General features: G+C 36.9%; 1 protein-coding gene across 3 annotated transcripts; it reads right to left on the bottom strand.

Moving 5' to 3' along the window:
- Positions 1-22,331: 22,331 nt before the first annotated feature.
- LOC149813188 (diacylglycerol kinase 1-like) lies at positions 22,332-51,807 on the bottom strand. Of its 3 annotated transcripts, none has more exons than XM_089990832.1 (8): positions 51,526-51,807; positions 49,594-51,200; positions 45,716-46,088; positions 45,557-45,633; positions 30,563-30,682; positions 30,077-30,241; positions 22,996-23,148; positions 22,332-22,843 (listed from the first exon to the last, which is right to left on the bottom strand). In XM_089990832.1, exons 2-8 carry the CDS (start codon positions 50,764-50,766, stop codon positions 22,694-22,696), a joined length of 2,211 nt encoding a protein of 736 aa, XP_089846958.1. In that variant the 5' UTR covers positions 50,767-51,200; positions 51,526-51,807; the 3' UTR covers positions 22,332-22,693. The 3 variants fall into 3 exon arrangements, with proteins under 3 accessions (XP_089846958.1, XP_089846959.1, XP_089846960.1); XM_089990833.1 differs by having other exon boundaries at positions 22,996-23,133; XM_089990834.1 differs by lacking the exons at positions 22,332-22,843; positions 22,996-23,148; positions 30,077-30,241 and having other exon boundaries at positions 30,562-30,682; positions 45,339-45,633.
- Positions 51,808-72,089: the final 20,282 nt, after the last annotated feature.

Genomic DNA, 72,089 nt, shown 5'->3' with positions numbered 1-72,089 from the left:
GGGAATAAGTGATGGGCTCCATTCCGAAACCACAACTCAAACTTACCAAAATGGAAGGAGCACAAGAAAAGGCTCTAGAGAAAAATGCTTGCACCAAAGCCATTGAAGATCACCAATCCAAGAGAGAAGATTGAGAAAATAAACATGCAAAAATCCTTGCATGGTTTATGAACAACGTAAAGCTCAAGATATGTGCCAATATAGCCAAATTTCGCAAGACAAATGAGACATGGTTTTTCATGAAAGGTATGTATAGACAAAAAAACCTTGCAAGACAATTTTTTCTTCAAGAAAAAATATGTATCATTAAAAAAGGGGACATGAGTGTCCGTAATTATTTTAGCACCCTTAGTTTCTTATGGGATGAATTATCTCTTCTTGAACCCAAATGGGTTGCTAATGAAAATGTTGAACTTAGAAGAGAGCAAATGAAAAAGAATACTTTTTTCATTTTTTACATGGGCTTAAGCCCGAATATGAACAAGTTAGATCTTTTGTCCTTCATAGATCTAGGCCTCTTCCCTTAGAGGATGTCATGGACGAAATATGCAAAGAGAAAACTAGTCTTGGCATCATAAAAGGAGGAAGTATTAGCCGTATCCAAGCCCGACAATCACGTTAAAACTTATAAGCCTCTACACTTTGAGAGGCAAAATGGCTATAATGGAAGCTATAGGAAAGTCATTTGCCATCATTGCCATGAACCGGGACCTATACGACCTAATTTTCCCAAATTATATGAAACTCCAAAGGACAAAGTGGCTTCCGTCGAAGAAACTACACCAAGGAAAAAAGAACCAACCAAAAGAAAGGATTCTTTTTCGCTTGCTCAATTATCGAAAGTACTTCAAATTCTACTCAAATCCCCATCCACATCAGGTGCTGCAATTGCCTCATCTTCACCTCCAATTATGTCTTCTTGGATCCTTGATTCAGAGGTCTCTTTTCATATGACACCTCTTGAGAATGGTTTATCTGACTTATGCACTAATTCAAAAACCTCTTATGTTTCAACTGCCGATAGAACTATTAGAATATGAATTGGATCTAGATCCCTTATTGGATCCATATCCATATCGTGTTTTAAAATGTTGTATTTTACTTTTCTTATATAGGGCATTTATGTCCTTATAAAAAGGTTGTAACCCTATTTAATATCATTAAAGTTTACCGCAGCCCATTGAATGAAAGAGAGGCTGCTGATTCCCAGAAAGCACGAGTTCTCTTCTTCCTCCCTTCCTATACTCTTCTAAATTTCCTCAACAACAAGATCTGTCAGTGGAAGGGCAGTTCTATGATGGTATCAGAGCCACGAGCCTAAAGGCGTCATCGAAATCTTCCAGAAAAGTGCATCAAAGAGGTTTGTTTCAAAAAAACAAAAATCCAAACCCTTCTTCCACCGTCCTCTTACCTTTTCTTTCTCTAATATTATTTTCCCTCAAACCCCTTGTCTGTTTCCTTTCTTCCTCTCTCTTAATGTCTCCTTCCTTTGTCTTAACGTCTCTGATATTCTTTATTTTTCTGGGTTGTTGTTAACTTATCGTTTTTCTGGGTTGTTGTCTTTAACATCAGAAAATCAATACTTTTGGCTGACTCCTTGGACTCTGATCTGCGTATTTCATTGAGGGTATCTTTCCTATATCACGTTACACATTAGTTTCATTAGTTTCAGCGTATGCTTCTTGGTTTGAATCCCATCAACATATTATTTGAGTGATTTGGATTCTGCTAACAACATTGTTAGCCTGCAGAAAAAATTGTTATCGTTGTGTCCTCCAGATCCCTTTCCAGCTTATTCATTTTAGTTTGCAATTGTGCAATTCTTTCTTCAAACTTAGCTTGCCATTCCACCAGCTCTTCATCAGTGTCTTCATTCTCCTTAGCTAGAGCAGAAAGTTGAGATTGTTGAAGCTTAAATAATGTACTTCTTTTGGTAGTACTCATATTTACTTCATCCTGCAACTTTCTCAAATCTTTAAGTGTTGTCTCTGTGTGCTGTATCTTAACTTCTCATAGAACATTTTTGTCTCAATCCGATCATGGATTCTTTTTTTCCCCAATCTGCTCTTTCTTCTAGTTTTTTGGGTCAACTCGTTTCAGAAAAACTCAATAACAATAACTTCTTGACCTGGAAAAGACAAATTATTCCTTTTATCAAAAGTCAGGACCTCTTTGGACACTTGGATGGATCTGTCTCAGCCCCGTCAGAATTTGTTGTGCAGGAAATTAAAGATGCAGGTGAAGCTATCTCGACTAAACTCACTCAAAACCCTGATTTTATTTCCTGGATGAAACATGACCAAGCTCTAGTTGCATATATTACCTCCACCTTATCCCAGGAAGTTCTTATTGTCATTTCTGCTGATTGCTCTGCCAAGGAGCTGTGGGAAAGATTGGTTCATACATACTCATTGTTTTGACTTCCTGTAAATTGATTGGGTGATCCACTGGGAGTGGGGAGCAATCCGCGTCCTCCTTGCCCACCCCTCCCTCTTCCTCGTCCTCCACCAAAATAATTGTTTGCACGTCCGCGCCCTAAACCAAAGCCTGTAGCAAGGACTTCATGAGAATCAGATTGTCCACTTGTTTCACCTGTTAAACCCTTCAACGTGGCCTCATATTGTAACATCTTGGCTCGCAGATCTTCAAAGCTAGGAAGCTCAGGTAGACATAACAAAGAGGTCACAAACACATGATATTGTTGTCCCAATGCATTCAATGTCTGCTGGACCATGTCTCGATCTAATACCTTACACCCCACCACAGCCAGTTGTTCAGTGATACTCTTGACTTTGTCTAGGAACTCCATAATAGTCATAGTCCTCTTTTTGAGTAATTGGAATTCACGCTTAAGGTACATGATTCTAGCTTCTGAAATCTGTGAAAAATTATAAAATCCTTTCATAGATTTTTTCTACGGTAGAAACAAGAATAAATGCCAATATTTTGAAATTCAAAAAGGCATTTCAAGTATGAGATTATCTTGAAAGGATGTATACCTCAAAAGATCTATCTCATAAATATTACCTTCAAAAAAAGGCATTGACTTTTCAACAAAGGGAAATGACTATTAGAAAATATTTTGCCGAACTTTCATCCATTTGGGATGAGCTTGCACTCTTTGAGCAAAACTGGAGTGGAGAAGCTATTGAACTACGGTACAAGCAATTGGAAGAAGATCGCTTCTTTTAACTTTTTGAATATGCTTATACCCGAATTCGAGCAAGCTAGATCTTCTTTTTTATCTTCCTTTATATCTCCACCTTTAGAAGACTTTCTTACTAAATTAAGTGGAGAAGAAACTAGATTGGAAATGAAAAAAACCAATCAAAGTGTGTTGGTTGTTTCTTTAACAAAAGATGAAAATAAAGGAGCCTATGTCGTCTCTAGATCGGAGAATAACTTGACATCATATAAACCTCCGCATTTTAATAAATTTCAAAATCAAAGAGCAAGAGAAGAAGGTGATCAAAAGGGTGGCGAAAATGGAAGGTATCAAAGAAGAGATTATAGTAAAATTATTTGTCATTTTTGCAAAGAACCAGGTTACATTAAACTGATTTGTCCAAAATGGAAAAAAAAGGTGGTCATGTCCACAACATTTCAACCACATAAAGAGGTGGGTCCATCCACTTTCAATAATAGAGCACTATCACTAAGTCAAATCATGGAAGCTCTCCAACTTCTTCTCAAGGGATCCATTTTCGGGGCCGCCATGTCAACCTTCTCTCCTCTCGATAAGACTTCTTGGCTTTTAGATTCGGGTGTCTTTTTTCACGACTCCAAATTTTTTTTCTCTTTCTAAATACACAAAAAATATATCACTTTTTGTCTCAACCACGGATGGTGCTTCTCTTGAAATTAAAGGAATTGGAAATTTTAAAAAACAAGGATTTTTTTATTTCTAAAATTAGATTTATACCTAAGTTAAATTTAAATTTGCTTTCGGTCTCTCAACCATCGGACCATGGGTGTGATATCAAATTCTCATCAAACAAATATTGGATACAGGATCGCCGATCCGGAAAGTTGATTGGGGAAGTCTCTAGGAAAGGAGATATATATTATTTGGAATTTCTTCAAATTCCAAAACACTCTTTTTGTAACATTGCTCAACATAAAGATATAAATGTTTGGCATAAGCGTCTCAGGCATCCCAATATTGACAAGCTTTCTTATTTGCATTTTGTTAAAGATATATGTAAAAATGACTTCACTTGTAATTATTGCATTCTTGAAAAAAAGATAAGCTTACATTTTGGACAAAGAATTATGTTTACAACAAACCTTTTCAAATTATGCATTCAAATTTATGGGGACCGACACCCGTTGTATCTAAAGGAGGATTTTTTTATTATGTCATTTTTGTTGATGATTATTCTAGATTTTGTTGGATATACTTTCTCAAGCATAAACATGAGAGTTTTTTTACTTTTAAGATATATCACATGATAAAAAATCAATTTAACCGATTTCGAAGGAGAATATCTCTCAAATGATTTTAAAAATTATCTTGAAACTAATGAAATTATTCATCAAAAATCATATTCCAAAACATCCCAACAAAATGGCTTAGCCGAAATAAAAATAGACATATAGTTGAAACCACTAGGACTTTTAAATATCTTTTAGGGTTTGTCAGTAGATTCATCACACTCGCCTTCATCTTGATGGTGATCTGAACTTTCCCTGGAAGGATCCTTCACAAACTCCTTAATCTCGGACATGATCCAAATCTTCTTTGGCCCTGGGGGTCTGCTCGCATATTCGTCTTCATCTCGACGACAATTGAGAGATCCCTTTTGCAGATATTTGATTGCAGCTTTAAAATGGATAAGGAGATATGGATTGAGTGGATTTTTTTTATCACTCATGATATTTCCACTATCTGATTGCCAGAAAATCATTTTAAAACATGCGTCATAACTATGATCAATATCAATTCGCTTCTGGCTTTTCAATGTCATCGAATATTTCTTTCGCCAATCATACCGAGGATATTTCTCTCATCCTTTTGGTTGATCAACAGGGAAAAGATTTGAATTTTACCTTTTTTCGCAAAAAATTTCACCTTTTTGGAAAGGATACTAGAGGTAATCTGAGGTGATTCTTCTGTGCATTAAGAATATTTAGAATCAACAAATGCTTTTAGCAAATTGGCAAAGTTTTCATGAATTCTGTGTGAAATACTCACTCGATATAGATTTTGATGCAACCTTGAGTTGAATCTATGATTTTGGACATTCTGACCAGTAAAACTGGGACCTTTCATTTAACGACCAGTGAAGGAGCTGGAACCTTTCATTTAATGACCAGTAAAAACTTGGACCTTTTTATTTAACGACCAGCGAAGTAGCTGAAACCTTTCATTTTAACGACCAGTGAAGTAGCAGGGACATTTCATTTAACGACCAACGAAGTAGCTGGGACATTTCATTTAACGACCAACGAAGTAGCTGAGACATTCTATTTAACGACCAACGAAGTAGCTGGGACATTTCATTTAACGACCAGCGAAGTAGCTGGGACATTTCATTTAATGACCAGCGAAGTAGCTGGGACATTTCATTTAGCGACCAACGAAGTAGCTGGGACATTTCATTTAACGACCAGCGAAGTAGCTGGGACATTTCATTTAACGACCAACGAAGTAGCTGGGACATTTCATTTAGCGACTAACGAAGTAGCTGGGACATTTCATTTAACGACCAGCGAAGTAGCTGGGACATTTCATTTAACGACCAGCAAAGTAGCTGGGACATTTCATTTAATCATTTAATGACCAACGAAGTAGTTGGGACTTTTCATTTAATCATTTAACGACCAGCGAAGTAGCTGGAATTTTCATTTAATCATTTAACGACCAGCGAAGTAGCTGGGACTTTTCATTTAATGACCTGATTTAAGTTCGAAACTTTTGAAAGACAACTAGTACGATGACTGAACTTGATCTTTAGATTTGAAAACTTTAGCAAAATAACTAGTGCGAGCACCGGGTTTTTCCAACTGAGAGTCGGGAAGGAGACCGACATTCTTAAGATATTTAGAGATTGAAGCAGGAATGATTGACGGGGTTTTAGGATTATCCCTTATCTTGAATAGAAAATAGAATAGACATTTGATGAGAATTTAGGAAAAAGTGATTCAGGTTTTATCCCTTAACCTGAAGGGGAAATAGAAGATTTGGTGAGGAGATCACCTGAGACTGGAATTTAGAAGGGATATGACAAGATTTAGAATTTATGATCTATGATTTAGATGGACCAGGTATGCGGTCCAATTTTCAGGATTGAACCCTTATCCTGAACGGGGAAGAGAAAGAATAAAACTTTGAGAAGATAGAAGGATATAAAATTTGATGGAAGATGGAGAAAAATTGAGAAAATTGATTTATTTTGTAAAAGAATTCTCACAAGTAGCATTATTGCTCCTATGAGTGATCTCAGGATTATCCTTTATCCTGAAAAAGAATACCTCGAATGTCGAGGTTCAGGTTTATCCCTTAACCTGAAAGGGGGAAAGAATAAAATTTATAAAAGTGAAGAAAAATGGAATAAATTTATGAAAACTTTGTTTTTGAAAAGAATTCTCACAGGTAGCCTTGTTGCTTCTGTGAGGGGGGTCTCAGGATTTTCCCTTATCCTGAATGGGAAAAAAATAGAATTTAAGGAAAACAAATGAAGAGACAGGGATATAAATTTAGAAAATCAATAAAGGTTGACGAAACTTGTATTTATAACAGAATTCTCGTAGGTAGCATTAATGCTCCTACGAGGGGTCTCAGGATTATCCTTTATCCTGAATGGGAAAAAGAGTAGAATTTAAAGAGATTTAATTAAGGGAAATTGATATAAATCTAGAAAATCAACAAAGATTGGCAAAACTTGTATTTATAAAAGGATCCTCATAGGTAGCGTTATTGCTTCTACGAGGGGTTTCGGGATTATCCCTTATCCTGAATGGGAACACATCGGACAACGAGGGTCAGGTTTATCCCTTAACCTGAGCAGGAAAAGATTTTGATAAAATTTAATAGAATTAAGGAGAAATTGATAAAACTTTATAAAACTTGATAAAATTGATAAAAATATGAATAAAATGAATGAAACTGATAAAGATATCAAAATTAACTGAAAATTTATAAGATTTGAGAGAAAAGGAGCTTTTTTTATCCTGCCTGCATATGGGATCTTGAAAGGAAAATGTTTATTTTAAAAGATAAGTGAGAAATCAATTTTGGGAGGAAAATCAACTGCAAGAGGAATGATCAATGCGAGGATCTGATCCTTCAAATCAAACATGAGAGATCATCATGAGGGTCAATTTTTTGAAGGTAATGGTTTGAAAACCATTTTTTTGAAAAAGAAGATCAACAATAGATCTGATTTCTAAAAATAATAGTTCAAAATTGATGATAAGATCAATACAAGGGTTGATCTTTGAATATAATGTTTTAAAACCAATCTTGGAAGATAAGACCAACACAGAGGTTGATCTTTGAATATAATTGATTTAAAATCAACACAAGGGTTGATCTTTGAATGATTCGAAAACCCATTTTGGAAGATAAGACCAACACAAGGGTTGATCTTTGAATATAATGTTTTAAAACCAACCTTGGAAGATAAGACCAACACAGGGGTTGATCTTTGAATATAATGATTTAAAATCAACACAAGGGTTGATCTTTGAATGATTCAAAACCCATTTTGGAAGATAAGACCAACACAAGGGTTGATCTTTGAATATAATGATTTTAAACCCATTTTGGAAGATAAGACCAACACAAGGGTTGATCTTTGAATATAATGTTTTTAAACCAATCTTTGGAAAATAAGATCAACACGAGGGTTGATGATGGTTCAAAAACCCTATTTTGGAAAATTTGATCAACACGAGGGTTGATAAGGGTTTGAAAACCCATTTTTGGAAATATGATCAACACGAGGGTTGATAATGGTTCGCAACCTACTTTTGGAAAACATGATCAACACGAGGGTTGATAATGGCTCGAAACCCATTTTTGAAAAAAATCAATCAACACAAGGGTTGATTCTTGAAGAAGGTTGGACCAAAGAATATTTGATTTCTTTGGTTATCATAACGAAAACTTTCAAAATTTCATGATTTTTGAAAAACCCTCATAGGTAATATCATTTCTCTCATGAATGATGTCAGGATTGTCCTGCATTCTGAAGAGAAATGGAATTTAAATGCCCCAGTATGGCAAAAGAAGGAAGTAAAAAGATAAAAAGAACATCGACATTTCATTGATAAGCAAAGGTTTGATAACAAGACTGAATATTTACAAGAATTTTGAAAGAAAAAAGATTCATAAAAGACTTGGGCTGACTTGCCCCTACAAGACGAACTAACAAAAGGAAATGACAGTGCATAAAAACTTGGGCATCCTCAATTCTTTGAGTGATCCGGAAATGGCTCTGTCAGGACCGCTGGCTGCCCTTCTTCCTCGTCCTCTATCAGCTCACTTCTGTCAATGCAGTCTTGTAGCATGTGCTTGAGGACAAAACAATGCTCTGTATCATGCCAAGTTTCCCTATGGTACTTGCAGAATTGGTCCTTGAATTTTCCCAACATCACGGGAGGATCTGCGATTTTAGGGAGTTTGATCATCCCATGCTTTAAAAGGTAATCCATAATCACTTCTAAACTTTGAGCTAACGGAGTGAAGACTTGATCTTTCTCCCACTTGATATACTTGGGCTTCTCTTGAAGATCACCCTTTTGTTGAAGGCCAATTGGAAGCGGTTTGTCATTGTTCTTATAGGATCTCTCCTTCTGCCCCTTGCTCTGATCTATTCTCGGACCACTGCCACTGTTGTTTTTGTTTCCTTTGCTGCTACTGCCAAGATTATTACAGGAGGCATCAACTGAATGAGCGAATTGCGCCTTCTTCTTCTGGTCTTGGATATTCTTAACCAGAGGCGTGCCCTCGTAAAGTCCGCTTTCTATTCCTGCCTCGAGCCATTCAGCTCGCTCAATCAACTTGATGAAGGATTTCGCCAGGGAAGTGGCGATGAGGCTCCTTATGGGCTGAGAGAAATTATTGAGGATTACCTGCAATGCGTGCTCCTCTGGAATGGGTACCTTCATCTTATTACAGGTGCTTCTCCACCTATGAATAAAATCACTTGCTCTTTCAGTTTCTCCTTGCTTCAGGTTGTAAAGATGATTTAATGTAGGTGAGGCTTCAGTGTTGAATAAGAAGCGCTCGATGAACAAATTTACTACCTTATCGAACTCTCATAGTTCGATAAGATTTACGTGGTCAGCATACCACCTGGCTGCTACGCCCTCTAGACTGCGGGGAAAATAGATGAATAGAGCCCTGTTGTCTTTCCTGAAATGGCTGCACTCTGCATAAAATGTGGCTAAATGGGCTTTAGGGTTGTCAGTTCCATCAAACTTGAGAAATTTACGAGGAAGGTTCTCCAGGTTATCGTCCCCATCTAGACCATCGTAAAAAATCCTCGCCAGTGTAAGTCTGCTTGCCCTTACCCTTGGCTTGAATGTACTTGATCGCTCGATTCATCTCCTTCATCTGGTTGCTCAACGGGTCCTCTGCTGGAGTCCCAGACTTGGGCTTGTTGACGGATTCAGGCTCTTCTGCAGCTATCTTTACGAATTGTGTCGGAGGATTCTGTTTGTAGACAATCTGCTCTTCCTCTTCTGACTCTTCCTCGACTGACTCTGATTCCTCAGAAGCAGTATCTGGTTGTACCTTCTTTGTGATGATTCTGACTTGCTTTTTTACAGGCTTCTTCCTCAACTTGCTTTTAGGATCTGCCTCTTTCAGCCTGGCCTCGGCTTGCTCCGACATCATCCTCACCATCATCTTTTGGAACATACCATACATAGCGGGGTCAATGTCATCTCTTTTGTTCTGACCATGTCCTCTGACTGATTTAGGAGAGCTCATCCCTTCCGCCTCACTGTCGCTGTGTTGAGGGACTGTTTCTTTTCTAGCTCTTGTCTGAACCATTTTTGAATATCAGCGCTCTCTGTGGAGGAAAGTGGAGGTTTTTAGACCAAAGAAAGTTTTTTTTAGGAGGGGGGGGGGAGTTTTGACAAAAGGAAGGATTTAGGTTGAAATCTAAAAATTGTATCCCATTACTAGAGATTGAGTCGCCACAAAATTTGTGACAATTGCGTTGTTTACTCTACAAGGGAGAGTAACCAACTAAAAATATGAAAGAAAATATCATTTTGAAAAGGATATCTCTTGATGAAAAGAGATTTTTATGAAAATATAAACAAGAATATAAAATCAGAAGAAAATAAGAGAAAAAATTGAAGTTTGAGAATAAATGGTAAAGATTTAAAATTTGAAGAACTTGCAGGTAGGATCAGAAGAATTTTTGAAGAAATTTAGAAGAAGAAGAGAAAGAAAAATACACCTGGGTTTTAAAAACAAAGAGAAAATTTTGAAATATATACCAAGAGTTTTGGAAAATATAAGGAAGATATAAAATATCATTCAATCACAGATGTACAAACAAGGATGCGCAAACAACACTCCCTAAATCTGACTCTATATGCAATATTTGAAATGGTTGATAGGACCTTACTCCTAACTCTAAGATTTATATCATCTGATTCCAATCAAGGTACACTGATATACTCAAGCCGAAGCCCGAAGTACGTGGCATAAAAATAATTCTCCGGTTCTAAGGTAATGGCTTCCCAACATCCTTGAGCACCTACCGATATACCTCAGACTATGGCCCTTAGGTACGTGGTAGGGGGGCGCGAACCCAAATAAGTGACCCAGTTGTGAGGCTCTCTCCCGAACTATGGTTCAGTGAGACAGCCCAGCAACGTGAAGACCAGGACAATATAGGTAGAGATGTTTTAAAAAACGTGATCAATATGCAGATAAAACCAGAAAGGCTCTAATGCAAGTCCTAAAGAGATAAAATTTAAAATAGAAGCATACACTTGCATACATTATTTGCATTCAATCCCTAGGATTGAGGAGAGTTGTATTTAAGACCTAAGTCTAATGTGAACATGGCATAATCTCCTCAATATGGTCCTACCAAACCATATTTAGATCCTATATACAATGATGTCAGCTTAGGACAGAGTCTAGGCTCCTAAGGATTGCAGGGAAATAAAGCTGACATTTATAGAATAAAACTTAGATGATATCAAAGCAAAGCAAAGGCATAGATTCAACCGGACGAAGACGAGTCCCATCTCGGTCGCCAAAACTGTGATCATCGCAAAATTTTTCCTCTCTTGTAGTTTATCTCTCTTCCTTCTCTTTTCTTTTCTAACTTCTATTTTTCTCCTTTTTGAAGGGAGGAAAATAAAAGACAGAAAAAGAAGAGAGAAGAGAAAAGAAAAGAAAGAAGAGAGAAGATGAATTCTTTTGCGGGGTCTCACTTGACCTTGATTTGAAAATATTTAAAAATTTAACTCGCCTTCATTTTGAAATATATTGCGGGAAAATGGAGAGACGGGATTCGCTCGTCGGTACGAGGTTCGACCGTTCCTGACGCCTTTACCAGGGGTAATCGAACCAAGGATCGAATTTATGCCTTTTGCTTTGCCTAAATATTATCTAAGAATTTATTCTAAATCTAAATGCACAAAGAATCATGCTTGTGCAATGCATGGATGTATGCTCTTTTTGAAAAAAATGATTTGAAAAATCTCCAAGTGCTTGATAATGGAGTGAAGAAATGGTTTTTGAATGATAGAATCTAACTTAGAACTTGAGATAGATCAGAGAAGTTCTAAGTCTTTGAAATGATCAGAGTTTGGGAAAATAGATCTCTTGAATTGGGAAAGAATGGTTTGAATATGAGATAAAAAGGAAAAAGAAAAGAAATTCCAAAGTCAGAAAATAGACTTTGAACTTAGATTTAGGAGAAGAGATAAAACTTGTAATGAAATTTGCATCTAAAATTTAAAATCATGATGGTTTTGAGAAATCCAAATGGTATTTAGAAATAGAAGTGGATTTAGGAAGTTCAGATGAGATCTGAAAATGAAATTGGATTTGAAATTTAGAGTTGGGAATGGAATTTGGATTATGGATCCTAAATAGAATTAGATCCAAGATCTGGAATCCAAGATGGAATTGGATTCTGAATCCTAAAAATGGATTTTGGATCTTAAAATGAATTTAGGATCTGAAATCTGAGATCGAAGATAGAGTTGGACTCTGGACTCTAAGACGGAATTTGGATCTGAAGTTTGAGATCCAAAGTGGGAGTTGAATCCTGGATCCTAAAATGAAATGGGATATGAAGTCTGAGATCCAAAAGTGGAGTTGGATTCCAGATCCTAAATGAGATTGGATCTGAAGTCTGAGATCCAAAGTAGAATTGGATTCTCGGTACTAAAATGGAATTGGATCTGAATTTGGAGCTTGAATTTGGAATTTAGAAAATGAATCAAGAATCTCAAAGTTAAATTGAACTTTGAATTTGATTGGAGTTTTTTAATATAAAATGATTTTGGAATTTCAAAGTCAAATTGAACTTTGAAATCTGATTTGAATTGGAATTTTTGAATATAAAATGAATTTGAAATTTCAAAGTCAAATTGAACTTTGAAATCCGATTTGAATTAGAATTTTTTGAATATAAATTGAATTTGAAATCTCAAAGTTAAATTGGACTTTGAGATTGAAAAATGAAATAGAATTTGAAAATGAAAAGATGAATTGGATTTTACAAGAATTGAAGATTGATTGAAGAAGATATTAACATTACTTGGAGTTTTGAAAAAGGAATTTTGAAAATATGATGCAGTTCTATCCTAAATGATGAATGAATTTAAAGAATTTAAAATTTGGGTTTTGAAAAGCTATTCCATTCTTTAAATGAATTAAAATAAGATTGAAGATATAATACATCCCTGACTATGGTCATTGAATGTATTATATAATAATCTGTATTTAAATTCATATGAAGAATGAAATACATTTTGGTGCTTTTATAGAGTTTAAAATGAAATTAACCCTCAATATATCCTTACTATGACCATTGATATATATTTTGAGTTAATTTTAAACTAAGCTCTGATAAAAGAGGAAAATATTTAGAGAAAAAAATATGATGAATTTTGAAAGGGATCCAGTGTTATTTTATACAACAACAACAACAACTATGCCTTCATCCCAAAATAATTGGGGTCGGCGATATGAACCAAAAAAGAAAATCATTATGGGTCTTCCACATGAATCCTTCTCCTCTAATCATTTTTATCCAATGCCATGTCCTTGGTGAGGTTCAAAGCATTCATATCCTTTCCTATCACCTCCATCCATGTCTTCCTAGGCCTACCCCGACCTCTTTTAACTAATATATTTTCCCATTTCTCCATCCTTCTAACTGGAGCATCATTAGGCCTTCGCCAAATCTGTCCAAACCATCGTAAACGATTCTCTCTCATCTTATTTTCACTACAAGAAAAATGTTAATTAGCGACGGAAATTTGCGACAGATTTTTTCCGTCGCAAATTAGCGACGGATTAGCTAGAGAAAACTTTCTTCATGAATCCGTCGCTAAGTAGCGACAGATTAGCGATGAAAGTTTTCTCTAGCTAATCCGTCGCTAATTAGCGACAGGTTAACGACAACAATTATTTCGTCGCTAATTCTCAATACCAGAAAAACATTTTAGCGAGGGATTTAGCGACGGAATTTTTCCGTCGCTAATCCGTCGCTAATTAGCGACGGATTAGCGACAGAAAAATTCCGTTGCTAAATCCCTCGCTAATTTTCGATTTAAACAGAGCGCGAAATTTTCCCTCTCTCCCTTTCGAAATTTAAATCGATCGCACTCGATTTAAACCGACTTCTTCGGAGGACGTTGACGTCGGAGAGTGCGTTGGAGAGCATGTACATGAGAGAGGAGGACGGCGATGCCGGAGGACGGTCGGCGATAGCTGGAGGACGTCTGCGTCGGTTCACGGAGGACGAAGACGTCGGTTCACGGAGGACGGCGACGCTAGTTAATCACGGAGGATGACGGCAACGCCGGTTCACGGAAGATGACGACACCGATTCATGGAGGACGGCGACGCCGGAGAGCACCGATTCACGGAGGACGGTTCACGGAGGACGGCGATCGCTGGAGGATGTCGGCACTGGTTCACGGAGGACGACAACGCCGGTTCACGGAGGGCGGCGACGCTGGTTCACGGAGGATGACGGCGACGCCGGTTCACAGAAGATGATGGCGCCGGTTCATGGAGGACGGCGACGCCGGAGAGCATCGGCTCACGGAGGAAGACGGTGACGCCAGTTCACGGAGGACGACGACGCCGATTCACGGAGGACGACGATGCCTGTCGGGTGCGGTATAAGTCCGGCTTATTGCTGCCGGAATACCGCCCGACAGGGATCATTTTTTTTTATTTTTTTTTTAAAATTTAGCGATGGATTAGCGACGGATAATGTCCGTCGCTAATCTGTCGCAAATTAGCGACGGAATTAACGACAAATAAGTTTTTTCGCTAATTAGCGAGCAAAAATTCGCGATGGCCTCTATCCATCGCTAATCCGTCGCCAATCCGTCGCTAAACAGTTTAGCGACGGATTAGCGACGGATTAACGATGGATATAAGCCGTCGCTAATCCATGATTTTCTTGTAGTGTTTCAATGGGTGCAACGCCTACCTTCTTACGTATCTCCTCGTTCCGAATCTTATCTTTTATTGTATTTCCACACATCCATCTCAGCATACGCATCTCAGCTACACTCATTTTTTGAATATGATGTCTCTTGGCAGCCCAACATTCCGTACCATATAGTAAAGAAGGCCTAATAGTCGTCCTATAAAACTTTCCCTTCAACCGCAATGGCATTCTACGATCGCACAACACTCCAGTTGCACTTTTCCATTTCATCCACCCAACCTTTATGCTATGATTTACATCTCCATCAATTTCTCCATACTTTTGAATGATAGATCCCAAATATTTGAAACAATCATCCACCGGTATTTCTTGCTCACCAAGCTTCACTACACTCTCATCATTACTTCGTTGCTTACTAAAATGACATTCCATGTATTCTTTCTTACTCTTACTCAACTTAAAACCTCTTGCTTCCAATGTTTGTCTCCATAATTCTAACTTAGCATTAACCCCAGCTCTAGACTCATCAATCAAAACAATATCATCAGCAAACAACATACACCACGGCACATTTTCTTGAATTGATCTCGTAAGCTCATCCATCACTATAGCAAATAGGAAAGGGCTTAAAGCAGATCCTTGATGTAACCCAACCGTTATAGGAAAATTGGTTGTCACCCCTCCACAAATGCGGACATTGGTTACTACTCCTTCATACATATCTTTAATTATTTTAAGGTACTTGAGAGAAACACCTTTCTTCATCATTGTCCACCAGAGAACGTCCCTAGGTACTCTATCGTATGCCTTCTCTAAATCAATAAAAACCATATGTAAATCTTTATTCCTCTCTTTATTTCTCTCGATAAGTTGTCTAAAAAGATGTATAGCTTCCATAGTTGATCTTCCAGGCATAAAACCAAATTGATTCTCCGATATCATGACAACCTTTCTCAACCTAGACTCAATCACCCTCTCCCAAAGTTTCATAGTATGACTCATGAGTTTTATACCACGATAGTTTGTGCAATCTTGTATATCACCCTTATTTTTATATAGAGGCACCAAAGTACTTTTCCTCCACTCATTAGGCATCTTATTTGTCCGCCAAATCTTGTTAAAAAGATTTGTCAACCATTCTAAACCTTTCTCTCCCAAGCATTTCCAAGCCTCGATAGGAATACCATCTGGGCCAACTGCTCTTCTTGATTTCATTTTCTTCAAAGCCTCTGCAATTTCTTTCTTTTGAATCTTGCGCATGAAGTCACGATTCATCTCATGAAAAGGAATAGAGAAGTCTCCAAGATCCTGAGCATGACTTTCATTAAATAGCTTATCAAAATAATTTTTCCATCTCTCCTTAATCTCCTCATCTTTGACTAAAACCCTTTGTGTTTCATCTTTGATACATCTAACCATACCCAGATCCCTCGATTTTCTATCTCTCATCTTTTCAAGCCTATAAATATCCTTCTCGCCTTCTTTGGTATCCAACTTGTCATAAACCTCCTTATATACCTTATCCCTCGCGTTCCGAACTACTTTTTTAGCTTCCTTCTTTGGTATCCAATGTTATTTTATAAAAGATACAAATCCTAAGTTTTGTTTACATCCTGACTATGGCCATTGATGTAAATCATTAACTTAGGATTAATTTACCTTTTACAAAATGGTGCACATGCCATTCGTGTTTCACCATTGTGAGATTTTGGGAAATGAAGGTAAAAAGCATGAAAATAAGCAATTTATGATATTTACAATGCTCATTCATTCTATCTAAAAGCTAGAAATGTAAATTCTCATTAAGGCCTAACTTATAACAACGTTTAAAATTGAAAATACAACTCCCAGGAAATAACATTTTCCACATATTTCCTGCAAAACATTTGATTAGTATGAAAACAAAAGAGAATTGCACATATCATATTGATTTCAAAGATGCAAATGATGAGACATTCATATACCTACCTTGTGCTTAATACCCAATGAAACTGCATTGATGATCCAAAGAAGGGTAACCATTAATGTGTTCATATATGTATGTATATATATATCTATATATACATATATATATATATATATATATATGTATAGATATATATAACATGGATGTAGAGTGAATATGTGATGACTATGTGGGGGTTGTGGGGTTACAGCAAGAGGTAACAATATATGGGGGATGAAGATATGAGACATGGTGAAATGAGAAAGAGAAAAAAAATGCTACTGTAAGGGAAAGTATCAAATGATATTGAGGGATAACAATAAGTGATGATGTTCAGCTAGGTTGAATATGCAAGTGTTGTGTGTGTAGCCTAACTGAGTGTTATCATGGAATTGGTGAAAATGTATGATGAAGGCACGAAAATATGGTAGAAAGTACTATTCTAGATGCTGCCAACTATGGACAATAAATGAAGTGAACTGTAGGTGGGCTAATGCTACAACAGGTGCTACAAGTATATGGGATGAAATGAAGGTAGCCTAAGTGAATGCCTAGGAGATATTGCTATGAAGCTGTTAGTGAAGGGAATGTTGTGGGGGTGCTGTGAATTACAGCAACCGTTGGACTGTTGTGCTCCTGTATGCACAGGAAGCACAGGGGAAGTGGTTAGTAGGATAGATGGTAAGTAGTGTGGTTGTGGATATGAGTGCTACAGGTGAATGAACGTGGAGGACTGATTTTGCAGTAACTCATAATGGTAGTATTAGCATATGCTGGAGCTGGAAGGAGACAGAAATGGCATAAACTATGAATGGTGAAGACGTACAGCAGTATAACGTGCATAGTGGGTATGGGCAAACAACTATGATAGGCGGATGTGGGTATGGGGCATTGCTGAGTGAAAACATTTGGAATGCTAGTGCAGAAAACTGATAATGCACGGCAAGTGATATGAGGCAACTACATGGACGCCATGATAGATAGTGAACAACAGGAGATTGGGTGAATGTAATGCTAGAGGAAAGCAAACATCAAGTGTTATAACAGTAAAAAGGGATTGTTCAAAGTGATACATGTTTGAATTGTGAACAGTGTGATTTTGCAGCAAGTGAGTGTTGTGTGATAAAATGGTAAGTGGGGATTGTAGCAAATGGCTTTTGGTGATATGACATAGTGAAAGGTTTTGCATTTCTTTTTAACCCTAACAGGTAATGAACTGGAAAAGGAGGGCACTCCAGAAACAGTCGGTTGTTGAATCATGACCCCCTGGCTCATCATCACTAGGCACTGTTGAAGAAATGAAAATTGTGCTAATATTTCTCCCACTGCAGAAGAGATCAGTCTTACCCTATCAGCGCCCCTTTATAAAGGTGAGGGGCCAGAACTATAATGCCTTGAAAACCTAACTGGTTTGCTTCAAAGAACGACACCATTCTTTGGAAGGAAAAGGATCAACAAATAATGCAGAGGTAGATCGCCCAACCTTTCCTGAAGTTGTAGGTGGCTTCACTGTTATTTGAGAAAATACAACTGTAGCAATAGTTGCCTCTAAGTTTATCTATTCTGGAGTGGCTTGCATTGATGACCCGAACTTAGTCAGAGGTAAGGAAGTGCTCTATGCAGCAGGATTTACAACATATACAATAGGGTCACCTTAGCTAATTGGGTATCTTGTGGCTGAAGACCCAGGCATAATCTGGGCATTAGCTAAGGGATGGTAATATTCACAATAGGCTAAAAAAAAATGCACACAGGGTGTGACAACGTGGCTGTGGTGCAAGCATTGAGATGTCGCGGATGAGATGCTTAACATACTTTCACACAACAATCTGTCATAAAACAATTTACAGTATAATGCACGGTACCTAATTAACAGAATTCTCAGCATGCACCTTTTGAGGTTACCAGAAGGATTACCAAAAAAAATAAAAGAAAAGAGGGCCTCAGCAAACATATCTTTGCTCACCAATTTACAGCAAATAACATGGATTTCTACACAGTGAATCTATGGATTCTTGGCAATCATTGCTGGTATTGATACAAAAATATTTTTTCGAAGGTAAAGAGTGCGACACAGCATCTTGGGGAAGCATACCACAGAAAGGGCTGAAGTCTATTAACATAGCTGGAATACTTTGTTTACCTAATCGATGACACAAAATTCAGAAAGTGAACGTGCTGAAAATGCAGCCAACCAATGATTTGCAACAAATGGGTTCTCAAGCTTGCCTTTGTCTCTTCTTGCAGGGTAAGGATGTATTACTGAGACGGCCAATGTGAACATCCAATCGTTCACCCTTCCTTGCCCTGTAGTTGTGGCTTCAGTGTATGAATGGTAATGCAGCAAGACATCATACACGATGAATGTTCATAGAGATAAACTAACCACCGAGAATGTGAAACAACCAATGAAACATGGTTTTGGTAATTCCAGCCATCAACAAATCTTCCAGCAGCCATACACTTATCTTTTATGCATTGATTTCTGCAATTGTGAACCAATTTCTGCAGAGAGTGATATTATAAATGATGAACAACTAAAGATAGGGGTCTAAGTCGACCCCCATTCAGCAATTTCCTGTCCGATTCAACAATGACGTTCTTTGATAATGTAAAGATAATATCTAAATAGTGGAGATATGGTGTTGTATCAAACCACCACTACCGAACTGAATCGGCGCTGCAGAGGGCCTAAACTTCTGTTATGTCCAGATCAAAAGGGGATCTGAGGAAGGAGGTTCAGATATTATCATTCTTGAGCTTTGAACAGACAGTGATCCTACGTTGGTTGAATGAGTGCAAGGTAATGTAATCAAATCAGAAAAATGGAAAATAAGTAGAAATTGAAAACCCATATTGGCATATGAAACCGAGAAGGTAAATTAAAAGATTACCTGTAATAGACTATCAAACTAAAACAAGAAATCGACATAAACAGGTAAACAAAACAAGCTAATCAGATGAGGCAGTGAAAAAAAATGAGACGATGAACAAACAACATGATATAATGATGAAATTAAAACATGAAATAAAAATGTACCAAAGAAAATATTCATGGTATATGAAGATAAAAAAAAAAGGAAAACCAAATTTAGGAACATGAGAATTCCATCAATATAGCAATACGTAGGTCGATGTTACTAGAGGTAAATCGACACTACGAATAATGCCCCTTTGTAAACAATAAAAGGTAAACGTAAAAGAAGCAGAGATACAGCTGACGCCAAATTGCAACAGAGAGGGGAAGAGATTTTACAAAGAAAGAGGAAAAAGAAATAGTTACCTACCATGACCTTGTGTTTGCACGATTGACTCCTTTCAGTTGATGGAGAAGAGAAGCAGGGTTAGGTGAAGAATTCTTACTTGATTCCAGAAGCTCTGAAGGAAGGAGGGAGGAAGTAGGAAGGAGAAAGGGGTGAAGAGCGGATGCTGGATGGAAATTGATGGGGATACACAGTGAAGAGGTGAAGGGTCCCTCCTTCGTAGAGGCTTGGAGGTCTCTTCTTAAAGAGAGACCCGAATCCTCCAGAAGATGAAGCAGTTGGGAATGGAAGGTCATCGATCGGGAGAGAGGCGATGGAGGGTGCGAACGGGAGTGGCCGTTGCAAATTTTCTCAAATTCTCAATAGAGGATCCCTTTTCAGGATTTTTCTAAAAAGTGGCTTTTGGTTTTCAAAAAGGGGTTTTAAGAGAGGTTTTAACAAAAAAACAATTTTCAAAAAAAGAGTTTTAATTGCATATTTTTCTAAATTTTTGGAAATTTTCTATTATTTTCTTTTTCGATTTTCTTATTTTTTTGTTCTTTTCTTGAATTTTCTATATTTTTTGTATTTTTTACTCTAAACTAAGGAATTTAAACTGATTTTTACAAAAATTTAAGATTTTTACAAAAGAAGGGTTTTTATGAAAAATCAGAGTTATTTTGGGGAAATTCTTTCAAAAAATGGGTTTGGACCCAGGTTTTTGAGAAAATGTTCAAGTTTTGACACTCGAATCGAGAAATACAACATGATGGATCCAAATGGATGTCGGAGGGACTGTCCGAACTATTTAAAAACTATTTTTGGTATTTTTTGTAATTTTAATTTAAAAGTTGGACAACGAGACTCAGATTTGGATCTTGACAATGAATCCGGATCCGAAATCAAGTCAGATGTATAAAATGAATTTAATTTCAGTAAAACTTGAGAAATGAACTGGAATTTAGATTTAAAAATGACTCATTTGCTCAAAAAATGAATTTAAGGGCAAGAAGAAAATATTTAAAAGATTTTGAAAAATTTGGGGTGTTCACAAAGATCCAACTTCTATTTTTTATAGGATAATGACAACAAGTACTGTAAGACCCTTGGTGAATCTCAACCCAGGTCTTAGCTCTTAAAGATGAGCACAACCAGATCTGGGTTGTTGGACCTTGAGTCCTGATCCTCCTTAGCATATTCAAATTTGGTCCAGAGAAAGTGTCATTTTGCTAGTGGTTTGAACTTAGGGTTGTGAATCATGTCACAGTCTGGGTGGGGCTTGCTAATAGGTTGTGCCCATTGCAGACATATTACTGATTCATTTGCATCACAAAGTAGTACCATTACATTGAAATTGAATAACACACTAAAATCAAATACCATGATTTGCATCCTACTAAAACCTAAAATCACTCACATCTTTCCCCTACAATGGCAAGAGTAAATTGCCTTTTTCGCAATTTAGGAATGCTTCTTGTTGGTTTTTTTATTATTCATTTATTTGCTCAAGAGAAATCATTTTTGCACATACTCATATAATTATTTCTTATTTATTGATTAACCAGAGAGCAACTGTTGAGATGTATGTCCTAACAAACCATTGGATTAATATGCAAGAACTTCACTATAAAAGGGCTATAGTTTTCCACAATTCCATATTTCTCACCAAGTATCCTTAGGAAAATAAAGTCCTGTTTGGAAACTAGTAACTGGGATGGGAAGTGGCAGCTGGATTTGGCAGCTACCACCTCCACCTCCTAGAGGTGGTAGCTGTCAATTTCAAGCTTTAGTGTAAATACAATGCCACTTCCCATCCCAAATGCATTAACTCCCATCCCAGCTACCAGTTTCCAAACAGCCACAGGAGGTAGTTTGACCAACTTTTTGCCAAATACATCAACTCCAATCCCAGTTCCTAGATTCCAAACAGGCCCTAAAGCTTGCTAAGGTGCTCTTTGCTCTCATCCTGGCAGTTGCCTTAAGCATGTATTTTGCATTGGGAGCAAGAAGCCTGCTCACTGTGCAGTCCTTCAAGAAACCTGCTCACTGAGCGCCTTTTACTGTGCACTAGTGCCCACCCTAATTTAGATTCCTGGCTCCGCCACTGCAACCAGAATAATCATCACTCTCACCACCCACTTCCATCATCATCATCACATTATGAGCTTCCATGTCTTATTGATCTTGAAAAAACAATGCAGAAAGAAAAGAGTTAGACAGAGATCACCATGCCAAGGACCTGCAGACAAAATTTTCTACACAATAATGTGTGATTACAGCCACATAACACTGAGATCACCCCAATTTGGGCTGCCCCAGCTTTGAAGGCCATGGAGCAGCATGCCTTCGTGGGGTTTATGCAGGAAACGTTGGCCCCATCGAAATACATGAAATGCCCATTCTGAAATTCTGACCAACAGTAACACCCAACCTGCATATACCTCTTGTTAATGCATTATCTTTCGAGACAAATGATGATCCACCTTGAGAAACAATTAGTCCGTTATCTTCAACCTATACATAGATTAGGTTCAAATTTGAATAATCCACTATATATGGGAAAAAAAGATATTCCTGATTACATTGCCAAATATGACGTGAAGCAAGCTGCAACGATTCTCATATAGGACCTCATTACAAATACAAAAAAATTGGGCTCAACCTGAAACCAAAGTTTTAGCTAACAAGTATTCATTCACTTGGTTTTATCCAACGCTGGTGATAGTGACCAAAATTCATGATATTGATGGTTAGTGTTATAGTGAGAACGATTATAGAAGGATGACTATAATCATTTTGCTTGAATTTCACTATTTATATCAATTTGTGTGATACAAGGCATGACTATATTGAGATACTTCACCATTTTGAGAGAGAGAGAGAGAGAGCTAGGAAAGCCGAAGAGCCATTTCCTGAAGCAGTGCTCTCTTTTGTGAGGCTGTGATAACACGGTTACTTTGAGCATTCTCGAGCACATCTGCAATGATGGCAGCTGCATGGCCAAGAGGTTCCTCTGCTGCTCTTTTCAGCATAAATGCCTTCAAAATCCACAGGGAGACATAAGACATGATTAGCAAAGAAGTTCTATACATGTGCAAGGAAGGGTACGTATGACATGCAAGGTGCACAATGTCAAGGAAGAGAGAGAGAGAGAGAGAGAGAGAGAGAGAGAGAGAGAGAGAGAGAGAACCTGGCCATGGTGCGTTATAGATAAAGTGCATGGGGGCTGAACCCATGGTTCCCCATCTATCTGCACAGGAAAGGCTGAAAAGAGCTTGATGTTAATAGACTGCCCTTGTGCCAGTCTTCGAGCGCGTGAAAGGCCAACCTGTTCCACAAACACCTGGTGAACATTCTGCCATTTTGAATGACCAAACATAGATTTGAATGCCTTTGTGCCAGCCCAAATGGTGCAAGTTGCTTAAAGTGACTGTTTCAAGTTGCTAGGCAAAATCATTCACGCCAACTGAAACAGATCATGCAGCCAGTGATCTGGAATGCAGGATCAGGCTTGGCATGGGATCAATTACCAATGAAGTTAGCTCCATAGCGTAGAAGGAAACATGCACGAGTCTTAACTCTTGACCATGATGAGACCATGTTCAAGGGTGCTTTTACAATGAACTTTAAGCTAAATTTGAAAACCAAGGGCCAACCAAAAATGAGTAGTACTCAAGCCATGTTGATTCACTACAGGAATTTGATGACCAAACAATTCAGACTAGCAACTGAAAGTTACACCAATTAAGGTCCGACTTGCCCATTGATGATGAAATCCAACAGTTGTGTAGATGCAGGCACAGCCGGCACTTATCCTTCTCCATGCATGCTGAGTGAATTTGATGCCTTAGGCTAAGTCCATTAGAAATTGAACACTAAACAAATAACTAAACTCAAACCACTACAGGGCTGAGATACCAAGGTCCTGTTATATATATATATTTTTATTCTTTTGTATAATATGTTCTGCCCATTAGGGGCAGTTTTGTTTTTCTTACTTTTTAGTTTTTTATAGTCCCATTTCTAGATGTTGGGACTAACCTAACGGCTAGTTGGTCTAACCCATGCCTATTTAAATGGGATCTCTCCCATGCTGTCTAGCATGCTTCTTTTGAGCATTATTGTGATTAATAAAATTATATTTTTTTACATCGAGTCTTAAGCCCATTAGTGGCTTGTGTGTGCTCGAGTACTTGTTCTAACCCTTAGACGTTTTTGTGCACTTTTCCATAGTAGATTTGTCCTTCTTTTCCAAGTTTCATTACATGGTATCATAGTCAATAGGCTCTTGATTCTATTGGTGGACCTTCGTGGTGATTGAGCTCATTCTTGGAGTGTGTACCAAAGCTCCAAGTCTTCATCAAATCTCTATCTTGCTCATCATGGAGAAGGAATCCGTGTCTCTCGTGCCTATCAAGTTGAATGACTAACTGAAATGAAATGGGGATCTTCGAAACACGAGCTTAGATTAACAAGAGCAAGTGTCAAGAATGACACTAAAGCATAACCCTTAAAAAGGGTATAACTGGAAACAAAATAAAAATAAAAATGTATTCTTTATTGATATGAAAAACCAATTGCTTAAGAAGCATTGGAGTAAAATACAAGAGGGGCTGCACCCCTTTATATACACAGCTGAAAGAGGACTCAATAGAGCTGTTGGGCACAGTCCAACAGCTCTATTTAGAGTTGTTGGAATGTGTCAGTCCAACAGCTCTATTGCTAGTCAAGTCTGGACAGGACTTGACTAGCAACAGTCATTCTAGTTCAAACTGAACTAGATGACATAAAGACAAAAAATAAAAATAAAGGAAAAAAATTATAGAAAAGAAAGAAATGAAAAATGTATTTATATATATATAATAATATAATATTATTATATATACATATATGTACAGTTTTACATTTTAACACTCCCCCTCAAACTTACGGTACAATGAGCGAAAGTTTGTCTAAGAGAAAGTGAAATCGGGGAGCAGCGAGAGGCTTTGTAAAGAAGTCTGCTAACTGATATTCTGAAGTGACATATGGCAGATCAATTATCCCGTGTAGATATTCCTCTCTGACGTAGTGACAATCCATTTCGATGTGTTTGGTGCGTTCGTGGAATGTTCTGTTACTGGCAATGTAGATCGCACTTTTGTTGTCACAACACATTTGTGAAGCCTTTGTTGCTTCAACTCCCATGTCAGCAAGCAGTCGTCGGAGCCAAACTACTTCCATGGTCGTGGTTGCCATGACTCTGTATTCAGTTTCGGTGGATGAGAGAGATACCTTCTGCTGTTTTTTACACCTCCACGAGATTAATGATTCCCCTAAAAAGACACAAAAGCCAGTGGTTGAGTGTCTGTTATTGGAATCACCTCCCCAATCAGCATCAGTATATGCAATTAAATCAAGAGAAGAGGAGGAAGATAAGAAAAGTCCTCGTGAAAGAGAGGACTTGATGTATCTGATAATACGCATGACTGCTCCCATATGAACAGAAGTAGGAGCATGTTGAAATTGACTTGCTGTATGAACAACATGTGCTATATCTGGTCTGGTAATGGATAGATAAGAAAGTGCCCCGACAAGCTGTCTGTAAAGAGTAGGGTCTACAAGAAGTTCTCCATCATCAATCTTCATTTTAACATTAACAACTTCTGGAGTGTCAACTTTCTTATCATCAGTAATACCAGACCTGAAAACAATATCAAAAGCAAATTTAGTCTGAGATAATAAATATCCTCTAGGAGAATAAGCAACTTCAATGCCTAAAAAATATTTCAACAAGCCCAAATCAGTCATTTCAAAATGAGATTTAAGAAGTGTTTTGATTGTTTCAACTCCCTGTTTATCGCTTCCGGTGATGATCATATCATCCACATAGAGAAAAAGCACAATGATCCCTGCATCAGAATTCTTAATAAACAAAGCAGTGTCAGTTAAACAGAATTGAAAACCAATATCAATTATAACACGACTAAACCTATCATACCAAGCTTTTGGTGCTTGTTTAAGTCCATAAAGAGTTTTTTCTAAGCGAAGGACTTTACCCTTAGGAATACTTAGACCAGGAGGGGGTTCCATATATACTTCTTCAACTAGCTTTCCATTTAAAAAAGCATTTTTGACATCCATTTGAAAAATAGACCATTTTTTGATAGAAGCTAAGGCAATTAAGGTTCGGACAGTAGTTATACGAGCCACCGGAGCAAAGGTTTCTTCATAATCAATCCCATATTCTTGGGCATAACCTTTGGCTACTAAACGGGCTTTATATCTTTCAAGAGTACCATCACTCTTGGTTTTAATTTTATAAACCCATCGACATCCTATAGTTTTCTTCCCTGGAGGAAGATCTTGAATATTCCATGTAGAAGCCTTTTCAAGTGCATCTAATTCAGTTTTCATGGCTGCTATCCATTTGATATCATTTTTTGCTTGAAAATATGTAGATGGTTCTTCATATGAGTGAATTAATGCAATAACTGCCCTATATGTGGGTGAGAAAGACTCGTATGATACAAACTTTCCTGGAGGCCTCGAGATTCGGGATGATTGTCTAGTTGGAATGTTAGAATATTTCTCAAGTGCACATAGAGGATTAGACTCTTGTCGCCTGGAATATTGAATACTAGTATCTCTATGAACTTCTTCATTTTCAACATTAAGATCAATAATTCTTTGATCATCATCAAAGTTACAGTCAAGGTCATATTCATCAGATGTTGATGTTAGATCTAGCAAAAAGGAGTACTCAGTGACGTCTTTTAATTTTCTAAAATCAAAGAAGCTCTCCTTTTCAAGAAAGGAAACATTTCTAGACACATATAGTTTATTATTTTTGAAGTCAAAACATCTATAACCTTTCTGGTTTTCAGCATATCCTAAAAAGGCACAGGGAATCGCACGAGGGGAAAGTTTATCATTTTTGTCAGTAAATATGAAACATTTGCACCCAAATATTCTTAGTCTAGAGTAGTCTGGAGAAATGTTCATAAGTTTTTCAATGGGAGTGATATTTTGTAACGAAGAAGATGGCATCCTATTAATGAGATAGGTGGCAGTTAAGGCAGCTTCTGCCCAAAAGTCTTTCGGGACTTGATTTGCTATTAATAAAGTCCTAGTGGTTTCTATAATATGGCGATGTTTTCGTTCTGCCAGTCCATTTTGTTGAGGTGTATAAGGACAAGATCTTTAATGTGTGATGCCATGCAATTTAAGATAATTTTGAAAATCTGTGGATAAAAACTCTCCCCCTGAATCTGTGCGAAAAATAGTAATATCATTTTGAAACTTATTTTTAACCATATTATGAAAAGTTTGAAAGTATGGAAATACTTCAGACTTATGTTTGAGAAAGTACATCCACGTATGTCGGGAGAAATCATCGACAAAAATAACATAGTAAACAAATCCTCCTTTAGAAATTACTGGTGCAGGACCCCAAACATCCGAGTGTATTAATTCAAGTGGTCTTGAAGAGAAAAAGGTTCTGTTCTGAAATGGTAATCTTTTCATTTTGCCGAGAATACAATCTTTACAATCAAATGATTCAGAGTTACAAAATTTCCCTAGATTTGGAAAATGTTGGATTTTGGCTATATGTGGGTGACCAAGTCTCTTATGCCACAGTTCCAACTCTATTTTTTGAATATTATAACAAAAAGCTTTCTTCGGCATTTCCAAAAAATCCATGTAATAGAGTCCTCCTTCTCTATGGCCTTCCCCAATCAGCTTGCCTGACTGGCGATCCTGTACCCAACAACCATGAGAAGAAAAAGAAATATTACACCCATAATCAGAAATTTGAGATACAGATAAAAGATTTAAATTTAATTTGGGAACATGTCTAATTTCTGGAATAATTTTTTTTTTGTTTTATAAATTTTTTCAAAATTTCCTATTCCTTCTATTTCAAGAGAAGTCCCATCAGCAGTAAAGACCTTTGACACACTTGTTTTATTTTTAACACATTTGGATAGACTTTGATTATTTGGGGTCATATGAAAAGATGCACCAGAGTCAAGAAGCCAAGAAATTTTACCTAGATCAGAAAAAGATGAGGCTGCTGCGCTGGTTGAAGCTTCAGATGAGGAAGAGACACCTTTGATGAGAGGCTGAAGAATCTCCATTAGTTGGGCCAGGAAAACTGGTGCATCCTGATCTTTAGGCTCCGATCCAGCAATTGCAGCTCTTTTTTCTCTCAGCTCCTTAAGTTTGGGACATTGTGGCCTGTAGTGTCCCGGTTCATGACAGTGATGACAAATAACTTTCTTCTTATCATAGTCACCATTTTGTCGGTTAAAGTGAGGAGGCCTATATGATCGAACATGATTCCCTGGTCTAGACACGGCTAAAACGGAATCATCTTCAAGTTTTAAAGAACCTTTCCGGAGACGATTTTCTTCCATTGTTAACTCTTCAATAGTTTCAACAATAGAAGGAATTTTTCCCCGGTGAAGTAGGGCCGATTTAGTGGTTTCAAATTCCGACCTTAATCCAGTTATAAACTGGTAAAAATGTTCAGCATCGAGTTGTTTCTGACGAAGCTCGATGTCTTCGGCACAATGTCACTTTGGTTCTAAAAGGGAAAGTTCTTCCCAAAGTTCGGACAACCCATTGTAATATTCACGAATAGTTTTGTCTCCTTGTGTCATCATTCGAACTTTTTCTTGGAGGTTGCACACATGTGCAATATCTTTAAGGGAATACATATTCTTAAGGTATTCCCATGCCTTATCGGCATGATCAAATTTGGCAAGACTTGAGCATTTTTTAATGTCACCGCTATTGATAAGCCATGACATTATCTTCGCATGAGATATTCTCCATTCTTTCCATTTCTTCTCGTATGAGGCAATAGCCTTGATTTTCTCTTCTTCCGATAGAGGGACCTCTTTATCTCCCTCCTTTTTAGTAAGAGATAGCTTAGGTTCCGAATCGGAACTATCCACAATCCCCCATAAGCCTTTTCCCCATATATGGTGCTTCATGATTAAAGCCCATGTTACATAGTTCGTATCGCTTAGTTTCATAGGCATGATGGTGACTTTATCATTGTCATCCATCAATTACAAGGAGAGAAAGAATAGGGATAGAAGAGAAACAAGAAGGAAAATGAAAAAGAAAGAAAGAAAAAACAATACAACAAGATGTGAAATCTTCTCCAATGAAGTGATAAAACACTTCTTTTCAAGTGGCGAACACTTTTGCAAACGGGTACGGAAATCGAGGCAGCTTTTCCTCAAGATTTAGTACTTCCGCGGCTCTGATACCATGAAATGAAATGGGGATCTTCGAAACACGAGCTTAGATTAACAAGAGCAAGTGTCAAGAATGACACTAAAGCATAACCCTTAAAAAGGGTATAACTGGAAACAAAATAAAAATAAAAACGTATTCTTTATTGATATGAAAAACCAATTGCTTAAGAAGCATTGGAGTAAAATACAAGAGGGGCTGCACCCCTTTATATACACAGCTGAAAGAGGACTCAATAGAGCTGTTGGGCACAGTCCAACAGCTCTATTTATAGCTGTTGGAATGTGTCAGTCCAACAGCTCTATTGCTAGTCAAGTCTGGACAGGACTTGACTAGCAACAGTCATTCTAGTTCAAACTGAACTAGATGACATAAAGACAAAAAATAAAAATAAAGGAAAAAAATTATAGAAAAGAAAGAAATGAAAAATGTATTTATATATATATAATAATATAATATTATTATATATACATATATGTACAGTTTTACATTTTAACACTAACTACCACACTTGGGCCTCTATTATGGAGAATCATATATTATCCAAGAGCCTCATCAAGTATATCGAGGAAGATTGTCCGCAGCCTCAACTTTCATTCACCAAAATTGTGGATAGAAACTTGAGGTTCCATGAAGAAGATGAGGTCATCGCCACTCTCGAATTTGAAAGAAGACACATGGAGTGGCGGATGAACAATGCAAAAATATTGACATGGACTATGAGTAGTGTAGATGCTTCCATTCTTGATAGTGTGGCCCAATTCAAAGCGGCCAAGAAAGCATGAGAGTTCTTGAGAGACATGTACACTATGAAGGACATGGCTCATTGGTGAAAGCTTCACAAGAGGATGATGTCCTTGAAGCATCTATTTGGAACATTATTTGATAGCTGCTATAGATCGACTAACTATTAATTTAACCTAGGCAATAGTTGTAGTAAAATCATCCAAGTCAAGTAGAACAAATTCTTTAATCACTGGTTTGAACTTTTGATGCCAGTCAAGAATGTATAAGAGGATCACCTGAAGCTTTCCTAGGTGCCATGTTCCAGATATGCTCACAACCTCCAACATCTTGTCATGCATAGACTGAGGATCAAAATTATCATAATTCTCATCTTCATTTTGCCACAAATCAACTCCTCCCATGCAGCTTCCAATGTTAGCAACAAGAACACCTTCAGAATCCTGAAAAATTGTACATGCAGAGAAAATCATTTCCAACTTTAGGAAAACAACACCAAGAACTTGCAATATTTTGAGGTAATGACCATTGGGAAAGGGTTCAACAACAACACATGATTTAACAGTATCAAAGTATACAGCCAGGAATATACATGGTCATGTTTCAAGTGAGAGATGCTATGACCTAGTGGAAATTCTTAGGCCATTTGGTATACAAGAGACAGAACTTGGACACAGATAGGCCAGTCAGTTGTAGTGGTATCTCCGAACTTGTGTCACATGAACCCAGTCATGATTTAAACTTTTACAATTACTCTAACATACCTCAGGAACCTCAATCTCGACCCCATCAACTACCACTCGAATTTGCCATGGCAGGTCTGCAAATGTCCTGTCCATGATGCCTTTTGCGCCTTCTCTTGCATACAGCATTTTATTCATGAACTGGGAATAAGATTCAGCCTTGAGTTAGACAAAGCTAAACAGCACTAACATATAGCTAAGTAGAGAATTTAAACCAACCAGTCATACAGCTGCTTATCAAACTTTCGAGGTTTATGAATAATTAGGCAGTTTAAAATTGCTAAGAAACTGGAAGGCTATGTGTGAAAACATAGCTCATATCAAATAAGAGGAAAAAGAACTGGTTTTGTCCTCTTCAAAGCAGTAAGTGAAATGAACAGGAGCAACATCACAGTTGACCAAGAACCAAACACTTAGCCTGCCACAGTATGCATGTAGATTAATTATAGAGAGCAGTTTTGGTTTGGCCCTTAGGTTAACTTGACATGAGGAGTGTTTCTTCATTTGAATCCTATAAAGCAACCAAAACTTCATTGATTATACTCTCATGTTGCACTATATGATGGTTCTGTATGATCCACAACAAGCTGCTACGGATTGGGCATAAAACTATAAAATAGTAAAGACATGTGAGTTATACTTGCTCACATGGAACACTACTTTCTTTACTTTCAAATGAAGTGTTGCAAATAAGGGAAATGGAAACGGTAAACGACTATCTGTGTTTATATATATATATATATATATTCTGTACCATGATACCTTATGGTGGCATACACTCTTGTTTGTGTAGATCTGGCCACCAAATGGTAAATCTAACCGTAGGGATGTAATGTTTAGCATGATTTATTTAGTAAAAGGTTTTATCATGTTCAGTACACCATAAGATTCCGTTTTTTAGATGGTGAAAATCAACGGCTAACAATTCATGAAAATAAGGGTGGTTTAAAAATGGTATAAAACATCATATTTGAGTCAACTTTAACACATAAAAATAATAAATAGAATATGCTAAGCATGATCCAATGGTTAGATATTTCTTTTGGAGCTTAGACCTAATAAATCAAGCGTGTACCACACTAAGCTATAGTGGTACAGTACCACCATAGAAGCACCCTATATATATATATATGAGATAATATTGGCTAGAGTACGGTACTCTCTAGCTGAATCTCGTAGGTGTGAGCTTGACCAATTTGACTCCATAATGCATTCAGTATGGTGCTTTTATTAGGAAATTTACTTTGGATCAGAGGTATGGCACACTGGAGGGTAGCAAAATATTATATATATATATATACATGAAAATATGTAATATATCACAAAAGCACAAATATGGTAATATATATGAAGAATTAATAAATTAATTTGCTTCATAAATTATGTGAGTGTATTGATTACCTTTATAAAACAAGCATACAAGTTGTAAATGAGTGTATAATTGGGCTACTTTAATAAAGTAATAAATAGCATAAATATAGTGTTCGAATGCCATGGAAGGCTGATGCAGCGGAGGAATCGGCCATGAAACACCAGTCGACTGAAACGTGAAGACTGATCCTTCCAGATCGTGTGATGCACAAATTTAGAGAAGAGACCCCCACCGATAATCGGTAAGGCTGGTCTCGCTTTTATTGCAAAGGTAATTTAAGATGAACAAGTAGCAACAATCGAATGACAAACTGAAATAAAATAATGCAAAGGGGAAAAAAACAAGGAATAGGAAAAAAAGAAAAGCTGCTGATAAAAAAAAAACAAAAAACAAATACGGCTGCTGCTAATGTTGAATATCCTCTGCCCTACGCACAAAACCCTAGAGGGGTTTTAAAGGCTTTTGGTTGGATCCGGGTATCGGGTCCGGTCCCGGACCCGATGCCGCTCCGATCTGGAGTTGTCTGTCCCGTACTCTCTAGGCTAATGATCTGGAATTGGACCCGCTGCTTGGGTCCGATCCCTAGAGTGTAGATCCGGTCCCCGGCGTGGGTCACGTTGTATGGATCCGGGTCCATTCCTGCTCTGCATCATTCTTCCCTGGTTGGAAAAAGTCGGCTATGATGACTTGTTGTCTCCACAGTAAACAAGTAGATCAAACACAATAGATATATGAGAATGGTGCCAATCTTCGGGCAGTTCAAGGAGGTAAGATCGGTCTAATAGGCCCGCGAGCCGGGGAAACCCAACCTCCTTGGTGGGAAGAAGAACTATCTTATGCCCCTTAAAGACAAATGTGTACGTGTTCCTATGACCATCATAGGTGGTCTTACTGTCAAACTACCAGGGGCGTCCCAGTAGTATGTGACACACATTCATAGGGGCCACATCACACCACACTTCATCGTGGTAATGCTCTCCCATGAAGAACCAGACCAGACACCTCAAGGTGTTAGGTACCTCATTCCCTTTCTTGAACCATGCCATCTTATAAGGTTGAGACAGTTTTTCCGTTTTTAGGTTCAAGGTAGACATGACACTTTCGAACACCATATTCTCGCACGCCCCGATATCAATAATAACATCACACGCGCCCCTTACAATTGCACCGGGTTCTAAAAATATTATTACGCAACCAGTTTGTCGGTGCTGACTCTCGGGATGTAGTCAAAACATGACGAATGGTTAACAAATTTTCGATGCTACCATCGAACTCTACAACTTTCATCCCATCATCTCCTTCAACAGGCGACTCACCTTCGCTCTCACTATCGGACGCAGACTCAACAATGGCCTCTGTTAGATGGGTGTTCTTACTCATGGTGAGACACTTGGACGCAATATGACCTAACTCTTGACACCTAAAACAATGAACGGTGGACTCACTGGGCTTACCCTTGGATCTGGTGTGGTACGCGGGTCCAAACTGATCGAGTTTGCTAGGGTCGACTCTTGGGGTGGACTTTGAGTCTTCTTTCCTAGGGGAGCTCGCTCCCCTGGTTGGGAAACTCGACTTGGGTTGACTGGACTGATCACTACGGGATGTCCTATGTTCTTGCCTCCTTTTCAGTTTCTCCTCCACATTCATGGCATAACTACTTGCCTGATCCAATGACTCGACTGTGATGCAATTGAAGTTGTCAGAAATAACAGGACGTAGACCGAAAATATACCTCGTGACCTGCTGGCGGGCGGTCTCCTCGATCTGCACTCGTAGGGAAAGACGATGGAACTCAGTGGTGTAATCCGCCACAGTATTGGTGCCTTGACGCAGGGTCAGGTACTCCTTATAGGCTCTCTCGGCGTGATCTGACGGCACAAACTTAGACTGCATCAACCACTGCATCTCTTCCCAAGTCTGTACGTGCCCTAATCCCTGTCACTCCCTCGACCTCTACAGCTCAACCCACCATGTCTGCGCTAGGCCTCTCAACCGAGTAGAGGCTAGGGAGACACGACGGTGCTCGGCGACCTCATGGTAGTCGAAGAAGAACTGGACGACATATGACCAATCGAAAAACTGCTCCGCATCGAACTGACCTGCGAACTCTGAAAGCTCCAACTTCACCACGTACGTGGAGGGGCGCTCTGTTGCTCTCTGCTGACGGGCCTCCACCATGCCTGTGGGGTACTCATTCCAAAAAGTATCATCGTTCCAAACTGCTCCACCATCGCGGTTATGCTCGCCTGGCTGCTGGTGCTGTTGTACCCCAACGACGGGTGGTTGGTGCTCAGGTTGCGCCGGTCCCTGCTGGATCTGCCTCAGTCTGGCTGGCCCGTGGGCGGGAGCCAGCTGTGGCCGGTGTTGGGGCACCGAGATGACAGGAGGTCCAAGGTAAGGTGGATGGGTCTCGGGTTCTAGGTGGGTAGGAATGGCATAATATGGGTTTGGATTAGGATACTGGAGTTGGGTCGGATACGGTATTGGATTCTAGATCAGGGTTGGGTTCATGGGTTGGTTCTGGTTTGGGTACAGGGTTTGGTTGGTATATTGTTGGGTTGATTCGCCCGATGGGATATGGATCGGGTCTATTCATAAACTACTCATCGGACCCAGATGTGGATAGGTTGGATCGAGGATCGAGTTGTGGGGATAAGAGGCTTGGTTTGAACTCGATCCACGATCCATATGATTATGGGTCTGGTTTTAATCCGGCTCAAATCCAAACTAGAGCTCCGTCCGGGTCCGATACAGGTCTGGGTCAGCATTGGATCTATTTTGGGGCTCAAAAATAATAGGTTGGACCTGGTTCGGGGCAGTCCGCGAACCGAACCCAACTAGGTAGGTCAGGTGAAGGGGTTCGAGATCCAGACCTGCTCCCTGAGACCCAACGGATGGTCCCAGTGAACCGGGTTTGTGTCCTGTTGAGGTGAATAGTAGACCGAACCTGTTAAAATGTATCTCCTAAAATCATTATTGTAAATATAAATATATATATTTATATACATAGAGATATATTTACATATAATATATTATATGTACATATATCTCTATATATATAAATATATATATTTATATATATTTATATATATTTACCCGAAAGGGTATTTTTGTAATTTCCTGTTTTGTGCATATTCCTTTTGGAATATGTTGTAATTTTCTTGTTTATTTTTTGTAATTCTTTTTTATCTTTTCTTTTTTATTTTTTGATATTATTTAAAGTGCATTGGGGGTCCCCCAATAGAGTCGTTGGGGACCCCCAACAACTCCTTTGGGAGCCCCCCTTTTGCACCTTTTGGCACTTGTATAAATAGGGGTGTTTCCCCCTTGTAATTCCCAAGCTTTAGAGTCTCAAGCAATTGTTCTTTTTATTCTATACATGCATTATTGCATGATTACTACTTTTACGCTTTTTGCGTATTTTATTCAAGTGTTGTGAGAGTGTTTGTGAACACTTCTTTTATAAAGTATTCATGCTTGTATGCGTATTGTCTTTCCATAGACAATTTTACATGGTATCAGAGCTTGGTTGATGATAGAGGATTGTGGAATTCTCTTCTTTTCAAGTGCCTCGAAAAGCGTGCCTTCGGATTTTTGAAGATTGAAGTGGTGGATCTTGCCTCTCAAATATTTTAGAAGGATCTTGCGCAAGTTAGCATTTGGGATATTGTGTTGGTACGCCATTTCTCCCTTTCTCTCTACTTCATAATGGGCGAAAAACAATCTCACTTTACTCTTGGCTTCAAATTAAATGGGTCCAACTATCATATTTGGGCCGGAAACATGGAGTCTCACATAAAATGGAAGGGGCTATGGGGTTATGTGCAAGGCACAATTCCGGAACCGGAACCCAAGATGACCATGGTAAACGGAAGTGAGATCAAGATTTTTGAAGGAGAAGAGTTAAAGTTCTTGAAGAATATTCTAAGAAACACGATGAGTGGGAAATGAAGAATTTCAAAATTCTTTCTTGGTTCTTCTCATCCGTTGAAACCAAGATTAATGCCAACATTATTAAATTCAAAAAGGCATCGGAAGCTTGGCATTATCTTGAAAAAATTTATACATTGAGGGACCTATCTCATAAGTATTATCTTCAAAAGAAGACTCTCGCTCTTACTCAAGGTGAAATAACTATTAGGGAATATTTTGTCGATCTTTCCTCCGTTTGAGATGAGTTTGCCATGCTTGAACCAAAATGGAGTGGAAAAGCAATTGAACTCCATCACAAGCAACTTGAAGAAGATCGATTCTTCAATTTTTTGAATGGGCTAAGGCCCGAATTTGAGCAAATAAGGTCCTCTCTCCTATCATCTTTTTCTCCTCCCTCTCTTGAAGATGTACTCACCAAATTAAGTGGTGAGGAGACTCGTATGAGTTTATGTAAACAAGGATCAAGTGTTCTTATGGTTCCTTGTAATCAAGAAGAAAGTAATGAGGTCAATGCCGTATCAAGACCCGGGAACAATGTAAGAACCTATTGTCCCCCTCATTTTAAACCACAAAATCAAGGTGAAAATGGTGGGCCAAGAGAAAAAAGGGATTATAGCAAAATTATTTGTCATTTTTGTAAAGAACCCGGACATATCAAACCCATATGTCCCAAATGGAAGAAGCTTCTCGCAATGGCTACCACCGGTGTTCCACAGAAGGAGGAGGCATCATCAAGTGGGTCACTTTCTTTAAATCAAATAGTGGAAGCCCTTCAACCCCTACTCAAGGGAGCTACCTCCGGTGCCACCGTGTCTACCTCATCTCTTCCAGGTAAAGTCTCTTGGCTTTTGGACTCCGGTGCATCTTTTCATATGTCTCCAAACATGTTTTCACTTTCCGATTTCTCAAAAAATGTTTCCCCCTCTTTTGTTTTCACTGCGGATGGAACATCTCTTGAAATTAAAGGTATAAGTAATTTCAAATCTCAAGATTTTTTTATTCCAAAAATTAGATTTATACCTAAACTAAATTTAAATCTTCTCTCTGTTTCTCAACTCTTGGACCATGGTTGCGATATTAAGTTCTCTTGTGATAAATGTTTAATACAGGATCGCCGGTCCGGGAAATTGATTGGGGAAGGCTTTAGAAAAGGAGACTTATACTATATGGAATCTCTTCGAGTTCCAAAATCTTTTTGTAATGTGGCCCAAAACAAAGATATAAATATATGGCACAAAAGACTTGGTCATCCTAATATCACCAAGTTGTCTTATTTGCATTTTGCAAAAGACCTATGTAAAAGTTCATTTTCTTGTAATGATTGTATTCTCGAAAAAATGCAAAGTTTACCTTTTGAGCAAAGAACCATGTTCTCTTCTAAAAATTTTGAAATTGTTCATTCGGATGTTTGGGGACCCGCACCTGTGACTTCAAAAGGAGGCTTTTCTTATTATGTCATTTTTGTGGATGATTTTTCCAGATATTCATGGATCTATTTTCTTAAGTTCAAACATGAAGTTTTTTCGTGTTTTAAAACCTTTCATTCAATGATCAAGAATCAATTCAACAGTAATATAAAGATATTTAGGAGGGGAATATCTCTCTAATCAATTTAAAGTATATCTTGAGGATCATGGAATTATCCATCAAAGGTCTTGTCCTAAAACCCCTCAACAGAATGGGTTGGCCGAAAGAAAACATAGGCACATCATTGAGACCACTAGAACCCTTCTCATTTCCCAAAACATTCCTAAAATTTTTTGGGCAGAAGCATCTCTTGCTTCTGTTTATCTGATAAATCGCCTGCCATCTAGGATATTAGGAAAAATATCCCCTTTTGAGATTTTATATAAACTTGAACCGGATTATAATAGGTTACGAGTCTTTGGGTGTAAGTGTTTTATACTTACGGATAATAATGACAAACTATCTCCCAAGGCTATCCCTTGCGCCTTTCTTGGATATTCCGAAACTCAAAAAGGGTTTCGTTGTTATGATCTTCGAGATGATAAGTTATATGTCTCTAGAAATGTAACTTTTTTGGAAAATGAAAGTGACTTTGAAAAAATTGTTTCTCAACAAGAAAATTTTGATTATTCCTTCTTATTTGATCTATTGTCTAGTAATGATGATATATCTAGTGATGATGATGTATCATCAAATCACGATGAGGAAAATGATGGTGACATTGGTGAACATAACTCACTCAATGAACAAGAAAGTAGACTTTCAAATGATCCAATAACCTACTCTCGTAGAAACCAAGACACCTTTAAAAGTGCTATTGACCAATATAGTGAGCTTGTTCCTACTGTCGACCACCGGAGATCTGAAAGGAATAGAAGACCTCCAACTCGTTTTGTTTCTTTTGATTCTTTCTCACCCCGATATAGGGCTTGCCTTAGTGCCATTCACTCTTATTTTGAACCAAGGAATTTTGAAGAAGCCAAAAAATGTATAGAATGGCAAGAAGCTATGCAAAATGAACTTAATGCCCTTAAAAGGGCTGAAACTTGGGATTTCCAAACTCTACCCATAGGAAAGAAAACTATAGGTTGTCGATGTGTTTTTAAGGTTAAAACTAAAAGCGATGGATCCTTGGAAAGGTATAAAGCTCGTTTAGTTGTTAAAGGGTATGAGTAAGAGTATGAGATTGATTATGAGGAAACTTTTGCCCCTGTAGCCCGAATGGTTACAGTTAGATGTCTTATTACTATTGCATATATTAAAAATTGGAACATTTTTCAAATGGATGTGAAAAATGCTTTTTTAAATGGTGATCTTAACGAAGAAGTATATATGAATGCTCCACTAGGCATGAAGATTCCTAAAGATAAAGTTCTTCATCTTCGTAAAGCCCTCTATGGTTTGAAACAGGCCCCCAAGGCCTGGTATGATAGATTTACCAGTGTAATGTTGGAAAATGAATTTTCCTCATGTTATACTGACACTGCTCTATTTACTAGAAGATCTAATGCAGAAATTGTGATTCTATTACTCTATGTTGATGACATGTTAATTACAGGTGATGATGTTCAAGGAGTCAAGGGTATTAAGTCCGTCTTGACTTCAAAATTTGAGATGTCAGATTTGAGTTTTCTGACATATTTTCTTGGTATTGAGGTTGCCTATTCGCAACGTGGTTATTTTTTATCTCAGTCTAAGCTTGCTTGTGAGATTATTGACAGATCAGGAATTTCTAATGACAAAGTATGCGAAACTCCTGAAGTCGTGGGATCAAAAATGAAGATTGACGATGGTGTTCCCCTAACCGATCCTACTCCTTACAGGCAGTTGGTAGGCTCTCTAATGTACCTTAGCATTACTCGACCCGACTTGTCGCATGCTATTCACATCGCCAGTCAGTTCCAGCACGCTCCTACAACCATTCATATGAGTGTTGTCCTTCGCATCATCAGATATTTGAAGGGAACCATGAACAAGGGAGTATTTCTATCTTCTTCCTCTGAATTAAAATTGCTTGCTTATACTGACTCAGATTAGGGAGGTGACCCTAGTAACCGTCACTCCACCACTGGTTTTTGTATTTTCTTAGGAGAATCTTTGATCTCATGGCGATGTAAAAAGCAACAGAAGGTCTCTTTGTCATCTACTGAAGCCGAATATACAGCCATGGCAACTACCACCATGGAAATTGTATGGATTCGACGTCTTTTGGAAGATATGAGAGTAGTTGTCAAAGAACCAACAAAGCTATGCTGTGACAATAAAAGTGCAATCTACATTGCCAAGAACCACACCTTTCACGAGCGAACAAAGCATATAGAGATGGACTGTCATTATGTCAGAGAAGAATACTTGAAGGTCATTGATCTACCATATGTGACATCTGAGTATCAACTTGCCGACTTCTTCACAAAAGCTCTATGTTCGCCCAGATTTCATTTCCTTCTTGACAAACTTGCGGTTATCACGCCGTAAGTTTGAGGGGGGGTGTTAAAATGTATCTCCTAAAATCATTATTGTAAATATAAATATATATATTTATATACATAGAGATATATTTACATATAATATATTATATGTACATATATCTCTATATATATAAATATATATATATATATATATATATTTATATATATATTTACCCGAAAGGGTATTTCTGTAATTTCCTGTTTTGCGCATATTCCTTTTGGAATATGTTGTAATTTTCTTATTTATTTTTTGTAATTCTTTTTTATCTTTTCTTTTTTATTTTTTGATATTATTTAAAGTGCATTGGGGGTCCCCCAATAGAGTCGTTGGGGGCTCCCAACGACTCCTTTGGGAGCCCCCCTTTTGCACCTTTTGGCACTTGTATAAATAGGGGTGTTCCCCCCTTGTAATTCCCAAGCTTGAGAGTCTCAAGCAATTGTTCTTTTTATTCTATACATGCATTATTGCATGTTTACTACTTTTACGCTTTTTGCGTATTTTGTTCAAGTGTTGTGAGAGTGTTTGTGAACACTTCTTTTATAAAGTATTCATGCTTGTATGTGTATTGTCTTTCCATAGACAATTTTACAGAACCCTCTTGGGTTCGACCCAAACCCAAGAGGCCTACCTACTCCCGCTCGCGGATGTGCTGCCACGGGGCCTCCTCGCACGGGATCAGGAGGGCAGAGAGGATCCTTACCGGGTTGGGTTGACAAACCCAGGCCTAGAATAGGACCCAACGTGATGCTGGGGTCCTGCAGATCCGGCCCGGTCTACGGCGCAGTCCCCGCATATCGCTGCCACGAGCCCAGGCCTGCGGCTGGACCCAGCGTGACGTTGGGGCCCTGCAGTCCTGGCCCAACCTGCGACACAACCCCTACGAGTGGTGGAAACCACGGACCCAAGCCTGTGGCATGACCCGGCGTGACGCTGGGGTCCTGCAGGCCCAGCCCTGCCTGCGGCGCAACCCCCGTGACTCGAGGCCAGGGCAGTACTGCACCCACGACGTGGGGCTGCCCTGCCCTATTTTCCTGGTTCAGCTGGAGGGTACCAACCGCGTGTGACGCCGTTGTTGTCGAACCCGGGGGGAGGGGAATGCTGGTTGCAGGACAACGACACAGTCGAGCTGAAAGGGCGTCGGCTGGACTGCTTCTGCGCCTGCTACGACCTCCAACTCAGCCCCCATCCTTTGCCGTGAGGTCGCGCATGGATCCACCGGCGACTCAAGGGCGGCGACTCGTCCTTCGACCCCATCAAGTCGCCGTGATATGCTTGCCACGTCCCGACTGATACGCAACACGTTTTCTTGCATCTTCGTCATCATCTCCATCATCCGCAACATTGGGTCTGTGTTGCCGACATCCTCCTCAATTTCCGTCGCCGGATCGCCCCTCACCTCTGAAACCATCTTGCTGACGAGGGGAAAGGCGTTGGCACTAATACCACTTTGATGCAATGGAGGAATCGGCTGTGACACACCAGTCGACTGAAACGTGAAGACTGATCCTTCCAGATCGTGTAATGCACAAATTTAGAGAAGAGACCCCCGTCGATAATCGGTAAGGCTGGTCTTGCTTTTGTTGCAAAGGTAATTTAAGATGAACAAGTAGAAACAAATCGAATGACAAACTGAAATAAAATAATGCAAAGGGGAAAAAAACAAGGAATAGGAAAAAAAGAAAAGTTGCTGATAAAAAAAACAAACAAACAAATACGGCTGCTGCTAATATTGAATATCCTCTGCCCTGCGCACAAAACCCTAGAGGGGTTTTAAAGGCTTCTGGCTAGATCCGGGTATCGAGTCCGGTCCCGGACCCGATGCAGCTCCGGTGTGTTGCTGGATCTGGAGTTGTCCGTCCCGTACTCTCTAGGTTCATGATCTGGAATTGGACCCGTTGCTTGGGTCTGATCCCCAGAGTGTAGATCTGGTCCCCGGCGTGGGTCACGTTGTATGGATCCGGGTCCATTCCTGCTCTGCATCAAAGGCTTTAGGGTTTAGATAGAATAGATTCAAGAAATAAGGTAAAAATAGTGTGGTTAGTGGTTACATTAAATTATGAGATTTCTTCGTCATCTCTAGCACATTACATCATTCCTAACATTAAAAGTATGTAAAAGAAAAAATAAGATATTTACAAAAACAAGTAATCAAAATGTTCAAATAACATTGTGTGTGTCAACTTATTTTCAAACAAAAAAAATTTCTTATCTAAGGGAAACACATTTCCCAAATAAGAGAAACATGTTTCGCATGCAAAATAAATAGTTTCCCAAGTGACGGGAAATGGATTTTTCACTCGATGAGAATGGGCTTCCTATGCATTTTACACAAACTTCAGAAATTTAAGTTTTAAGTTAAGGAAATGGGTTTTCCACATGCAAGAAAAGTTTTCAGTACGGTTGTCCAACACTGTTCAAAATTTCAATATCATGCAATTTTGTAAAAGCCATATTGGAAACCGTATTAGAAGGGCCAGGCATATGAGTGTATCTATCGTATCATAAGATACAGAAAAAAACTCTAAAAAATAAAAAATCCCAAACATTTAAAAAAATTAGGAAAAATCATATAATGAAATAGCAAAAAAATCAAATTTAAGCATTATGATCAATTAAACATAAATATGCACTACTAAAAGATGCAAAACGATATGTAACAACTAACAAAACAAAATATTTATCATTACAAACACGTACTATTTTTGTATCATAAAGGGTGTATCCTACAATATCTTTGGATAGAAATTATTGGAGGAGAAGGATTCATGTGGAAGACCCAGAATGATTTTCTTATTTGGTTCATATCGCCGACCCCAATTATTTTGGGATGAAGGCGTAGTTGTTGTTGTTGTAAAGGGTGTATCCTACAATACAGTGTGATACATCAACGTATCGTTCGATACGGGACAATATGGCCCGATAACCATAACCTAACGATACTGCATATGCAATATCATATCGAAGGGCCAATACTGTAATATGGCTATTGTATCATATGATACGATATGACATTGATAACACTGTTATCATGAACTGGCAGATACTGCAATATGGCTATTGTATCATTGACTTAAGTTTCTCAAATATTTTCCTTTTTAGCTGTTATTTGCATAACAGCTAAGAACTTTCTCAACTAAACAACGATGCTGAAGTTTTAAGAATTGCACACTTCCCTTTTATAGCAATGAGTCTGTTTGGATGACACCCAAAAATTTATTTTTCACATATTCAAAAGTGCTTTATTTGTTAAGTTGTATGTATATAGATGCTTTGTATGTATTCACACACACACACACATATAATATAAAATAGGTAAATATCCATTAGGGGTATTTTGGTCATTTCAGCCCTAGTAATAGTCTGTGCCCATTAAAGGCACATTAATACTTTTACTTTATTTTGTTCTTTTTGTCCTTTTTTATTTTTACAAGGACTATTTGGTCAAAGACCAAATAGAGCTATTGGGTTCTTTTTGGACTAGTCAACATAGAGTTGACTAGTCAGTAGAGCAGTTGGAACTTGGAACAGTCCAACAACTCTATTTGAGATTACCTCTTATATCTTGTTCTTTAATGTTTTTCTTAAGCATTTATGCTCAAAAAAAATATATTTTTTATGATCTTGTGTTCCTCTTTTAAATTCTTTATTGTCGTGAATGCATTTAGTGCTTGTATAGTGCCTTTGTGCTCTTGTATTGCCCTTTAGTTAGATTTGTGTATGGGCATGTGTACTTTGGGTTTATGATCATGTCAGCCCTTAGAGGCCTTTGTTTTGTATTTTCGTGTATTTTATTACATGGTACCAAAGTCAAGAAATCCTTCTTGGTATTTTGCCTTTTTTGGGTCTTGGGATTCTTTGGTTTAAGTTCATGCTTCATGAAGGTTCTTGATTGTGACTTGGATTCACGGAAAATCTTGACCCGGAATGTATCTTATATATTTAAAGTTACTTGAGTTATCTATCTCATTCATTATGAAAGCACTAATTTTTCTTATCTTTTGAAAAGTTATTTGTTATTTTTGTTAAAAACTAAAATCTTTAAAAGCTTTTCAAAATTATTATTGGGTTTATTTTTTATTAAATGTTTTATAAGGTTTACAAAATTTGTTTGATCTTGTGAAATGATATGTGTATGCTTTTATGAGATCTAGTTTGAATATTAGATTTTGTGAACTTGATTTATTTAATATGTATGTATATGATCTAGTATTCTTGAGTAAAGCATGTGTTGCTGGCATTTAGATGCTTTATTCGAACACTTCATGGTTATAAATGTCAAATCATGTTCGTATTTATTGTTATATTGAAATTTATTTTTCTTTTGAAAATTTGTCAAACAACTTTATTTGAGACTTACCTCTTGTGTATAAATAGGGGTGGACCCCTCTTATTCTTTAATGCTTCTCTTAAGTATTCATGCTCAATAAAATATATATTTTTTTATGTTCTTGTATTCCTCTTTTAAATTCTTTGTTGTCTTGAATGCACTTAGTGCTTGTGTAGTCTGTTTGTGCTCTTGTATTGTCCCTTAGTTGGACTTGTGTACGTGCATGTACACTTTGTGTTTATGATCATGTAAGCCATTACAAGCCTTTGTTTTGTATTTTCACATATTTCATTACATTACTCATTAAAAAAAAGTTACCTTGAAATATTTTTTGGAAAATAGAAGATACTGCTCTTCACAAGACCTTCTAAACCATGTTTATTGGGCCACCTCTCTCCTACTCTCACCCTCCCTCCCTTCCCCATTCTTGATACACCAGCACCAATTTCTCCTTTCATTTTGTGGCACCCATTCAGCCATGGATAAGCTGCAAAATGAAGAAAAAGTGTTGCTCCATCCATTCCATCCATCCAACTAATTTTCAGACCATGCCATGGCCAGAAATGAGGATGAAAAAGGTTTGATCCTGCTCGCTTTTCAGCAATTTTTCACAGTCAAGGGGGGATGCTAGAAAATAGTGGCAGTACAAATGAAACATATGACACTTGGCCTGCTTCTTTCATGGTGCCCATTGTAAGAATGGCACAAGAAACTGAAAGGAGACAGAGGAGGGTTTCTCAGTCAATGACATGTATGAATGTATTTCATGTAGAGAGAGAGAAAGAGGATTTAAACTAAAAGGCAGGTTAATCAAGGGTGACTAGGGATGCACAACGAGCTGAGCTAGCCCATTTAAGCTCGGCTCGAACTCGTTCAAAAATAAACGAGCCGAGCTTGAACACAAGTCCAGGCTCGGTGTGGATAAACGAACCGAGCTTGATCAAGTCGTTGAGCTCGATTAAGCTCGAAAAGGCTCGCATAAGAGTATATATATATAATATTTGCAAAATAAAACATGAAAGTCATTGTCTCCCTAGTGGGTAGGGCATTAGTCTCTATCCCAAGAGGTGCTGAGTTCGAATTTCACGCCCTGCAACTTTTTCTCTCTTCAATAATCTAGCAGGTTTATAGTATATGTAAATTTTCTGTCATAATAATAGCAAGTCAGAATCTGGCATAATGGTGGGTCATTTGTGCCTCGTCTGGAGAGAATGAGGATCGAATCCTACCTTTGCTGCAACTCTTTCTGCTTAAATCTTTTTGGAATACCATCAAGCTCGGCTCGAGCTCGGAACCAAGCCGAGTCTGGACAATGCTGTTCAAGCTCGGCTCTGAGCTCAAGCCGAGCTTGAACACATGCATTTTGAAGTGAGCCGAGTTCAAACAGCTCAGGCTCAGCTCGAACTCGGCTCGTGTGCATGCCTAGGGATGACAAGGAGATCTGCACCTGATTATAAAACTTCTCTGGATTTTCCTCGCGCAGGTTATGAATTTCAAGGGCAACTTTTGCATCACACCCAATTCCTGATGAAAAAGGCCTAAAAATGTTACCACCAATTAAAAATCAATACCTTTGGAATATGTAGGTAATCCTCAGACTACTTACCAAGATAATTGTTCACATATTTAGTAGTTTGCCTCGTATCATCCTTTGACTTTTGGGGCCCAATTGTTACCTTCCAGCGATCAAGAATGGTAACTGCTGCATGCTCTATGTGGTGCAACACTGTGGACAAGCCACCCTGTCTCTCTATTGCACCAAGCCCACCACCCCAAGACAAGACTCTGGCTAGATCATTGCCAGTTCCTGCAGGAAGGATTGCAACCGGAGGAGGGGACTCATAGTTTTGCTTCTCAATTGCATCAAGAACCCAACCAACAGTACCATCGCCACCACAAACAAGAATTCTAAAGTTTGATACTCCTCTAAACAAGAGAAGGCCAGCTTCTGGCCCCTGCAACGAACTCAACTCAATGACCTGAGGGGATAAGCTTGCAATTAACCTTTAGGGGATTTAAGAAATTCCAAAGAAAAAATTATCACTACACATGTAAGACTTGAGTAAAAGCCAGAACAGTTTAAACATCAAAGATGCAAATCCAATCTCATTTGATATGAAGTAAAGAACTTGATAATATAAGAAAGAATCTAAAGGTAAAAAGAAAACAAAGTAAAATACCATACGGATTGAAAAAAAAAATGAACCAAATACTCAAGCTGGCATACTAAGAAAAGCATCAAGCGGAAGAGTAGGAGAAGTGGTCATACCGAAGTCCTTTGCCTAAGACATTTGTGACTGTCCTTCACTTATCTATTAGTGCTGGGACGATGACCAAGACAGTCTGAACTCAAAACCTAAATGAGATAGGTCTTGAGTAGAGTTCCAATCAGGAACATAGATCTTGATTCCAGAGCAAGCCCACTTAACTAGCTCGTTCTTGAACTCACGAAAAGCCTCACCAAGCAGTATAGTTGGACTAATGGAAGAATAGTCCACCTTGAAAGAGATAGATAAGAGAACAGAAGTTACTCTAAGAAACTGAGTAGCATTCTGAACTAATTAATGTTTATGCTTATCTTGTTTTTTGTATAAGTTCTGCTATCCATTCACCCAATACTTGTATGTGGTATTTTCACCTTATTTACTTCTAAAAGTTTTTCTATGGTGTCCATAGTGTTTGTTTGCAAGGGCACATACTGGTCAGGTAGAAGAGCTAATGAAGGATCAATCGACACAGCAAACAAAATTCTTCATTAATGACAAAAGCTTTTAAGTTAGATCAGTGGTTAATAGGAGTTTTGTCATGATCAAACGTAAAGATCTGGACTCAGTGCCTGGCAAAGCAGTCTGGCTGGACGACATAGAACCAAGGTTACCAGGATGGGAAACATATTGGGAAACAGAAACACAAAATAAGGATTTCCAAATCCATGTGAAATGTGATATATATATATATATGTGTGTGTGTGTGTGTGTGTGTGTGGAGCACAAGTGCACACATGGAGAACATGTATGAAGAATTTTATAAGTTTATGCAATCTTTACTTTGTCACTAACATTATGATAAAGTAATAAGGATTAATAAATTTATTATTTATAAAATACATGACTACATTGATTAACAACCAGAGTCACCGATATCGCCGATATATTAAAATATCAATATTATCAGCTATTTCAAGGTAGCCGATAATATCGGGAATATATTGCGATATTTTCAATATATCGGCAAATTATATATCTCACGATAAATATCGCCACAGAAAACTGTGTCTGTTTTCAGATTTTTCTTTTTTAAAAAACCCAAATTTACTAAAGATAAAAATTTGAAAAAATCACTATTAAAAAAAAAAAAGCAACCTTGGCCTCAAAATTTGGTTTGATTTGGTTCAAAAACCAAATCGATGAGTTTTGAACATTTCATGATTTTTTTGTTACCTGTTAGTTATGTAGTTAGTTGTTACTTGTTATGTCGTGTTATGTAGTTACTAATTTATTTTTTGTTAGTTGTTAGCTGCTAACTTAGTTGCTCATTTATCAATTTATCTTGTCTATTTTAAGGTCTTTATCTTAGTTTTCTTTCATTTTTTGAATTTCTGTATTTTACTTATTTTTTGATTTTTTATTTAATTTTTTATATATTGCCAAGATATTCCAGAGATTTATCAACTTTTGAAAATTTCTCCGAGAAATACACGCACCGGGAAATTACCTTTAACGATACAGGTGACTATGTTAATAACTATAAAACTAATATGAAATTGGTTATATTTTATATAACCGAGTGCATGGTCAGCTTACTTTTAATAAAATATTAAATATCATAAATAAGATGTTTAAATGAAACATATGTTTAGATAAAATCAATAAATAAGAAAAAACAATATGATTACACTAAATTTTGAAATTTCTCGATTTCATCCAATACATTATGCACTTCTTATTGTTATAAATATAAAAATTAGTTTTTTAAATAAATAATTACAGTTTTAACTTTTATTGAAAAAGAAAATTCTTATTTAAGGAAAATATGCAAAAAACATATGGAAAATATATTTCCAAAATAAGGGAAATGAGTTTCCCATGTTATGTGAAATAGGTTTCTCGCTAAATGGGAAACGGGTTTCCCATGCATTTTTAGAAGTTTCCCACAAGTTTTGAAAATGCTAGGTTTCCTGTTTCGGAAATGGTTTCCCAATAAACAAGAGTTCCCCGCATGTAACTAGAGTTTCAGGTAACCCTACATAGAACCATCCAACAACTTCCAACAAAAGATTGAAAACTAGTCTGTGATGAGTTCTTGAATAACTTGCGACAAATAATAAACTCATTCTTCAAATTTAGATGAAAAATAAGGCATTGCTCCAGATATCGCTCCTTAAAACTAGAAAACATGATTCTGTGGACGTGAACTTGGAAAGGATCAACTGTTCCCAACAGAAGCAACACAAATTATGAATGCAACACTTTTGAATGTTATCTAGAAAGAGATTGATGGATAAGTACTTTGAAATTGTACCTTCTCCTATCTTTTTTTATTTAGCACCTAATTCCTGACCTTATTATTCTCATAACAACCAATGCCCTTGAAATTCTTAATTAAAAAATATTTTCGAAGGTCTTCTTTTCCCCATCAGAGAATTGTCAGGCTATCAGCAGTGACCAAATTACCAAAAGATCACAAACCAATGCTTGAGTACCACTGAAAACAGTAGAAATACCTAACTTAATTAAAGTTATAAAAAGAACTGGCACATAAAATCACAGAAGGAAAACCCTGCTCAAAAGTTCATGCCTTATACATATAAAATCATCACAAGCATGAAAGAATGAGAGATACATAGCTCCAGTTAATTGACACAAGTAACGTAAGGTCTAGAACAAGATGCTGCATCAGCATATGCATGCCTCAAATTCATTTGCAGAAAGCTACATCATATATAGCAAATGTTAGCTAACAATGAATAATTTAATAAATAGGACACCAAGAAATAAAACAAACAACCAAACAGCGTGCTCTCAGCCATGTGCTAGATATGCATGTTGAACTAGTCAAATATCACAGTTGTGTTAAGTTATTCATTGAATACTACATCAATGCAAGTCTTCTGGCTAATTAGCAAAATGACAGACAACCTCATTTTGGAGCACGTGAAGCACCCTACAAGAACAACTCACCAGGCCACAGAACTTAACAAAAAAAATAAAGAAAAAGAATAGCTTTAAAATTGATGTTGATTAATCTTTAGAAATATGTAGACTTAATCATCACAGAAGCAAGCATGTGGCTGCACTTCATTGCTTGAATGTTGCATTAAGACTGCGAAAATATGCGCTGAACATATAACAAAAAGAAGCAGTAGGAGGATCTAAAACTAAATGCAAAACAATAATTTAAGTTGATCCTGGGTCAAATTACCCCTTCAAAGGAACTTATAGGTTATCTTTCTTTTTAAACACAGAAAGGGTGTAACATATTAACCTGTACGGGATTCAATAGAATGCTTAAACGCTGTCTGAGGGAATCTCCACGTTGAGCACCACTCTTCCTGTTGATGAAAACTAGGAGGGGTCTTGCGTCAGAAGGCAAGTCAACAACTTCATATTTCTGATTGATTCCAAAAAGTTGAGAACCATCACTTCGACCAAACGAGGAACTTGCCTGCAGCTTTGGCTTTCTATCAATTTTGTCATTAACAGCACCATTTTGGTGAAGGTCCCCACCATCCATGGCACCGTTACAACTTTCACAATCTCCAATAGAGTGCTTAGATGTTTGACGTGCATCGGAAGAACTATCTGTGGATGAATCAGCAGTATTATTGATAGTGATGGTATCAACAGAGGTTTCACCGACGTGCTTGTGCCTTTTGCTCTGACTTCTAAACACAGAAGACGCCAATTCATTTGCCCCATGAGTGATTGAACTCAGAAAACCAGCTGGACCTGTTTTGCTGCTCAAAGATTTCACATACAGTGGAGACAGAATCAATCTCTTAAACGATCCCAAATCACAAATATCGCCCATCTCACTTGCCATGCTTGCTTGGCACTCTATATGCACCAACCGCTGACACCATAGGCAACTCCAGATTGGGGATCCACCAAGAAAAGAACCACTGCAAGGTTCTTCGCAATAGCAACAGCAAGGAATCTCATCAGGGATGTCGGTTATTTCTGACCATCTGACGGCCCATTGGTGCATTACCTGCCTAAAGCTTACCATAGAGACACATTTACAGTCTTTGTGCGCGTTCGGGGAGCATGTCAAGTGTGCTGCCGCACCACAAATCTCACACAGATGAATAACACAGTCTGATGACATAACAGGTCCGAGAGGCTGAGGAGAAACCGACTTCAAGCACACACAACAATTCAAACTTTTCCCGCGGTTCGCTGGTTCCACAGTCCATGTATGGCTAGCAGTGGGAATCCTATTTTTTGCTTTTTTCTTCTTCTTAGATCTAGCTACAGCCTTCATCCAGTTTAAACTAATGTTCCGTCTCCATTGAAATACCGTGTAAACTACAGTGAATGCGCCAACAACCGCAACAGCAAAGAAAGCAAAGATCAAAAGCTGAGACTCCGTGAAACCCGAATCACCACCATGCCACTTACCAAGCAACGTAACCAGATGCTTCCTTAAACCATCCATGATTTGCACAAAAAATCCAGAAAAATACAAATCCTACTTTCCTATTTGCCAAAAGACAATTTGCTCCAAACCTATTCTCAACATTGATCACAAGTCCATATTAAACTGTAACCAGGTACAAGTTTCACATTCTCGCTAGAAAATGAACCCTGTTACAGGCACGGAGATAAATCAGGTGAAAGCAACAAAACTTCAAATTCTTCATCTACATCCGCATATGTCGTGGGTCCCTAACGAAAGGAACTCGACGAAATCTTTCAAAGACTGCACCGGCATGACAAGCATTGCGTCCCAATTCGAACAAACAACAGCTTGCATCAAGAGATCTCCATCTTATATGCCATGAACAAACTTCAACTCTTGATCATTGATCCAGTAACGACACTTTTGCGCGGCGCGAACGATAAAAAGGCGTTTCCGAAGAATGGGGAGATCTGGAGCTCATGAAGCGTAAGGTACAAATCAGATCACCAGTAAACATTTGAAAAAAAAAACAGAATCAAAGTTGACATAAATGCATTCCATGTGAACTCTGTTTCACATATTGCTGATGATCGCGCGCTTTATGCGCGGAAACAATGAACGTTGCATCATTCACTAGATGCTTTTGCAATTCAACAAAATCAGCTGATTCATGCGTTTATAAGAGCAGATAATGAAAAGAAAAAAAGAATTCAATATCGAAATCGAATTAGGTAATCTGCAGGAAGCATAAGGAAACGCAGATAGCACCGTATAAGATTTGGGGATGGGAGTTACGGAGTGCTCGCGGTGAGGGAGGAGAGGAACTTCGATCAACGGCGTGCAGATCTTTCTTCTGATCGTTGGAGCCGAGAAAGACGAGAATCCGTTGCTTAAAGAGAGAGAGAGAGAGAGAGAGTCAACGACTACGAGGGCACGGTAAGGCCTTCCTTTCTTCCGGTCGCCGGAGAGGAGACCGGCGGCAACTCCCTGCCGACAAGAGAGAGAGATGACAACTCCTGAAAGGAAAAAAGGAGGGGTCAACTGTCAGGCGGAACCCTCCGCGGCTTATATTTTAAGCTTTTTTGTTTATTCCCCGATGAAGTATAGTTGAAGCTTTTCGTTTCACAGTTGATAGTCACACATCCCGTTATATATATATATATATATATATATATATATATATATATATATATATATATATATATATATATATATATATATATTGTGATAAAACATGACATTTTCAAATATATATATATATATATATTGTGTTAATAACATGATAATATTGTGATAAAACATGACATTTTCAAATATCGTGTTTATTTTAAGATTATACTGGTTTGTTAAAATGTCGGGATATTTCAAAAAATGGCTAACATTTGTGAATATGTGTCGTTCTTTGCAATCAACAAGTGCACGTTTTTTCCCTACTTTATATAGGAAACTTTTTTCCCTTTTTTGGGAAACATATTTCGGTACATTTATTACAAATTTTCTTTAAATACAATTTTTATTTTGTAAGTAAAGAGTTGAGATATATCTATTACCCAAAATTTAAATTATTTATTCAAAACAACTAAATTTTGTATATATTTTAATATTAAAAGAATGCAATGTATTGGACGAAATTGAGAATTTCAAAAAATTTAAGTAACTACATTGTTTTTTTCTTATTTCTTTGTTCTATCTAAACCTCACATTTAAATACTTTATTTATGATATTTGTATTTTATTAAAAATAATCTAACTTTATATGAAATAGAATCAACTTTGTAATAGTTTTGTGATTATAGTCAATGTAATCATATATTTTTTAAAAAATATTTAATTCTTATTAATTATCCCAATATTAGTAAAAAAAAGTTCTTATTGCATACCTTTTAGTAGAACATGAATAATTCCTCTATAAAGTTATAGGCAATAAAAAAAAAGGGTAAATGATAGACAACACGTCTATAAGTTCAAATTAAGCAAATTCCTACAAATGATTAAAAATTAAACTGGTTATGACTTACCAATCTCTCTCTCTTTACTTCCCTCGTGGGTTCCAAACCCTAGTGAAAAGCTTTGTTTTTTTAATTTTCTTTTTCTCACATATGGATCTATGATCAACATGTTTGGTTTATGAGAGACCTGTCTTTGGATCATGATTTCCCAACATGTATGTCACATTTTCTAAAGGTTCAAAATTCATTTTTTTTTTAGTTTATCCAATTTTCAGTTCTCAAAAATCACGATTTTACCCTTGAAAAAAAGGCAATCCATGACTCGATTCTTACTTTTGACCATGCTAAACACATTTGTGGGTTTAGATTTGGTTAAAATTGTTAAAGATCAAATAGAGTTGGTTAACGTGAAGAATAGCAAGATCAGGTAGAGTTCTTTAGAAGGGTGCTGGACGTCCAGGTCGATCATCTCAACAAGAAGAGGACTCTAGAAGATGTTGGCAACTTGCCTAAGGCTGATGATGAAGGAATTCTATCTAGTTTTGGCAAGGAAACTTGCTATCAAAATTGTAATTCTAATCAAGAAAGGATTCGTAAGAGTATGAACCTGCTATGTAACCAAGAGAGGAAAGTCTTCCTCTCCAAACTTGTGTTCAAACTCTATATTAACGAAAAACCTCTCATTCGTTGAGCAGTAGAGAGAGAGAGAGAGAGAGAGAGAAAGAGAAAGAGGGGTAAATTCAGGTTCATGGATGTAGGTCCTTAACAAGATTGAACCACATTAAAAACCGTTAATTTTTTAAAAAAGGAAAATTTTCAAATACCTCCAAATGTTTCGGCCTAATTCATATGCACACTAAACTTGTCAGAGTTTGCAAATGCCCACAAAAGTTTTTACTTGAGTTAATCAAATAATCTCAAGACTAATCTTGGGTTAACCTAACCCATGTTTTGAAGTTACAGTTTTACCTAATAAAATTATTAGTTCACCCTGATTCTACAAGTTTTTTTTGAGTAAAATGTTTTTTTTTTTATGTATAATGACACTTGAACTCTTGACCTCCCTAATAAGAAACAAGACAGTAACCACTACACCATAAAACTCATCATTAATTATTTAAAACAATTTATATAAAGCTTAAATTACAACAAGCTAATCAACCCAACAATTACTCAACCCATCGATAACATAACTCTGTTTGGTTTCTTGATAGCTGACCTGATAATATCCAAACTGAAACTAAATGTATTTTCATTTAACCCAAAGGTTAATCCGGTTATAGTTGATAAAAGTTTTACCATTTTAAGAATCAAAATCTATTAGTTATTATCATGATGGTGACTATAAGAGCTCCAAGCGCAATTAAGTCCGTTTGATTTCTCAATAGCTAACTCGATAAATATTTGAACCGAAACTAAATGCATGGTCATTTGACCCAAATTTCAATCAAGTTATATTTGACAAAAGTTTTACTATTTTAAGAATCAAGATCAATTAGCTATTGCCATGATAGTCACTATGTGAGTTCTAAGTGCAATTGGGTCTATTTGGTTCATCAAGAGAGACAAAGACAAATGTATATATATATATATATATTGAGAGAGAGGCTATAACTTAATATAAGTGAAAAAAAAGATTCTTAAAAATTAGACCCTCATGTGGCAAATGGTCATTTAAAAAAAATTATAACTGAATTAATTAGAGATAATTAAATTGAGATCATTTGATTAACCCAATTGAAAACTTTGGTGGGCTTTTGCAAACTCTGAAAAGTTTTGTATACCCATGAATTAGGTCAAAACATTTGAGGATATTTGAAAAACTCTCTTTACAAAAATGACCTCCCTTTATGCGCTCCAATTAAAGAGTTTAGGGCCCATGAGGGGAACCGCTTTTTTTTCTTTTAAACGAACCTAGGTAACCAGTCTCTCTCTCTCTCTCTCTCTCTCTCTCTCTCTCTCTCTCTATATATATATATATATATATATATATATATATATATATATATATATATATATATATATATAATGTGTTGCGAGGGAGGGGAATGCGTCCACCCTAAGGAAGATATAAAATCTATAACCAATGATGATCGGATATCATTACTTATCTAAGGATTGAATTTTCAATTTATATGCTTTAGATTTTGAATTTTCGATATTTAAATACATTTTTTAAAGAACTAAAAATTGAGGGCTCACAACGCTTCATTGTCTTTCATATATATAGCCTTCACATATCTACCAAATGTTGGATCTAACCCAAATGTTGGATCTAACTATGCATATCTGTCTGGCATGGTCCATTTAGTACCGACTGGGTTTCTTATATCCAATATAACATGAGATTCAATTTTCAAGATGGTAAACAAAAAGTCAATGGCTCACAATTCTTGAAAATTAGGATGAATTGAAAATGCAAATAAACAAACATGACATTTAAAATATACTTTATTTAAGTTGAGGCGAACATCACTTTTTCCATGCTCGTCTTACATATATTCAAATATGGCTTATCTCAGCTCGATTCACCAAGCTATCTTGTATTTCAGATGACCGACTTAGGGCATGGCTTACTTTACATCCTTACTTAGCATCAACAAAGATGCATTTAATGGGGAAATATTTGCTACCCTCGTGGGTAAGGAATATGTCAGCGAATCGGGTTTGATTAGGATAAGGTGGAATCAGATTTGGACTGGATTTTTGTGTACGATATCAGGTTCCGACTTGGGTCTACTGTAAGAGAAACCATACCCGGATCCGATAAGAATTACATGAACCAGATTCGGACCATACCCCGTAAAATAATAGTTTTATCATTTTTACATTGAAAAATTGCTGGTCTTAATCAAAACTCAGGTCAGACATGGGTTTGTTATAAAATTTTACAAACTATAACTAAGTCTATGTATTAATCGGACCTACAGACCCGGGTCTTCTTATTTGTCACCATACCAAGACCCTATAGGGTTTGGTCCTGGTCGGGTGTCTTGACACTCCTAGTAAGGAACCCCTAATTAGAACTCAGGTGGCTTTCCACAAATCTAATCCTACGAATGCGTTCAGTTCAGTAAGGACAAAAAAATGTGAAAAGATCATGTGCAATATGATTGCACAAAAAATTGTGCATTAAGCACCTGATCACCCTCCATCCCGAGGATAGGGCCTGTCAGGTGGGAAGCAGATCAGGTCATGCTGAACATGAGCGTTTTTGCTCATGCCGACATCGTGGCCGTGTGTTTGCATTTTGGATGAATGCCACGTGGTTTTGTTGACTTTTGAGAGTTTTAAAATGCAAATCGGATGGCCACGATGTCAGGATGAGCAAAAAGGCTTATGTTCAGCATGACCTGATCTGCTTCGGTCAGGTGTGTGGAGCCCAAGACCTGATGGAGGGCGATCAGATTTTTGTTTGCACCCAATCCGGACTCCAAAATAATACGGTCCTTGAAGTTCAATAAGTCATCGTTCTTCGACCTCCCAAAAATCATATATCTACCTGAGAAAAACATGATAGGAGGATTGACATATACTAAGTTTAACTAAACATGTAGAACACATAGACGTGGAAAAGAAATATATATATAAAAAATAGAGTTGCAAAAGAAAATATATATAAAAAAATAGAGATTTTAACCAAGGGGGCTTCTTACCCACAGGGACAGCAAACATTATCTTGGAGTAACGTGCGACAAAAGTATACAAAACTAATTATTTCAGCTGTTAATTTCTGTATAAATATATAAAAAAAAAATCTAACACGAATAATTGATTTTTGAATTCTTTTATAAGTATATATGAACATAAAATATTCACAAATCTAGTATATGACTTTGACTAAATAAATTATAAGAATCACATTTGTAGGGTCTGATTTGCAAACAAAAATTTTAAAACTAAAACTACACTCACTGTTTTGGAGAGGTTGACACCTACTACTCATCCGTACAGTAAATAATATTATAAAATGTAATATGTAAATATGCTATATAACATATTGATATACTATATATGAGTGATGGAAACAAGCAAAATGAAATATACTGAACGAAACATTAAAAATGAGTCGAAATAGATTTTTGGATACTTTTTTTTTCTGCAATTTTGTCCACATACAATGGTGAATTTACTAGGAATCGACCTCTATATCACGTTTTTCCTACAAAAAATAATTGATTTTTTGTGCCTTGAAAAAATTATGAAGATTTTGAGCTGTTTATTTTTCAAACCTTATAAAAGCCTACCCACATGTCAAAATCAGACGATTATTATAAAATTATGAATGTAGATCACATCGGTTAAACTAAAAATAAAAACTTAAAAAGCTTATTGAAAAAAATAAAAGCTTAAAAAACCCATTTTGCATATTTCATTTTTTGTATTTCATTTTGTACACTCCCATAACTTTAACTATCTATTATACACACACACACACATATATATATATATATATATATATATATATATATATATATATATATATATAAACTATTTTTATATGGAAAATTTATCCACCAGAGGCTCACCTTTAAAATATTTGAAAAATGCAACATTTTTCTTTTCCACCCAGTTTTTTCCTTCCTTTTCCCACTTCTAAACGTGAGGTAAGAGGCAATACTGATCTTTTCCATCGAGTGAAGCAAATAAAATATTTTTTTCGACAGAGAAAGCTGGGGTTAGGCAGACCCCTACCAGGGATACAACCATACCATTTGGGGTTCGAACTTGCACCGTCCCAACACAAGGTGCTCCTGCCCAACAAGCGGAGCCCCCGTTGCCTGGTAAAGCAAATAAAATATATATCTTTTTGCATTGAACAATAACCGAGACGCCGTTGTTGACATTCAAAACTAGGTCAGCAGGTCGAGTATCAAACCCATCGGGGCCCAAATCATCCAAATAACTAATTGCTGGATGCGAATTCAGATTCAGGTTTTATTCGATCAATGAAATGAAATCTCAAATCCAGATCTATATAATTTAAGGAGCTTATTTTCACGAAAAATGCATATAAAATGCTCGGCACAAGCCAGGTTAGTTCAAATATCTGATAAAAATTATAACCCAAACCCGACCTGCATATTACTCAGATTAGTACATTAATATTTGGGTTGGCATTTTTTAAGCTCATCTCTGGGGTTCCGGTCAGGTTGGGTACCTGATTTAGTCCTGACCTTCAAAACTGAACCACTGATCTTTAAAATCTGAGACAGTACTGGATCAAGCATAATCCAACCAATATCTAGCCTGTTTTTATCCGTCGTGGTTCGTGGCCCAGATTGGCTGGTGGAGGCATAATATGCTTATGCTTTTTTTTTTTAAAGGCAAGCTGGGGTTAGGCAGACCCCGCCAGTTACACAACATACCATTGGGTTTTGAATCTGCAACCTGCCAACACATGGTGACGTGTACTAACAGCTCCTACCAAACAACCGGAGCTCCCGTTGGTAGAGGCATAATATGCTTTTGGTAGGTCGGGTCAGGCTCCAAACCTAAGTATGGTCATGAGCAGGGGATGTAAATTGTTTGATTAGGCTCAAACATCCAAATGAACTGGCTGAATCCACTTATGGGCTCAGTAACGCTTTTTCCATCCGAATATGGATCTGATTAAGTTTCATCTGATCATATCCAACCCAAATCCAACCTGTTTAATTTGTATGCTTCAGTGCATTTGGGTTCACCCTTAGCCACAGCTACCAAACTAGACTATCTAGCAATAAGTTTTTATGTACAAATGACTTAGCAAACTTTTTTTTTTTTGTTTCCAAATGATCTCATGCATATGATCTATATGTTGCTTTTAGTGGGAACCGACTTTTGGATTAGAATCTGACGTATACAGGTTTTCCTAGTGATGTGAAAATGGACGGTTGGAAATGCTTCAATATTTGTTGACTAAAAAAACATTTTTTTCTCATAAAAAGGCATAATCTAAGGGTCGTTTCCCACTAAATCTACATTCCTGAACACACCTATAACAATAGATTGAGTCCAAACAACTTGTATGTATCAACTAAATTCTATCGTACCAACATGATCTTTAATTGTTGGAAAGTAACCATCATCATTATTAGGACTTTTGACTCATGAGATATTATATGATTCTAGAGGAAGCTGTCTCGCAAGGACATGTCATTTCAGCCATGGTTACGATCGAATATATTGACATGGATAAAATAAATGAAAAATGATTGTATTGTTATGGTAAAATAATGCATTTATAAAAATACTTAGCAATTTTGACAAAATCTCTCGCATATCCAAAATCATTGATTCTAAACTTTTTAAAGATATTTTTGCTTTTTACACATGCGAACCTAATGAGGTTCATGCAATATATAGCTAAATTGTAGGAAGTTCACAACCCTTCAATAAAAATGATATTTTGCGAATATCAACAAATACATTACGACCTCCGCAAATACAACACAAACTTTACAAATATAACTTGTGAACCTCACTTAAGTAAATACTCTTTGAAAATATCTGCAAATGTAGTAAATTCTCCCTGAAGAGATCTGCAAATACTTGTTGTGAATATCCTTAACTTTCGCACTCTGATGAGATCTCTGCAAATATAATGCAATCTTCATAATTATAGACAAACTTTGTGAATATAATATGCGAACCTCCTTTAAGTAAATACTCTTCGAGGATGTCCACAAATTAATGTCTTCTTACATTCACAAATACATATATATACAAATCTTGTGCTTCATTTGGGGACTTTTTGAACATTCTGACATTGAACATGAGATTCATAAATTTTTTGAAGACTTAAATATGAATCTACCTATTATTTTGTGAATGTTCGTACTAGTATTAAATGCAACACTATGATATTTAAAAAATGATGATTCATATTTTAGAATTTTTTCCTATTTAGGGCTTTGTTTGTAGTCCCCAACCCCTTTTGCCCTCACCGTGTTTCCCTCAACAAATTTTTTTGGTTACTGTTTTCCATTGGCACTTCATTGGTGACTTTTTGAGCAACCAAGACATCATCGATGGTGAATATTTTAGTAAGCAACAACTGAAACATTTATTTTTGAAATTTCTGGAATGAATTCATTATTTTAACTGAACATTGACATGAATAAGTTATTTTGGCATTCTCTTTTCCTATTAAATGAATAAATAAACATATAGCTTTAAAAATTGCTTCATATTTTACCTGTTTATGTCATGTTGGCATTCTTTGTTTCAGTAAGCACATATTTTTGACACTCTCTTTCTAAATAATTTTTGAGTTTTAAGCATGCATGTTTATCCAATGCATTGTGTTTTAAATTAATCATAAATTTATGTATGTTTGCTTGTGTTTTATTTAATATTTGACACCAATTTTTTTGTCTAGGGTTTACTATTTTTAAGGTTTTTTCTTAGATATATATTGGTTTGTGTTGTAGAAGATTATATATTTGTTGGTGTTATAGACGATTTACGCTTGTTTTATGTTTTTTATTTAATATTTGATGGTTTTCTTGTGCAGTGACAAAATTAGGATTGATTGTGCATACACATTCAATTAGTGTGATGAGATTGGAGTTTACTGTGCATAAGCATTCAATAGAGGTTAGGGTTTTTGTTATCAATTCAATATATAAAAGATATATGGATGACATTTTTTTTGCATGAGATTTTTAATAGATGAATGATATGTTGTCTGGTTGGTGTAGGTAGTTAATGATGGTCTGTAGGTCTGATTATCCTAATTAGAGATCTATAGTAGTTTTAAAAAATAGTATCTTTAAAGAATTTGTGCCTTTGATTTTTCATAAAACTGGATATGAGAAAGAGTTATTGAGTCTTCGGTATAGTTATTCTCTAAACATAGACAACCAACAAATATGGATAGATGTTTTGGATGATAATAATATAGAATAGATGTTATTTAGTGGTGATGTTTACTTAGAGACTCATAAAGTTAAACAATGAGTATTTGCTAAAGAGAATGATGAGAATCTTTTGAAGAATGTGCATATATTTTAGGCACCATATATTGAGCACAATCCTTTGATGAACATCCAACTATCCCAAACAGTGAGCGATATAGATGTTCCTAATATGTGTGTGGAGGGCATGCAATTGTTTGAACCAATTAGGGATATGGATGTTTGACTTACAGGCAATGAAGAACAACTACAAACAATTGATGTTGTATATAATCAGATGATCACTGTAGAAGATGCAGATGACATAACTAGGTACAAGTAAGACTTTATAATTTATACTTGAAATGTAGGTGTGATGATGGAGGTGTTATTTTTATGGTTAATCATGAAATTTAGAAATGCAAGAATGTTGCATGCATGAAAGCAAATAAAGTGATAAATAATACAATGACTTTTGATTTAGTTTGTGTATATAAATGATTAATTAGTCATAGCAGTGATTACGTTGACAATAGAGAGTTGAATGATGATGATGATTATACCATGTTGGATGAAGATGACTTAGAAAGGGTAGGAGATGATGAAGACATTGATGACATGAGACAATTAATGGCGCATGCAAATAATGCACAAATGACAATTGAAAAGTCGAATCCTTGTTATGTTGTACATGTTATATGAGCATTTATTAGATAGTAGAATTATTTTATATTTTTATACTAATAAGACACGGTTTGAATAAGTTCTTGTTCAATGGATTCTCATACAATGAAGAGCAATTGAAAATCATTAAAGCAGAGATATCCCAGTTGATTAATGAGTTATGTAATAAAAAACGTAATCTTTAGGACTCTTTTCAATGGTTAACAACAAGCTAAAATAATAAATACATTGTTGTTAGGTAAAGGTTTAATGATCTAAAGCACCGTTGTGAGTTATTGAAAGATCATGTGATATGGAACAACCCAAAAACAATAGGGTTCATTAAGACAGATAAGAAAAATCAATTATATTCTTATCCTTCGGTTCATGCATCAATGACTTTCTAAAAGGGTGTCATTTAGTTCTTATGGTAGATGACATATTCTTAAAAGAAAAATACATGGGTATATTCTTGTCGGCTCATAGTATTAATCTTTATAGTGAGATGTTTTCGGTAGTGATTGCAACTGGAGATAAAGAATCAATGGATTCATGGGTGTGGTTTTTAGAGTGTTTGAATCATGAATTTATATACTTTAACGAGTTTGGAGAAAGAATATAATTGACTATTATCTCAAATAGGCACCAAGGGCTGATGTATGTCGTCCCCCACAACTTTCCTAGATGTCATGTTGCATGAAACACTTGACATAAAATAGTTTCATAAAATTTGGTTCACCACTTAGTGCACTTTGGTAAAGTGCAACTCGAGCAACCGCAAACTATAATGCATATATTTTTTTAAAAAAATTTGGGAGCAAGATACAACTGCATATGTGTAATGTCCCATAAAATTTTTATGATTTTTAAGCCGAAAAATATAATTTTAAATTCTATACTTATATTTAATTTGATAAAATTATAGAAAATATTTAAATTATAAGGTGATGTCAGTTGGGTCTGGACTTGGTCTAGAGCCCACAAATAAGATCTAATTATGTTAAAAAAATAGTAAAATTCATTATTTTTAACCTTTAAATTAGAGCAAAATTTAGGTTAGATTCATGTTAAACTCAGACAAAATTCAGAAGCAAAATTTAACTAAGACCATTGTTAGGTCCATCTCAAAATTTAGATCTCGTAAGAGATCTATTTTCTCAAAATCAAATAGCGATTGACTAAAAAATTATAGTTTTCTAAAATGACTGACCTCTATTTTTTAGTCTTTTCAAATTTGGATCAGACTAGACCCGATCTGTTGGGCCCATGTTAATATGGACCTGGACCTAGTCTAGGATCCACATTGACTAGGATCCGATCTAGGTTGAGATCCAAATGGATTGGATATGGATTAGGATCATGTATCCAATCTTAATCCATAATCCTTACATGTTATTTTAAAACTAAAATGAATTTAAAGTTTTAAAAATAAAACTTTTAAATTAAAGACTAAGGATGAGGTAGAACTCTACCCCATATGGATATTTAAAAGGGGGTGTCCCCCCTAGAATATTTCAAGGAATAAAAAATAATTAAATAAAAATATAAAATATCTTAAAAATCTAGAAGAGATAAGGATTGTTATAAGTAGAGTTCCACCATAGGGGCATCACCCCCTCTAGAAGTTTTTAAAATTATATAATGGGCTTAAAATCTCGATCTTTCTAGAACTCAATTTCTAAAGAGAGAGAGGAAGAGAGAGAGATGAGAAAAGAAAAGAGAGAAAATGAGAAGAAGAAGAAACGTCCGATGATTTTCTCTGGCTTTTCATAAGTTTGAATCAATTTATGAGTTTCTCTCTTAATCCATACAGGAAAGGAGTTGGTATAAATCGATTTGAGCATGGGTTTAGAGAGGAAAAAGTGACATCTGATCACACACACACACACACACACACACATATATATATATATATATATATATATATATATATATATATATATAGGTTGTTGATTTCAGGAATCTGATTAATATATATTTCAGTTAAGCCAATTTCATGCTCATGCATATGGAATATATATATATTTCAGTTCTATCGATTTCATGTGCATGCAACTGAAATATGTATTTCCTTTTAGTTGGTCAATTTTATGAGCATAAATTAGACATGTTTTTTCTAGTTGTCGATTTTATGAGCATGCTTCATACATATGCATCTAACTTTCAGTCAATTTTATGAGCAAGCTTTATGCATATGCATTTAAATTTCAGCCAGTCGATTTCATGAGTTTGAATCAAATATATACATATATATTTTCAGTTCTATTAATCATGTCTGAATTTAATATATATATATATATATATATATATATATATATATATATATATATATATTAGATTGTTGATCAATGATGAATCTAATCTATATTTGTATCATATCATGTTTTTAATCTGATATATATATATATATATATATATATATATATATATATATATATATATATATATATCAGGCTACACATCATGTACATGATCTGGATAAGCATGTTATACATGTCTACTGATCATATACATGATATGGATAGATTGGTTTTACACGTTTTTTGATCATAAGCATATGTTCTACTTGTTTGTTGATCATACCTGATGCATATACATATTTTGCTGATAGCTGATTAATGTACATGAAGTTGATCATGTACATGAATCTGATCAACACACACATATATCTTTGTTAGCTGATTTATGTATATGAAACAAATCATGTACATGAATCTGATCAACACACACATATTTGCAGTCACATTAATCTGATCAGAAATTATGCACCTTCTTTTGTTGGCTAACTCATGTACATAAAGCTGATCGTGTGCATATTTGCAGTCAATTGGTTATATACATGAATCTAATCAGAATATATGCATTTTCTGTTAGCTGAATTCTTGTCAATTGATTTGTGTACATGAAGCGGATTATATGAATGTTTGCAATTAGTTGATCATGTACATGAATTTGACCAAAATGTATATTTATTGTAGTTGACTGATCATGTATATAAATCTGATCCTAAACATAAAAGTTTGTAATTTATTGTTCATATTCATGAATCTGATTTTAATTAGATGTTTGCATAATTATGATCTTATATATGACTCTGATTACATGCATAAATCTGATCTTATGTGGATTATTTGCATGTTTGCTTATCATATGAATAAATTTGATCATGAATAGTTTGGTTTACAAGCTTTTTATATGCATGTGTATGTGCTTGAGTAAATGTGCATTTTTTTGTGTGTTATGAATGTGCATTATGAACACACATTATGAAACTATGTGTGTTTTATGTTCACTAAAATTTTGTAATGACATAAATCACTTTTTGAGATTTTGTCAGTTATTATGTGTGAACTACTGTGGGCCTATGAAGGCCAGGAGCATGTGTTGCTCCAGTGCTATTGAATTGTTTATGCATTGCAAAACAATTTTTGAAAATTATTGGTTTTCAAATTTAATTACACTATTAAATTGTGAGGGCCAGGGCCCAAAATTGTTATTGCATGAGATTTTCAAAATTACTCTTGTATAAAGAACTTAAAATTTGATTTAAATGATAAAAGTGACCAAAATAGTATAATTATGCTCTTTCTTGATGTTCTTTCTATAGTGTGAGAATCTTGAATAACTGTCATAGAAAATCGCGAGGATACTAAAACTCTATGTGTAATTGTGTCTCCAGAACATGATATGAGATTCAAATTTTCGGCCACGATTTTGGGGAGCTTTCAACCACTTTACCTGGTGTTGTTGTTGTTGACTCAGTTATAGTTATTGGTATACCAAGAAAGTGGCATCAATGGATATTGATTTTCTTGATATACCGACATTAGGTATAGATTCTTAATGTTTCAATTGATAGTGTTGATTTTAGAAATCAGTTATAGAATAAGTATGAAACTCAGTAAATAAAATATAAATTGTGTTAAGCTATAACTGAAAACTAACTTGAACATCGAGAATTTTACTCGTTTTGAGTATCCACAGGTTTAAGGAAAAATAAAAATTAAATTGTTGTTTATTTAATAGGGACATGCATGCAAAAACAACTTTGATAAATAAGTTAAGAAGTTATTCATGCATATGCATTGAATCATGCATCTTTTAATGTTCACCATTAGTTTCATGCATTTTTGAATATTTGATTTGACATATGTGTTGAATGATTGAATGGTAAGTTAATTATGATAAATTAGTGCTTATGATTTCTTCTTAAATTTATGCATGAATTAATTTATGCTATTTCCTTTACTGTTCAATTTTTAAAGGAATTCGTATGAGGACTTCAGTTCTTACCCGTTTTCTAAAATTGTTTTTTAGGCACAGGGTCTCTGTGATAATTAGGACTGACTGATTAGAGGACTCGAGGCTTGTGATTTGGTACTTGGGTTCTGACTAGTATGCAATATTTTTTAGAAAGTCAATTTTTATTTTGGATTTTTGACTTATTGATTTGATTAATAAAGTTTAATTTATTATTTTTATTTGAATCTATGCATGAAATGGTTTGTGAATGGATATATTAAATCTATGATATAACTCAGGTCCTTTGAGTGTTTTTTTGCAATTGTTTGAAAAAAAAAATCACTATTTTTTGAGGGTTAGTTGGGGTAGTTATAGAGTTGGTATCAGAGTCATGCATAAGATTACTTGGGAATACCAATTTGTCTTTGAAAAAGACAAAGTTGGTCTCAGAGTACAGAATAAGATTTATCAGAATTAGTCATAACCATCACCATATAAGTCACAAACTCGTACTCCAAAAGCAGTCTCTACATCACTAGTAAGAGCTATCTTGTGAAATTTGTTTCTTTACTGTTTTGAAAATTAAAAATTCCTATATTTTGACTATAGAGATAATCATATTTAAATCATTGCGTTGTGATTTAAATTATGTGCTTGATATGATTGTGATTGTTGTACTAGGATTAATCTTAAGGGGATAATCTTGATTCACGATATACAATTTATAATTAAATTTTGGTAGAATTCATTTTATAGATGTATACTTGTGGTTGCTCTAGTTGTAGTGTTCTAGCAAACTGGCTAGACTTCTTGATGAATGCTCTTAATAGTCTGGATGAGACCGTGACCGCTCATATCCAGGCATAGATGGTGCAACCTACGACATACGTTCATCATGCATCAAGTGTCATCGTGAATATTGGTGCAGTCACCTACGAGAAGTTCTTGAAGTTGGATCTGCCAACTTTCTTCGGGAAGGCTGACCCTGAAGCTGCTAAGAGCTAGGTTGAGGAGACCAAGAGAGAGTTTTGTGTCCTACTGGTGCTTGAAGATCGACTATCGATTTTGGCACATACAGTTTGAAGGGTAATGCCAAGAAGTGGTGGGACAACCTACGTAGGGTAAAGTACGCAGACGTTGAGACCATCTCCTGGGAGACCTTCAGAGGGGAGTTCTTGGAGGCATACTTTCTCTTCTTTACCAGGAAAAGAATGTAGCAACATTTACTCGAGCTTATGTAGGGGAACATGAGTCTAGTGGACTACACCACCAAATTCAAGAGCTTGGAGTGGTATTGCCCCAACCTTTTCACCGACAATAAGGCTAGGACAACCAAGTATGTGAGAGGGCTGAAGGATGGGCTTCAGGTTTGTGTGATGACCAGCCATCCCACCACATTCAGTGACACCATTGAGTTGGCTTCCATCCTGAATAAGGAGTGGGAGTGATTCAAGGGAGAACAATCGAAGAAGGGTAGCAACGATAATGGGGGAGTACAAGCGAACTCACCTGCAAGCAGCAATAAGCAAGGGCAAAGAGCAAGAGGCGGAAGACCCAATAAGGGAACTAGTAGAGTCATCCTCAGCAAAGACAACAACATGGAAAGACTCAATCGACATGCAGATAGTGCAACAAGAGCCATTCCCTAGGCCATTGTCCTCTCTTGAAGGGTCTGCTACCAGTGCCAGCAACCAGAACATATTGCCCAGTATTGCTCAAACATATCAGTAACTCAGGGTAGTCAGCAGCAACAACAAAGACCTTAGAAGCAACAATCATAGAGAAAGACGAATTGGCAAATGTACACTGCCACAACCATAGAGCAGAGTGATCAGGCCTACCTGATCGAAGCTATTATTGTTGTCGCTGACCATCTTGCTCGTGTTATGTTTGATTTGGGAGCAATCCATTCCTTTATATCATCCTCGTTTGCTGGATTGCTTGACCTTGTACCATCTAGCTTAGAGAAGACTTTAGATGTTATGTCTTCGATGGACGTGTCCACCTAATGTGAGAAGTACCTTCCTATAGTTCGAGTAGTCATTGTGGGACACGAGTTGTTTGCCAACCTTGTCATACTCAACATGAATTTTTATGACATCATTTTGGGTATGAACTGGTTGTCTCAACATAATGTAACTCTTTAGTATAGAGGTAAAAACATTTGCTTGGAGCGCTCCAATTTATCAACATTGGTATTTTAGGTGACTAGGCCGGTGAGTGAGGTGAATATTGTCTCTACAATAAAGATCTCAAAATACTGTAAGTAGGGTTATGCAGTGTTCTTGGCCAGTGTGTCTACTACAGACATTCCGGAGACACCTTTGAAGTAGTTGGACGTGGTCCATGAGTTTTCAGATATCTTTCTAGAGGACTTACTAAGTTTGCCACCTCACAGAGAGATCAAGTTTTTGATCAAGCTAGTGACTATTAAAGTGCTAGTATCTCGTGCGCCATATCATATGATATCTACAAAGCTGGTTGAGTTGAAGAAGCAGCTGCAGAAACTTCTTGACAAGGGTTTTATTAAGCTGAAGGTGTCACCTTGGGGTGCACCGGTTTGTACATGTAACAAATATAAAGTCATTAATTGGCCAAGATTAGGCAAAAATTGGTATAGGATTTATAAAATATAAGGGTTCATTTGATTTTGATTGTAGGTTCTTTAGAAGTATTTGAATCAGTGAATAAACGCCGTCCAAACACTTTGGGCAGCGCTTGTTCAGAACCTATGCCCTGTTGAAAACAAACGGGCGGGACACCGGTTTGTCTTGTCTAGGATGCACCCTGCATCGTTTGTCAAACGCAGGACAGTGCCCGGGTAGGGATCGATCGGTCCTCACCCGAGCACGTCCTGCAAGTCAAATGCCCCCTTAGGGTCACAGAAAGGATCCAACCAAATTGGTTCCCATTGGACCTCAACAAATAAAGTGCCAATGCAAACCGGTATGGAGTATGGACATGGCCCACATAAATTGGACATAATCAAATTCCCTACAAAGGGTTAGACCCAATATGAGTTTGACTGACCTAGGGCATCTGTAACCATGAGGCATTCACTGCCTCCTCTCTGTTTCCAATATACCATATTCAAATTAGCTAGAATTGTCATACTAGAATACTGATGACATTGGGATAGACCACTAGTTGGTAACATGCTCTAATTATCAGTAGCCAATCAGGCAGAAGATATGATAGGTACCTTAGGGGAAGGGCCTCTTGGATTATATTCACCCGTAAATTTGGGTCAAATACATCAGATAGATTGTAGAGTAGCATTATCTTGGCTATTGGTTCTTGAGTTCAAATGAAATAAAGGGATATATACACCAAATTTGCATTTTGTGCAACAACATGGGGGGTTTTGTGATCTATAAAAGATGAGAATCTTCTTCCATACTGAAATATGGGGAAAGTGGTTTTTAAGCTTTTCCACTTGATCCCTGTAAAGAAAAAACAAATGCCGGAAAATGAAAATGATAGTTTCATTTCTCTAAAAAAACAGAAAATGAAGACTCATATTTTTTGCTATGTGTTTCTTCTAATTACCCTCCAAAGCATGTATTATCCCATCTTTTGTACCACATTTGCATGAATAATGAGTTCAATAGTGTGATATATTTATAAGATTTGGCATTGCTAACCAAAATGATACATATACTCAAATTTGTTCAATTGGATGCTTTTAAAAGATCACGGGTTATGGGGAATTTGAAAAGTTTCTGCTAATAGTCTCTATGCTGAGAAAGCTCAGAATTAAAATATGATAGTTGGAATTAAATAGGAAATGACACACATGGCAGTGATTGAGTAAAAGAATTTCTTTAGGCACATGTTTGGTGCCATATGTGAAATACGATCCAACTTCATGAACTCAACATTTCTACTAGATTTGCAAGTGCTAGATTTTATGCACTTCCAACACTGTCCACATGAGGCCTGCCAACCTGATCACCGTAGATGCTTGAATCTAAGGTGAATAAGAGTATCATTACTGAGTCATAAGCAAGTTAGTGAACTCAAATACTTTCTATTATTTTGGTGCAAAGATATTGCACATAAAGTTGGTCATGATTCATATGCAGTAAAAAAACAGTATTATAAATTCTCACTCTACTATCCCAATGTTTTTTATTGTATTGGCAGATTGTCCTTACATTTATTCATGATATAAAGTTGGTACCACAAAAAATTTAAAATTTACTTTGATTTTGCATTTGTAGGTATATAACCATGATGTTTTATAGACTTGTACTAATTCATAATTCATAGATGAATGCTTCTTCTTCTTTTTTTTTAACGATAAAGGAAACTTTAACCAGAACGGGTCACTTGATGCAGGGCCGGCTGGCCTCTTTCAGATTTGAGGCCACCGCGTAGGGTCTCAAATGAAAAAAAATATATAATGCTTATATTTCACATACTGAGGGCCTTCAATGAAACACGACACATGCTGAGTGTCACGGGCTTAGAAGCGAAAGCCCCCACGACGTAGCTTCGAGAAGTTACAAACGCCGAAAGCAGACCTTTTAAGCGCACAAAAAATGCACAACACACGCACACAATGAAAGCAAGAGTACGTACATGCACAAACACGAAGAGAGCAAAGAGACAAGGGTGCAAAAAGCTTCTTTATAGATACTTGAAAGCAAAGTACATCAAGAGGGGAAGAGAGGGTCCGAATACACGGGTACTTAAGCCGTAAGACCTTGTGGGGCACTCGAGAGTGCCAAAGAGGTATATACATTAGAGCAAAAAGGTGAAAAATGTGGCAGTCCGGAACATGCTCCCCCGCCTAAGTTGGCACCGTCCTCGATGCCAATTGTTCATGATAGTCTTCTACAGGCTGTCAATGCTGAAACATGTTGCTGGCCTTCTCCCAGGTGGCTTCATATTCTGGCAATCTCTTCCACTGCACTAAGTACTTCTTAACTTTCCTTAGATAGTTGTTGGAATGGTTGAGGATGACCTCTGGCTCTCTGCCTGGTACACTCACTGTTGAGGGAGTCCACTGCAGGATCGGATCACATTGAGGCATGCTCTGTTGATGATCTCCTTCATCTTTGTGGAACAACTTCAGGTTACATATGTGGAATACCGGATGCACTTGAAAGTTTGCTGGCAAGTCCAGCAGGTACACCAAGTTTCCCACATGTTTGATAATGGTGAAGGGACCATCATACTTGCGGATAAGGCCTCGGTGGTGGCCCTGAAAGATAGTTGTGTGGTCGGGAAAGAGCTTGGCCAACACTTTGTCTCCAAGACGAAATTCTGTTGGACGACGCTTCTCATCTGCCCATTTCTTTATGCGCTTGGTCACCTTGTTTAGGTATGCCTTTACCAACTCTGTCTGATCTTGTCAGTTCCTGACGAACTGGTATGCATAAGGTGCTTTGCCACATCCTCGCGTAGCAAGGGAGTGCGGAGTCTGCGGCTGTTGTCCGGTTACGACTTCAAATGGATTATGGCCGGAGGACTCGTGCTTTGGGAGGTTGTAGCAGAATTGAGCCGCATCAAGGAAATTAACCCAATCCCTTTGGTTGGCACTAACAAAGCATCGCAGGTATTCCTCTAGCATACCGTTTATTCTCTCTGTTTGTTCATCGGTTTGGGGGTGAAAAATTGTGCTGAAATGCAAGTTTATCCCCATTAAGAAAAACACCTCTCACCAAAACTTGCTAGTGAAGCGTGCATCACGATCGCTGACGATGCTCTCAAGAATTCCCCAATACTTGATTACGTTCCGCATGAACAACTTCGCAGTATCTGCAGCTGAGCAGGTGGCAGGGGCAGGCTCGAAGACATCATACTTCAAGAACCTATCCATAACCACGTAAATCAAACTACAACTTTGTGCTTTCGGCAAGCTCACAATGAAATCCATGGTTATGTACTCCCACGGATGACTTGGCACAGGTAGGGGCTCCAATAGTCCATCGAGTCTCTGATTGATGAGCTTGTCTTATTGGCAAATCAAGCAAGTCCGCATATAAGCATCTACATTATCGCGCATTCGCAGCCAGTAGAACATGCGTTCTAACAACGCTAAGGTTCTTTGTTGCCCTGAGTGATCCGCCCAGGTAGTATCGTGGCACTCGTGCATCAAGTGTCTCCTCAAGGTATTCTGCCGCAAAATATATAGACGGTCGCCCGCTGTGCGGAGCAAATCATCCTTTAGCCAAAATCTCCGCATCTTTCCTTCCTTCACCAATGCGATCAATTGTTGAGCCATCGGGTCACTTTTTAAAGCTTCTCGCACTTGTTTGAGAAGATCGCTCGTCGGTTGGCTTATGCTGCCATCCCAAGCGAGCAAAGCTACGAGTTTCGCCTTTCGACTCAAGGCGTCGATGTGAACACCCCAAAATTTTCAAAATGTTGTAAATATTTCCCTCTTTACCCTGGCCTCGTTTCATGAGCAATTGAGTCATTTCTCGTTCAAAATTCAAGTTTATTTCTTAAATTTATTAGAATCAAATCAATTTTCTATGTCTGACTCGATTTCGGATCCGGATCCAATTTAAATCCAAATCTGAGCCTCATTATCTAATTTTTAAAATCAAATTCTCAAAATTACCAAAATAACTTTTTGAAAGGCTCAAACAGTTCGTCCGGTATCCGTTTGGAT

This window comes from Nuphar pumila, chromosome 16, assembly GCF_984573655.1.
Source record: "Nuphar pumila chromosome 16, dmNupPumi1.hap1.1, whole genome shotgun sequence".
NCBI classification, from domain to species: Eukaryota; Viridiplantae; Streptophyta; class Magnoliopsida; order Nymphaeales; family Nymphaeaceae; genus Nuphar; species Nuphar pumila.
This window is presented reverse-complemented; position numbering and strand designations above follow the sequence as displayed.

What these genes read in the sequence shown, in the direction of transcription:
- LOC149813188 (XM_089990832.1), bottom strand. Translation starts at nt 50,766, where the DNA reads ATGGATGGTTTAAGGAAGCATCTGGTTACGTTGCTTGGTAAGTGGCAT. An exon ending in TTCTATTGAATCCCGTACAG is followed by an intron (nt 46,089 to 49,593) that starts GTTAATATGTTA and finishes TTATCCCCTCAG; the next exon opens with GTCATTGAGTTGAGTTCGTT. An exon ending in CAGAGAAGTTTTATAATCAG is followed by an intron (nt 30,683 to 45,556) that starts GTGCAGATCTCC and finishes TCTTATTCCCAG; the next exon opens with TTCATGAATAAAATGCTGTA.